At 46.7% G+C, this 60603-nt stretch overlaps 1 protein-coding gene across 1 annotated transcript; it reads right to left on the bottom strand.

The window, feature by feature from the left end:
- Positions 1-42549: 42549 nt before the first annotated feature.
- On the bottom strand, positions 42550-56382 carry LOC119458308 (protein obstructor-E). Its single transcript, XM_037720142.2, has 4 exons — positions 56190-56382; positions 52386-52583; positions 46065-46273; positions 42550-42724 (listed from the first exon to the last, which is right to left on the bottom strand). Exons 1-4 carry the CDS (start codon positions 56230-56232, stop codon positions 42686-42688), a joined length of 489 nt encoding a protein of 162 aa, XP_037576070.1. The 5' UTR covers positions 56233-56382; the 3' UTR covers positions 42550-42685.
- Positions 56383-60603: the final 4221 nt, after the last annotated feature.

Consider the following 60603-nt stretch of genomic DNA (forward strand, 5'->3'; position numbering starts at 1 on the left):
GGCTCATGCCGTAGCAATCCCCGGTTGCCAGACGAAGCCCGCTGGGCAAGTCCAAATCACTCGGAAAGCGTGGGGTGAAACCGCTTAAGACGAGCACCATGTACTAACTGGGTCCGGCTAGACCGACGACCAGCTGACGTCAAGCGTGCCACCACGTACGTCAAGTCACTTAAGCGATGTACGACGACGAATGGGCCCGTGTACTGGGGTAAAAACTTTTCGCATAAGCCACGCTTACGTAGCGGGGTCCACAACCACACAAAGTCTCCTTTAGCGTACGAGACAGACTGGTGTCGGCTGTCATAGCGCTCTTTCGATCGGTGTTGCGATGCCACAGTACGAAGACGAGCAATACGCCGGGCTTCTTCGGCAAGACAAAGCGTCTTGGCAACAGAGTACTCGCTGTGAAAGTCAAACGGTAGTATAGTGTCAATGCAGCTTAGCGGTGGACGTGCGTAAAGGAGATAAAAAGGACTGTAATCGGTCGTCTCATGCTTTGCAGTATTATAAGCATAGGTGATGAAGGGGAGTACGTCATCCCAGTCTCTGTGATCGGAAGATACGTACATGGCCAGCATGTTAGTTAGAGTTCTGTTCGTACGTTCTACAAGCCCATTTGTCTGAGGGTGATAAGGCGTTGAATGGCGGAACTGCGAATTGCAGAGACGAAGCAGTTCTTCTACGGCGTCCGCAACGAATTGACGACCGCGATCGCTAATGATTACACGGGGGGCACCATGCCGAAGAATAACGAAGCGAAGCAAAAAGGTTGCAACGGACGCAGCTGTTGAAGATGGTACGGCCGCCGTTTCCGCGTAACGGGTCAGATGGTCGACACATACGATCACCCATCGGTTGTCGTTAGATGATCGGGGAAATGGGCCCAGAAGATCAATACCCACTTGTTCAAATGGCAGGCGAGGCGGCGGCAGAGGTTCTAGAAGACCTGGCGGAGCGGTCGTAGGGCGCTTGTAGCGTTGACATTGTTCGCAACTGGCGACATAGTGCTTGACTGTGTCCCGCATTCTGGGCCAGTAAAAACGTTCCTGTGTCCGGTTCAAAGTTCTGATGAATCCTAGATGGCCAGAAGTCGCATCGTCGTGCATGGCTCTCAGTATGTCCGCTCGCAGACTCTGCGGCACCACCAGAAGGAAGCGTGCGCCTTTAGCCGAATAATTGGTCTTGTAAAGCAGGCCGTCACGGACACAAAATCGACCGGTGGCTCCAGGACGCGATGCGGCTACAAATAGAGGTTCCAAACTAATATCATTTTCCTGCTCTGCTGTGAAAGTCATCGAGTCCGGGAATGTACAAGAAATGAGAGCAAAACAGTCATCAACATTGTCTTCGTCACACTCGGTCGTCGTCGTCAGAGGAAGACGTGAGAGACAGTCCGCATCTGTGTGGCGACGCCCAGACTTGTAGGAAATAACGAAGTCGTACTCCTGCATTCGAAGAGCCCAACGTGCCAGTCGTCCACTCGGGTCACGGAGATTCACCAACCAGCATAACGCGTGGTGGTCGGTAACGATAGTGAACGGGCGTCCGTAGATATAGGGCCGAAATTTGTGGACATCGAAAACAGCTGCCAAGCATTCTTGCTCGGTGACAGTGTAATTGCGTTCCGCCTTATTCAAAGAGCGACTAGCATAAGCCACAACGTGTTCAGCTTCTTGATGACGTTGCACGAGTACGGCACCGATGCCGATGCCACTGGCATCAGCGTGCACTTCCGTAGGTGCGGACGCATCGAAGTGACGCAATATGGGCCCTGACGTTAGTAGAAATTTTAGCTGGCGGAATGCGTCGTCGCAAGCCGATGTCCAGTTGAAAGGGACGGCTTTTTGGAGAAGACATGTTAGGGGGTACACCACGTCGGCGAATCTTGGGACGAAGCGACGAAAATATGAACACAGGCCCAAGAAACTCCTCAACTCCCGCACTGACTTCGGTGCTTCGAAGGAGCTGACAGCCTCAATTTTCCGTGGATCTGGCCTCACGCCGTTCTTGTCGACCAGATGCCCAAGTACTAACGTCTCAGTTTCCCCGAAACGACATTTCTTGGAATTCAGGATCAAGCCAGCTTTTTCGACACAATCCAGAACAAGTCTGAGACGGCTGTTATGCTCACTCAAAGTGCTGCCAAAAATCACCACATCATCGAGGTAGCACAAACAAATTTCCCATTTAAGTCCTCGGAGGATAGTGTCCATAAATCGTTCGAATGTTGCTGGCGCGTTGCAAAGGCCGAACGGCATAACGTTAAATTCATAGAGACCGTCTGGTGTCACGAAGGCCGTTTTCTCCTTATCGTCTGGGTGCATGGGTATCTGCCAATACCCTGATCGTAAATCCAGTGATGAAAAGTAGGCAGCGGAATGTAAACAATCAATGACATCATCAATTCTAGGAAGCGGATACACGTCCTTTTTGGTGACCGCGTTCAGTTTCCTGTAATCAACGCAGAACCGCCACGATCCATCCTTCTTCTTTACTAAGATTACTGGTGCTGCCCACGGACTAGAGGACTCTTGAACAACACTTTTCTGTAGCATGTCTTTCACCTGTTCAGCGATAACTGTCCTCTCTGCGGAAGAAACGCGGTAAGGCTTTTGCCGAATGGGGTGCGCAGATCCGGTGTCAATTCTGTGGCGGGCACGAGAACGCGGGAGTGAAGACTGCTTGTCGCCTTGTGTGAAATCGAACACAGAAAGATGTGCCCACAAAACTTGTGCGAGAGCGTGGCGCTCATGTGAGGGAAGCGCCTTGTTGATCATCCGTAGGATCTGTTCTTCAGAAGTGCTTCGGAGATCGCTAGTATGAGACTGCTCCTCCTCGCTTAGAACTGTAATGGAGCTGTACGTAATCTCGTCAAATTCAGCGAGCTTCATATCACGCGGGAGAACAGCAGGGACGCAAGAACAATTGAAAGCCCACAAATTTGAAGCGCCATTCACTACTCTCACGACAGAGCGTGGCACAAGTACATCTTTCTTTACGCAGCTCGACGTAAGTGGCTGAACTTGCGCGTCAAACGATGAAAGGTCGGCAGCAGCGACATTGACAGGGACACGTGACAGCGACCAAGGGGGTAGCAGCAAATCGTTCGAAACAACACAATAGTTTTTCTCGGGTAAAGATGTGTCGGCAAGGGTGGCGAGAAGCGCGCTATTCAAGGTAATTTCGCCTGTGCCACAGTTAACGGAAGCACCACAATCCTGAAGAAAGTCAATCCCGAGAATAACATCATGAGTGCACCGCGGTAGCACGAGAAATTCGGTTTTAAGATCTTCTCCTCCGAATAAAACACTTGCAACACAAATACCAAGGGGAATAAGGCACTCTCCACTGACACCACGAAACGTCACACCATCACTCCACGGGAACATAACTTTCCGACCCAGCCTCTCTTTGAAAGTCACACTCATGACGGAAACGGTAGCACCAGTATCCACTAATGCTGTTGCAGGTATACTATCAATTAACACACGCACTTTGTTCTTCACCATCATAATAGGCAGAGGAGGATTTCGCAGAGACGCAGACAGTCCGGCGACCTTACCTCCATCGGCCGCGCCGGCTAGTTTCCCGACGGCGGTGGTGACGTAGCACGTCGACGTGGTGACGGTGAACGGCGTTGGCGACTGGTTGGGGGCGTCAGGCTGCGGTCTGAAGCTGGCGAGCCACTACGTCTATTATATTGACGGAAGGTATTCCGGGGTGGCGCGCCTGTGGTGTTTGCAGTATCAGGGTCTGTCGGCCAGCGGTCTTCATAACTGACTTGTTCAAAATTAGGCCAAGCTGGTGGTGGGCCATATGTTGTGGTCTGTCGGCGCCGGCGACAAAAACGAGCAATGTGTTCTGAGGCGCCACAGCTGTAACACACAGGCGATGCTCGACCGACGTTGTAAGCCTCGGGGTCAACCCTGGGACGTTGCGAATAATAAACGCGATCTGCCGAATGCCGATTCGTGGTGGTAGCTCGACGAGTGCGCTGATCGTGCGTCATGTCGTCGGGAGAGGAACGTCGATGCTGTCGCAGCTGATCGACTCGACAGTCTGCAACGCCTGGCATGGCAGACAATGCCGACACAGCAGATGCATGCTCTTGAGGTTGGTTGCAAGCGCAACGAAGCTGTTCGACATTCGCCCCTGTGGGGTGTCGTTCAAGTTCTTCGCGGACAATTTGCCTTATAGTTGCCACAAGGTCAAATTGAAAATTGCACTTGTCGTTATCGTCAACGCTTGCCACCGTTGTGACATTCGCTAACCTGCCGAACTTTGGCGTGATACGGCGCAGCTTCAAGGCCTCAAATGTGCGGCAATGCTTGATGAGGTCGGCGACCGAGGCGAGACTCTCCTTTCCGATTAAATAATTATAAACGTCCTCGGCTATGCCTTTGAGAAGATGTCCAACTTTGTCCTCTTCGGACATTCGAGGATTGACCGTTTTGCAAAGCTTCAGGATCGCCTCTATGTACGTCGTACAGGTCTCACCTGGGACTTGAGCGCGCTGAAGCAATGTCTGCTCCGCCCGCTTCCTTTTCGTCGTGGAATCTCCGAAGCATTCTGTGAGGTCAATCACGAAGCTGTCCCACGTTGTGAAGGAATCTTCATGGTTCTCGAACCACACTAGCGCTGTGTCTGTGAGGAACAGACCGACATTGTCGAGCTGAGCCGTGGAGTTCCAGCCGTTGTACTTGCTCACACGCTTGTAGTGGGTGAGCCATTCCTCCACGTCCTCTCCGAGTTTTCCTGAGAAAGGGCGGGGTTCCATCTGATGCATCCAGGTGCCGGTTGTTCGCACTGGAGCCGCCAGAGAAGGCTGTTGGTCGCCGCTGTGGGACATCGGGATCTCAAGCGGTGTCGGAGGCAGTCGAGCGAGGCGTCGGCTTCGGCGTGGCACTTGCTGCAGCAGCTCCGTCGTCTTGGTCGAAATACCCAGCACCTCCACCACAAAACTGTTACGGTTAATGTTGAACCGGCTTTATTTAAAGGACGAGGTTGATGCTGAAGTAAAGATGGCGTCCTGAGGCTGCGCCAGCTAACGTCTTCCTCCTCTTCTCCTTGCCCGGCTCATGCCGTAGCAATATATATAATGCAGTGAAAACGAATGCCCGGCGCTGCAGACGCATCGCCAGTCGGCCGGGAGGCGCGAGCTCCAGAGTGCGTGACCTGCTCTGGTTGAGACACGCTGCCTGCTGCTTTCTTGGCCTGTATTTACATTAGATTCTGGCGGAGGAGCTGCGGTTTTCCCCCCAACCTGGAATTACGTTCCCGAACTCTCCCGTCCATCATGCCTGGCGACCCCAGCCCGACATCCCCACCGATTACTCCAGCCATCGTATGGGCCGGTGCCCAGCGTCAGCGGGATCCTGACATCTTCAGCAGCAGCACCGATGAGAAAGATTGGCTGAAATCGTATGAGCACGCCAGCGTCACCAACAAATGGAACGATCCCCTCAAGCTCGGCTACGCGATCTTCTGTTTATCGGGTGTCGCCAAGCTGGTGTTCAAAAACCACGAAGCCGATCTACGCCCGTGGGCTAGCTTCAGAGCCGGCATCGCAGATGTTTTCGGCTTCCCTGGCGTGCGCAAACTTCGCGCTGAACAACGCCTACGAAGCCGATCCCAGGAAACTGGTGAAACGTTCACCAGCTACTTAGTCGACCTCTGCCGGCGGGTCAACCTGACGATGGCGGAGGCGGACAAGGTACGTCACATCATGAAGGGCACTTCCGACGATGCATTTCATATGCTGCTGTCCAAAAAACCCAGGCACTGTTTCTCAGGTCATTGAGCATTGGCAGAGTTTCGTAGAGCTCCGCAGACCGCGTCTTCTCACGCGGCGCCCACCTTTGTCCGACGAATACCTCGCGAGCATCAACGCGGCTCCTAAGATGGACTCTCTCCTTTGCCAGATAAGAGTTCGTCCGTGATGAGGTCACGCGTCAGCTGTCGCTGCTGTCCTCAGCCACGCCAGCACCCTCGCCTTTGCCGGCCAACCTTGCCGCGAGCAAGTCCACGAGCAAGTTTGCGCAGCTCTCCCTTCTGCCCGCGAGACTCCACCAGTGCAGACTCCCCTTGCTTTTCCCGAGGTGACTGCACCTCTCAGCTATGCCGAGGCTCTCGCGCGGCCACCACCTATATATGACCTTTGCGCCATTCCCATTGGTCGTGCCACTGCGTCCAGCCCCTCACTTCGTTCAGCCGCGGTACCCACACAGCAATGGACAATGGCGCACTCCTGACAAGCGGCCAATATGGTTTGCGCGTGGTGTACCTGGCCACGTTGCACGATTTTGCCGTCGCCACGCAACATCCTACCGTCGCAGCTTCGACAACGAACCACAGGTTTCACCGTACCGGTCGTTCTCCGCGTATCAGAACCCTGGCCAGATGTCTTCCTACACGGACCACCGACCTCTTGTTTACCGCCGTTTGCCATCGCCTCGACGCCGCTCGCTTTCGCTGATACGTCATCGTCCTTCCACGCCAGAACAGGAAAACTAATTGCGGCAGTTCCAGAGGCAAGAACTGCGTCACCCACGAACAGACCAAGGCCTCTCCCTTCTCCGACTAATGGTATTGATGCATTTGTGGACGGCGTCGCTGCACTCGCCCTCGTCGACATGGTGCCGCAGTTTCAGTTATTAGTGCCAAACTTTGCCGTTCGTTCAGAAAAGTTACGACGCCACTGTCAAGCGTATCACTTCGTACTGCCAGCGCACACCGCATCGCACCTACAGCTGCGTGTACTGCTCGCGTTGTGTTCAATGGCCTCCTCTACAGTGTCGAGGTTTTATTGCTGTGTTCTTGTTCCCAGGATGTTATTTTGGGTTGGGACGTCCTTTCCGCTAACAGACAGTTTTCACGCTCTCAGATACTGCAGGGAACTGCGTAGATTTCGCATTTGATAAGCGCGTCTTGCCGAGACGCGAGCGACGCGCTATTAACTCGGATTTAAAACGACGAAGAGGCCAAGTAGACACGCTATCACGCTCCACTCAGTCGGCTTTGTAGCGGAGCGAGGGATGCGGTCTTCGTTCCATGCTGGTGTATGAGCGTTGTGCGCAAGCGCAATAGCGTTCCCGCTAAGCGATTGTGTGGCATTTGCTTGCATATGCCGGTCTGAGCGGAGCGGACAGCAAGCGCTCTGCTAAAACACTCTAATAAGGCCGTCATCAACTGTTCTCGTGCTGAAGTGAAATTTCAAACGCTGTGTGATGCCCCATTCCTTGACGCTCGTGCTCCTGAAGATAAAGTATTTGTTGCTGAAGACATCACAATTCTACCGCACTCATCTGTCCTTACCACAGTGTCATGCAACATGGTTGCTGATGCCAGCGCATTTTTTAAGCCATCTGCAATTTTCGCTCGTTGCAAATGTTCCCCGCTGCATTTCGCCCTTTTGGACGTTCATGCCAGCGCCAACAGACTCCACGTCGTCAACTGATTCTTCTGTCCTATCACTTTGCTCAGTGGGGAGTGCATTGGCCATGCCCAGTGTGTCGACCCTGCTGCCATTATTGACATGCCAACTTTTTCCATCGCCACTCATGAGGTCGCCGGAGTGACCTGTAACCCTACGCAGGAGCCGACTTCGCCAGATGTTTTACATAGCTCCATCGCCGACACGCTGACTGTTTCCGAAAGCGCCCAGCTTCTACGCCTTCTCGACAAGTTCCGTTCGTCTTTCGACGGGCAGCACGTTCCCTTGGGCCGCACGTCAACTGTTTGTCATCCCGTGGACACGGTTACCAGTGCGCCACTGCGACAAAGGTTATATCGTGTATCCGCGACAGAGCGCCGTGTTATCGACGGCGCTCTGTCGCGGATACACTGACATGCTAAAGCACGGCGTCATTCAGCCTTCGGATAGCCCCTGGGCATCTCCCGTTCTTGTTAAGAAGAATGAATCGATTCGATTCTGTGCCGATTACCGTCGTCTTAACAAAATAACTCGCAAAGGTGTTTACCCTCTTCCGAGAATTGACGACGCCCTTGACTGTCTCCAAGGCGCGGAGTTCTCTTCTATCGACTTACGCAGCGGCTATTGACATGTTCCCATGGCACCCGAAGACCAACCAAAAACGGCCTTTGTAACACCAGATGGCCTATATGAATTTTGTGTCATGCCTTTCGGGATTTGCAACGCCCCCGCAACATTTGGGCCTATTATGGACAACCTTTTGCGTGGTCTAAAGTGGAAAACATGCCTGTGCTACTAAGATAATGTGGTTAGTTTTTCGCCCGATTTTCCCACCCATCTCTGTAGGCTGGATGAAGTGTTACAGTGCCTAACTGCCTCCGGCCTTCAGCTCAACCTGAAGAAATTCCCCTTTGGCGCTAGTGAGCTCACCATCCTTGGCCATGTAGCATCTAAACACGGTATTCTTCCTGACGCCGTCAAGCTCCGTGCAGTTGCCAATTTTCCCAAACCTTCCCCTGGAAGAGAACTTCGCAGCTTCATTTGCGTGTGTTCTTACTTTCGTCGCTTCATTCGGAATTGCCTGCCTCTCTGCCGTTGACCAAGTACTTTCGTTCCCAGCAAGCTGCGACATGGTTTCGGAACAACGCAAGGATGCCTGGATTAGTGCTCTTATCCGCTTCCTTTCAAACCCTGTCTACTGTTCCTCCACCTTCTCGAGCTTTGCGCCGTCAAGCATTACACTTCGAAATTCGGGATGGGCTTCTCTATCACCGGAATTACGTCTCTGACGTCCGCAAGTGGTTGCTGGTCATACCTCGACATCTTCGTGGTGAAATATGTTCTGCCTTCCATAGTGACGCGCAGTATGCACATGCGGGTGTCTTCAAGACGTACACCAGGCTTCGCTCAAGGGCTTATTGCCATGGCATGTAGACCTTTGTGTGCAAGTACATTCGGTCGTGCCCTCAGTGCCAACGCCGCAAGGTTCCTGCTCAGCATGTGTCTGGTCCACTCCAGCCAATCCAGTGTCCAGCCAGGCCCTTCGATCGCATTGGCATTGATCGGTATGGACCCCTTCCGGGCACGGCTTCCGGAAACCGCTGGATAGTCGTCACCATCGTCCATTTGACGCGATACGCAGAAACAGCCGCTCTGCCTCTTGCCACCGCTCGTGATATAGCATCCTTCCTACTGAAAAACTTTATTCTCCATCACGGTGCACCTCGCGAACTTTTCAGTGGTAGAGGACGTGTCTTCCTCTCCGAAGTTGTAAACGCGCTCCTTGCTGAATGTCGCATCGTTCCTCGCACCACCACTGCCTACCATCCTCAAACTGATGGTCTGACGGAAAGATTTAACTGCACCCTTGGCGACATGCTCTGCAAATACGTCGTGTCTGATCGCACTGATTGGGACCTCATTTTGCCATTCAATACGTTCGCCTACAACACTGCACCACAGGCGACGTGCACAAACTTCTCACCACTCTTCCTCTTGTATGGCCGCGAACCTTCGACTACCCTCGGCAAGGTTCTTCCGTACAGACCCGACTCATCCGAATGTACGCCCATCTCTGAAGCTGCCCACGGCGCAGAGGAGTGCCGTCAGCTCGCCCGTTCCTTTACAGCTGTGGACCAATGGCGACAAAAATCTCGACATGACGATGATCACCCGCATTGACACTTTTTTCCGGGCTCCCTTGTGTGGCTTTGCGTTTCTGCCGTTCCTGCTGGCCTCTCATCTAAGCTTGTCTAGATATATCAAGGACCCTACCGTGTTGTAGCGAAGACATCGCCTGTGAACTATATTTTTGAGCCTGTCACGCCATCTACGGGCCAACACTGTCATCGTCGTGAAACTTTCAACGTACAACGCCTGAAGCCGTGTTACGACCCCATGATTCTATGTTTACCCTGAGTCGCCAGGATGGCTCCTTTTCCAATGGGGGGTGATTGTAGTGAAGACGAATGCCCGGCGCTGCAGACACATCGCCAGTCGTCTGGGAGGCGCGAGCTCGAGATTACTGACCTGCTTTCGTTGAGACACGCTGCTTGCTTCTCTCCTGGCCTGTATTCGCATTTGAATATACATATATATATATATATATATATATATATATATATATATATCCCAAGAAGCGAACACAGCATGTCAAGTACAGCATATGGGAAATTCGAATAGGCATCGCAGGCGTTATGCGAAGACGTGGGTTCGTATCCCACCGGCGGCCGGTTTTTTTATGCACTTTCATTTCCATTGGCCTGGCCAGAAGAACCGACGCCGAATGCGATCAGTACGTGTGAGTTGCGCCGAGATGTCCAGCGGTTGGGGCGTCATGAAACTATTCGAGAACAGTTGAACGGAGTGTTTCGGGAACAACCAGTCGAAGCTCTGGGCCATGGGAGCTGGTGTTGAGTCTGTATAAGATTCCGTCATGAAGCACGAATAATTGTAGGGACGGTGCAGATTGATGAGAACGTAAACAGTGGATAATTGACCGCAAATTGGCATCGCTGAGCTGTTCGCCACGCTTGTCCGTCAAATCGGATATCGCGTGGACACCATCAAATGTATTTCAAAGCTGTATTTTTGCATTTTCAGTGCCCAGCGACCGAGTCGTCCAGTCGGATATTTCAGGGAAGACAACCAGCAAAGCGCATGGTGGTCTGTGATGACCGAAAAAGTGCGGCCGAACAAGTATGGTTGAAACATTCCGATAGCCCAAACTAGTGCGAGGCACTCGCGCTCAGTGATCGAAAATTTGCACTCTGAAGAGGAAAGAAGGCGACTGGCATAGGCGATGACGCGGTCTCATCCTTGTTGCCACTGGACGAGAAAAGCGCCGATGCCATGTCCACTGGCGTCGGTGCGAAGTTCAGTGAGGGCTGACGGGTCAAAATGGGCCAAGATGGGTGGCGTCGTAAGTAAAGTTGTGAGGGTATGAAACGCAGTGGCCTGTTCAGGACCCTAAGAAAATGACGTTTCCTTCTTCAAGAGTTGCGTGAGTCGACGGGCAACGTCGGCGAAGTTCTTGACAAAACGTCGAAAATAGGAGCACAAGCCGAGAAAGCTCCGTACGTCTTTAGTGGAACGTGGCATAGGGAAGTCTTTGACAACGCGAATTTTGTCTGGGTCAGATTCTGCGCCTTCAGCACTCTCAAGGTGCCCAAGCACAATGATTTCGCGGCGGCCAAAATGGCTTTTGGAAGAGTTAAGCTGAAGGCCTGCTCACCTGAAAACTTGAGAACTGCCGACAAACGGCTAAGGTGTCTTTCAAATCTCGGTGAGAACACGATGAGATCGTCAAGGTAACAGAGGCATGTTGACCATTTGTATCCACGGAGGAGGGAGTCCATCATCCTTTCAAATGTGGCTGGAGTATTACACAGTCCAAAGGGCATTACTTTAAACTGGTAAAGTCCATCGGGCCTAACAAAATGCGGTCTTTGCACGGTCTTGATCATCGGTGGCTATCTGCCAGTATCCTGACATCAGGTCGATAGAAGAGGAGTAGGCAGAGCCATGTAGACAGTCGAGATTGCCATCAATCTGCGGTAGAGGCTAAACGTCCTTGCGTGTTACAATGTTTTAAGTGGCGGTAGTCTACGCAGAAGCGCCAGCTGCCATCTTTCTTCTTGAAAGCGTGAGTGTGGGAAGCATGGGAAGCCGGTCACGTGGTAGAGGTAGAGAGGGAGTGGCAAAGCTAAGAGCGTGTATCTGTACGTCTGTGTATAAAGTGGATACACAATTATATATAATGCAACTGGCGGTGATCTCTGAACCACCGCCATTGCGCTTCGCTTCTCGAAAAGCAGGACGTGTGTCAAGGGCGCTCCTGAACAATTTGCAATGTGGTGAACGCGGTTTAAATTAAGATCGCTGTGACTTGATACTACGTAATACTAAATTAAGGACCTCAGAGCGCTGTGACGTAGTACTATAGAACTTTTATTGAATTTACCTCTATGTCGACACTAACTGTTTATTCTGCTAACGCAGGCACCTTGCGGAAGGCATGCCGGCCGTGACTATCGCCTCGGTGGCTGGGGAAGGCCGAGGAGCCATCTGCAGCTTCCTCATCGTGGGCGCTGCGAGTGTATCCGGCGGAATAGTGCTCATTTTTTACGTGGACACCATCAAGGGCCTGTGCCTGACTGTGTTCGGCGTTGTGGCTTTGTTAACGCCTTGTTTCGCGGTCTGCTTTGCTTTCTCCAAGTCTGCAGACATCGCCAGGTTCACCAATCGCACTCGCTGCAGAAGCATCCCAAACGGGCGTCTCCCCCACATGACGCTCGCATCCACAGAACCTCGGGGCAGAAGCGTATCGGTCGCCTGCATCTACCGCGATGGATTGCCCATGGGGCAGGAAACATCGAGTTTCATCAAAGCGTAGCGCTGTTTATGCTTAGAGTACTACTAGGTTCATCAAGTTTAGCGCCCCTGAGCGTTGCCATTGCGCATAGAGGCGCGAATAGACAAGGCTGAAGGGACGTCGAAAACGACAAATTTTATTATTGCGACAGACGAGCACTTGAACACGCTTGGAACGCATCGTCAAATGCACCAAAATAACATGATAAACATCAAAAGAGAGGCAGGGGTCGGTGAATGACACTCAGTTGGTGCAACATTGGTGCATTCCCGCACTAAATTTGCCTGGTCATGCGTTAGCAGGGAAACATTCCATCTTGTCAAATCGCAAAACAGATAACGCGCTCACACATTTCTCTTGCAACATTCATTTTCTGTTGGCTTCGATTATTTTCCGGATCAATCGAAACCTATTCTGACACTTGACTAATTCGATCATGCCTGCAAAGCACTGCTCCCAATGTGCACCAAGATGTCTGCTCACTTCTTTGTTTTTCACATTTCAGTGGTGTCCTTGCAATGTGTCGTTTTCTTTGGGCCTTCACCTTTGTCTGTGTCTTTAGCGCGGTTCCACGACTGAATATGAATAACTAACTAGGCGATGCTTTCACGTTAATAGTTCCTATTACGGTTCAGCAACATCAAGCACAACGATTCGGGGCATTTTGTAGAACATCGGAAGCGTACCACTCGACTTTTCTTGGTATCGGGGCAGCACATGTACGAGTTGAAGAATTTTAACTTTACCTGACTTTCGACAGTTTATCTTTACTACAGAGGTAGCAGAATCTTGACCTAACCGCACATTAGATAGCTACTTTTATCTAGCGTACACCAGTAATATATGCTATTTCAGCATGTCCGATGTGATGTTTTCTAATACGAAATGTTTTTTATTCAGATGAGAACAAAGATTTTGAGAAATATCCCTCCCAAATGAAAAATTATGAATTCCCTGTATCGATAAGCCCTATACGAAAGCCTGTATCTTCATATATAAACCGATATTATCAACCCGATCATATAGGACCAAATGGCGTGGTGTAATACCAGCAAACGGGAAGCAAACGAGAAAACGCCACGAGTAAGAAACAGACAAAGTTACCGGAAGGTTGCTGGATTCAGCACATTTCCTGTTCCGTTGTTTATTACTCGTGGTTATTTTTTAGATTTGCTTCGCGTTTGCTGGCATTGTACCACGAAATAATGTACAAACTCGCCCAGCAAGTCTCTCTTCAGATTGTAAAGGTACTAGGCAAAACGGTATCTTTCAAAAGGACAGTGTATCAGTACCGGACAAATTCCAGAACGTAAATAAAAACAAATGGCCGCAATACTGTGGACAGCAAAGAAGCGAGCCAGGAAACATCTCCCGGTACATCAAGACGCTTATTTTACAGCGTGCTTTGCAGTTGTCCACAACTTATATAAAAATAGAGAGAATGTGGTTCTAGATGCACTGTTACACGCCTAGTGATGTTGAAGTGCTTGCTTTCTTTACCTGCGAAACTTTATAACCAGGAAATGAAGCTGTCGTCGCGATAATAATTGCAGCCACCAGGAAACAAAGCGTCCCTCCTGATTTTCTTCGTACAAAGGACATCGCACAAATGTAATCGCTGGATGTGTGATTTGGTCTGTGATATTTGTTATCCTGGATGGTTCTACATAAAAACGGAACTGAAGTTGCCTGGAAGTTTTTGTAGCACATGATATCTAGGTGCCTTTGATTGTATTTCAATCCCAGGTCCCGAAATAATGTAAAACACTTAAGCAAGCCTTACTGATTGCAATAGCGTAAACGTAAAGACCCCCCGCCACCCCTCTCCCTTACCACCTACTTATATTTCTGGCAATGTACTTGGGAAATTGCATGATAAAAGCAATGCAGCGCTACCCAGTGCCAGAGATGCAGCTCACATCGGAAAACAATCAGCTCGATTTATGTACTGGTCACAAAGCCTGAAAATACAAATGCACAAGGTATACGCTAAAGTATATTTTACACACTTAATGCCTCAAAGCTGTTCGTTTGTTCCACGGCTCAAAAACCCTCTTATCCTATCTATAAGGCTGTACAATATATTGCACGCTACTATGTACGATGGGAAAACACGTAGTTGGAAACTGCTTAATAATTCTTCCCTAAAAGGGAAAAATTCTCATCCACCTGAATTACAGCACGAAGCTACATTGAGAACCCATACGGGTGTTTCAGGAGGTTTCTCACGGGTGGATGACCATATGTTTTTATTCATGTACTTTCCTACACCTTGCGGGCTTCCGCTGCAGAGATTTGCGAATATTTCTGGCGGCCATACTTGACCGGGTTTTAGAACAACTGCCCCCCCCCCCCCCCCCCGGGAACGTTGTCCGGCCTGGAAGTCTTCGTCCCCGAACCAAGAGGTGCAGCCAGGGAAGGGGACGTGTGGATTAGCTTGCCTCGGATTGGGAAACAAGCGACTAAGGTTTATGGCTGTTAGTCGAAAGAAAGGACGAACATTCTGCTGGCTCCACTTGCACCTCGACAAGGACCACCAATGACCATTGTTCAGGTGTTGAGGTGTGGTTGGGTGTGCGTGCTAATGATAAAACTGAAGAGGAAAGATTCGTGTAATAACGTCATTTGCAATAGTGAATATTAGTGCAATTTACAGACGTCATGAGGGCACACCAGCTAGTGGCCAAGGTAGGCCATTGTGTGCAGGGCCAGATTAGTAAAAATTGCAGGGTCGGCCGCCTTCTTTGCAGCTAGTTTGGAGGGCTTTTGAAGGGCACACACAGCTTGCCCCTATTTCCCTGATCTCGCAGGAGTGTGCCCCAGAATCTGGCATATGAGAGCCACTCACGCATGTCCCCTCGCGGGGTGCGTATGACAGGCGCGTGCCGATTCAGCCAGTTTCGGCAGAGGATAGAGAGAAAAACTTGACTGTATCAAATGCTTCGGTTACAGGAGCTCTTCAGGCAGAAACACTAGTTGCTTTTAAACACTCAGCGGTGTCGGCCTACGCAATCACGTTACGTGTGAGACATCGAGATAATTTGCGTGCTTGCGTGTAACAGTCAGCCTTATGTTTTCCAACTCAAAAAGCTTCCATCTATGTTTTAGAATGAGTGCGTGGGAGAGTGAATCTGAAAGCAATCCGCGGCGCGGATGAAAACAATCACTACCTGTAGCCACGACTACATCGATTTCGTCTGCTTTATGGAATGAGATCACCCGGCAATCGATCACCCGGCAGGAAAGCGGCGAGGTCATTGTCACTGGACGTTTTAGTGTCAAGCAGTGCTGGTTAGCGGACGCGATGCGTTACTACGATACCCGTTAGGCAGCCAAATTCTGTACTTTTCGAATGAGCACTTGCATTTAAAGATTTCACAATGTCAAAATCCGGTTACTACTGCCTACGACAATTCAGGTTCAGTGTCGCATCGTTAGTTTATCATCAGTAAACCATGTTATCTTCAAAATATTTTCAGAACCGCATGGTGCGTCGTTCGCGTTTTTCTTCCTTTCCTTGGGAGTGTTCTGGACTACCTGGTGGGAGAAACATATGTGTGATCTCCTGATTGCAGTTGGAGCAATCATACGCTGTTGTGTTGTGAAGTGTTTCGGAAGTGTTAACCGAACTTTTAAAACAGAGCTCTCCAATTCTCACTAGTTTTTGGAAGTGAGCGCGGGGCTCGGAACGTTCGCCTCTTAGTTGTTCCTTCAAGTCTGAAATGTTTCTGGCGTACCATCTCTTTGAAAAGACGAAACAACTGCGGCTATAAAAGGTGAAGGCAGAAATTTTGTCCCGGAATTTGTATGTAGGCTGCCGTGAAGAAGAAAGCGGAGCTACATGAGTGACGACAAACTTCAGTAGACCCCATGGTTCCTCTTCGTGCCTAGGAATTGGCCTAGGACAATGACCGTATTTCCAAAGAGTGGAATTGGTCTACACGAAAAGTCCTAGACGGACCAACTGCATTGTACTCCGCGACCGACATCCTCTGGCACTAGACAACTCCTACTCGAAGTGACCACTCGAGTACTCTGACCTGCAGCGCTAGCGAGCGTTTTTCTTTCTTTTCAATTTTGCAATATCATAACGATGTAAGATAACCTCATGAGTAAAAATTCATAACTCGCGTAACTTTGTGGACATTTCCCGCGGTGAGAATGAAATTTTTTTTATGCACACAATGACCCTCCTTCCTACGGCATTGGTCACGTACAAATCCCCTGCGAAAAAAAAAAATTCTGGCTACGCCACGCACAAAAATATTTGACAGTAAAAGCTAAGTTTATTTATTGCACGCGTGTCGCTTGTTGCAACTATAATTTTTAGTTGCCACCAAAATTGACTAAAATTAAGGTTTTTTCCCATCAACGTTCAGGTGTAACTCCTTCAAGCTGAGGGTAATAGCCATGGCTCAAAAAGCACACTTTGTACACCCGTAAAGATGCTACAACATTTAGTGTGTATATATGTAAACTGGTAGTGATAATTTCAAAGATGCTCACATGTCCAGAAAATGACGGCGTGTTGCCGCAATCACCATGTCTGTGTCGGCGCAACCATTTCTCTCAGGCACAAATTAAATAAAACTACAACTTTACGTCCGGAAGCGGAAGCGACGTTGTGACTTTATCCTCCGTTGGCACGAATATTAATTTTTTTTCAAGGTCTTGCATTTGACTACTACGCGAAGTGCTATTTGTTTTCTCTGATCTTGTGGATTGTCTCAGTGTGCGTTCTGGCACGGCTTCTGTGTCTGTGCGTAGATAACGTTTCAGCGCCAGCAGACAGGGACAAAAGGTACACGTAGACACCGCTAAGTGCTAAGTTGCAGAGTCTTGTACATATATACGCCATGCCCAACCACACGACTCCACCTAAACACATCATCTTGTTCCTTCAAAAAAGGCTGACATTATGTCAAGCACATGGACGTACGTTCACACTTCCGTCTGATGGGCTGTGCCTAAAAAAATATGCGCTTGTCCTTGTCTTCGTGCTTGCCAGGAATCTCACAATCATGAAACAAAGGAGCGCATTGGCACTTTTGAGAGCAGATAGACAGATGACTGAAGGGGTAATTAGCATAAACATTAGCATTAGCACCCCTCAGATAGACAGTAAAAGTATTTACGCCCTTAAAAGTGAATAATGGCGCAAACTTGTCTATACCAGAAACCTTTACAACCTTAAAAGTGAATAAGGTTGTAAATATTTTACAATGTATCCCACACTGAAATCAGCTGTAAAAAGCACCTGCTGTCTTACCGATTGGAGCACAATTGGCTCAGCGATGTAATACAGATGTCCGCAGCGGAATATTTCTATGTCATTAGGAGGTTCCTAATAGTCTTACGGATTGTCTTCGGATGTCCATTGGACCATCCCGTGCACATAATTGTCATTACAAGAAAAGTCTCTCTAGGACGTCCAATCCGGAATTTCGGACGTCCGATGCGTGTTCCAAAATCAACAATATTTATTGCACTGTTAGATGAACGTCCGTTGCTGCTTGTGTTCCGACACAGGATGCCTGTGAAAGTTTGCGGAGCATTCGTTTTTGGATACCGGACATCCATTTGACGTTCGCTTATCGCATCCACCTCTTCATTTTTTTGCGTTAGATGGAGTTCCCCTACGCCTAAAACCCTCAGAAAGATATTGTGTAGGACTCTGGATTGTTGGTCTAGTTGGGGTTGCATATTCATCATTCCGCTGAGCAAAGGATTGTCGGGAAAAATAGGCCAGGCAGACAGGATGCACAATCGGTAGCAACTGAGAATCGATTGAAGCCTTCCTATCTGCGTCTCCGAAGAACCGGGCACTGAACGACCCCTAGAGACCCATATTTGGAGAGAGAAAACGTTGACACGTCTCAGAGCAATCGTAATAGTTTAGCAGATCTTTTATACGAAGTAGTAGCTATTTGAAGACGTAAGCGGCCCGCTTTGGCTTTCTTGGTGTCCTGTACTGCTGCTCGTGTACCTCCATTTTAGGTTCGCTTAATGACCCAAGCTTGAGCGACTGCCAGAACAACACGATGTTCTACTCCAACGTAACCGTCTGTCATGACAAATGTATCCCCTGGAAAACATAACCAAAACTGCGCCGTGTTATCTAGAATTTGGCATTCGAGGTCTTTAACGCAAGGAAGAGTATGTTACAAAAAGTTATACACAATGTATTTCATTATAGCGTAAAGCAACAGGAAGCTACACGGCTTACAAGGAAGCTCTCGGCATATTCACGTTAAGTCATGATTCTACCCTTTATTCCAATAAAATATCTCAAGCATCGCACAGTTCGTATTTGATACATTCCATAGCTTGTTCAAACTTTCATCTGTTGCGACAATAGCTATAAAAATTTCTGTTCACATTTTGCACTCGACAGCTAAACGTTGGATGTCGATCCTTGCCTGACAAAGAAAAGCAGCAACCTAAAAAAAATGTTTAGCCTGACATTCCTAGAGAACATCCACTACCCCAAATTAACAGCTATTGGCACATCCGTATACACTAGTCATTTGATTGACGAAATTTCGCAAGGATACCCTTGAATACAATTCTCTGAAAACTGCTTCGATACAATCCTTAAACAGCAAATTTCTTACAAAAGTAAACATAATTGTATTGAGATTTAAGGTTGAAAGGGTACCCTGTAAAAACACATTCGAAATCAATTTTGGCAGTTTTCTAATGGTCTGAATTCAGATCTCACACACACACGCACATATATATATATATATATATATATATATCATGGGCCCGCAAGCACCACATGGTTGCATATATATATATATATATATATATATATATATATATATCATCCCTATTGCAAAAACCAGCGCCTTCCAGTGTGAAACCAGCCCGGTTTTTGACACTGGGTGGCACTGGGGACGCTGGCGCACTCTGGGGGGCACTGGGAGTCACTGCGACACTGGTGAGATCGCTGGAGAAGTGCGGGGCCACACTGGACGAGACGCTGGTTTCACTGCTATGACGCTGGGGCGCACTGGTGTGCGCTGTACACGCGCTGGTTGGCGCTGGAGTTCGCTGGCTCGTACTGGAGACTGCGCTGGTTTTGTTTGTGCCGCACTGCCGGAGCATAGGCGCCTTTGAATATTTAATGCTTGATACAATTTTATGGCCATCTCCTGTCCAAAAAAAAAACAGACTCCTGTCCTAAATAGCGCTATAAGTTGGGATCATAAATGTCTGTTTCGTGTCGGCGGTGTTGCAGCTTGGAATAAAGGTGCGTGAGCTGCCCATGCATATGGGACAGTTCAGGTCACTCTCGCTTTGTACATTTCCCTTTTGACTGTGCGGATAACTATATTCTTGAACGAAATTACGCAAACGCAGATAACGCCTCGTTTTCTAGTAGTTTGTACGCAATCGATGACTGCGAGTTGTCGCAGTGTTGTACAGTCGACACGAAACCGAGCAGCCGTTTAGACGCGTTCGAACGGACCTCAGAAAGCCTGCCGTTGATTGATATTATCGCAACGACAACAAAGCTGTGGTGATTCCTGCTCTTCCACTTTCCCTGCTGTATTAAAAGTAATAGTTAAAAGGTTTTGAAGCTGAAATACAAACATTTTCGCATTCGCCAGGTACCCACACCGAGATCGTCGGCTTCAACCGAAGGTTAAGCCTACCGTACCCGCCGAGTTCGTCTACACTCTATCGGCCCGTCTGGGCTCAGGAATCAACAAGTCTAACGAGGATAAATGACTCTGTAGTTCCCCTTTCACATCGTTGTTTTTAAACAGACCATTCTTTCGTGTGTACAATGTCAGCACAACAAGCTATGAGCGCTGAGATGACGTGTTATAAACATACCATAGCAAAAATTCTAATACAAAAACTAATAGCATATTAGGTTATTGACACTAATACAGTCTATTAGGTCTATTAGTGTATTAGTCTAATAGGCCTATTAGTCTAGTAGGTGTATTAGCGTATTAGTCTAGTAGGTCTATTAGTGCAATGATTAGTGTATTAGTCTAATAGGCCTATTAGTGTTAGTCTAATAGGTCTATTGCTGTGAAGAAAATGTTGCAATGCACCAGATAACGAAAAACAGGTAATAAAATTGCCAGAAGCATTTATTAGCACAGCATATCTTTTTACCCATTCCTCTTTCGAGATCTCCGTCGGGTCAGCAATCTTGATTGAGAGAGCTGTTCGTTGACTTCGACCAGAGGACGTCCTTTTGATGAAGTGGTTAAAAAAACCTGGGCACAAAAATACACACATATAGAAACAGTTGAAAGCAGGAGTGCTAGTTCTACCACGAAACGTTTAAGCTGGCAATATTTCCTTCCAACTTAGAATAAATGCGGCTCGCCAATATTTTAGGACAGTTGATATATGCTAGCTCAAAATATTTATCATAATAAGCAATGACGTTTCCTGACATGACAGGACAATTACAAAGCACACAAAATCAACGTGTTTTCCATTGAAACTGTAGACAGATATAAGGAACTCTAGACAGAAATCTTGCACAGCGTTGTCGGAAACAGGCATGTTATTGCTGCAACGCACACAGCAATCGGCCCGACGGCACTGTACTTACGTCCACCGTCAGGATTAAAAAAAAAGAAGAAAACACTTCATACTGTACTACAGAAGCGTAAATAAGAAGTATAATTACCTCGAAATGCTAAATCGGCGCCGGGGAAAACGCTGCACATCGATGCACGCTGATAGATCCACAAAGCCGCGAAGGACAAGGGTAAAACAGTTGCCTTGTGTTGTTTTGAAGTATTAACAGCATCCATAGATAAAACTATCAAAATATATTACTGCACGAATGAGATTGCGGAGGCGCTCACACCACGGGTTCCTTAAAAACACGTCGTTCATTCACTAACACGCACGCCTCGCGTGACGCCTTGCCTTGACAAGGTGGCCGCCATGGCACACATGCTGTGCGCAACTACGGCTGACTACGGTCGCAGTTTTATGTCCTTCCCGCCCGCCGTGTTTCCTTCTCTGCGATACCGCTCTTTGATGTCAATAAATATTGTGGCTATTTATATGCGGTATCAAGTTAGCAATTTAGGTTAAAAGTTTAACATTTACTTCAACAGGAAATACGACACTGACGAAACTTCAGCCGGAAACAAATATGGTTGCTGCTATTGCACCGTGTTCGTAAGCTGACCGAGCATCGCGATTCCGCCTTGCAGATTACGGCTGGTTGTTCTTTTTCTTTCTTTTTTTCGTTTTTTTTCGTGGGGAAGTATTCGCTGTGCTGTAAACACTAGCTGTATCCTCAAAGAATCATCGCGACGAGGCTCAGTGAAGCAAAATTGGCAAGACCATGTAGGCGCACGTCGCTTTTGTGTATGTCGCCGAGAGATGGCCAGTTTCACTAGCTTAGTGCGCTGAAACTAATTCAAACGTGCGAACGCAGTCTGCTGCACATTTGTACAGCAGGATTTTTAATTATTCAGTGATTAAATAGAAACACCTCTCCATGCAAGCAAGCGCTCCGCGAGTCTATTTTTTTCATCAACTTTCACCAGCAAACACGAGCTGTGGAATCCAACAATACATGTTGTATCAGACCAACAACAATCTGTATAAGGCCAATAGGACCTATTAGTCTAATAGAGATACCAGTAGACACGCCACACTGTTTGCATAAGACTAATAAGTCTAATACACAGGGCCTATTGGTCTTACAGGTAAATCAGTACGACTAATAGAAATTTCTATTCGTCTAATACAAAACTGATACAACTAATACAAAACTGTATTACACCAATACAAACTTCTATTAAATTTCTACTAGTCTAATACAAAACTAATACACCTAATACAAAACTGTATTAGACTAATACAAACTTCTATTAGAATTTTTGCTAGGGTATACCTATAGGTGCTGTCGCCGAAGGCTGTCAGCCGCATTAGTCGACCGCTTCTCTTACGGAGATATGTGACTAAACATACGTGTCGATTGAAAAGCATTGTCGAGCTATGAAAATGTTGCATTACCTTTGCGCGAAGAATAAGAAACGGCTGTCAAAATCGGCAGTAACAGCCCGTACAACATTCCGGGTCGTCGGTTCTTTTAAGGCTTTTTTCGTAGTTATTATATCAATCGCAAAAGCAAATCAGTGTTGGAGCACTTCCAGGTATACTATGCAATACGGACAATAACATTTTCGTTCTGATAGAGGCGTAAGTTTTAGTTGAAGGCGATATCGCATCTACCATGTCTGTGCGAGACGTCTGTGCAAAGCTACAACTGTGTCTATGCGTTGACATGGCAAAATATGAATCGGTAATCACGAATCGCCGTGGCGTAGTGGTAAGATACTGGGGTTGGGACCTGTAGGTAGGAGGTTCGAATCCTCCTGAAAACCTTTTGTTTTCCCTTCTTTTTTATTGCATTACAACGTTCTCTGTTTCCTTCTGTATTCGAAAAAATGCATAAGGTAGCCAGGCACCACAGTATTTCTCGCTCTAAAGCTGCATTTTGCACCAGTACCCCGCGCCCAGTGCCTCCCAGTATGCCGCGCCTTGCCAGCGTCCCAGCATCCAGCGCGTGACACTGGGCCCATAATCAGACATGGCACTGGGTACTGGATACTGGGTTTTGCAATAGGGATGGGCCCGCAATCACCACATGGTTGCATATATGGTGTGCTGTAATAATTGTAAAATGGCGTGTAAACGACAAGACAAAAACACAGCCTGAGGTCGAGACAAAGTGGCTATACTAAACAAAATGCAGATAAGTAAGCATTAGGTATATAGCTGATCTCTAACACAGTTTGAAAACTCCGCGGAGCCCGAAAAGAAATCAAAGCAAGTGAAAGGCAGGGTATTGCACGGTATTTGTATTTACTGCAAAGGCGAGTATTTCACTTGCTTGTATTGAACAAATATTTACTCCAATAATTTTATACAGAAAATTTGGGTCATGACACTATCTCCTGGCGCTATGGGTACCAAGTTTCTATTCATTGACAAAATAGGAGTCAAAGTACACCATACGCTGAAAGTGTCTGTCCTACACAATTCGAACAATATGTTTCTGTAGTACCTCAATATGCTGATTACATCCCATTACCAAGGTATTGGAAATAACAGGTGCTAATTCTATACGAGGCTTGATTAGCGAAACAAAAAAGACAAAGTAATGCACCGGGTGTCCGAAAATTCCGCGCCAGACTAGATGAGATGTTAACGAGTTTAAAACCGGTGTTAGAAAGAAAAGCGACATTTTCCTTCAGCAAAAATTGCTGTGAATTAGCACCCCCAAATCCAGCACAACGTGAACTCTTAAGAGTAAAGTACTTTTCAATATTTACATAACGGGTATTGGCACTTTCTGATGCGGCAAAATAATAACTTTGATGTTTGGAGTGCTTATCAGCAAATGGTTTCTGCAGCACCATTTGAGAATGCTCAAAATATCCTTTTTAAGATTACGCAGTCTACCAAAGCCGAAATACACATAAACAACTTCATATCATTAGCATAAAGTAAAATGTTTAAAGATTTAACGCAACCTATAACATCATTTATACATACATCAGCAATAGGCCGAAAATTCAACCCTCAGGTACTCTTGAAGACAATACGTTGCGTTGAGAAAACTACTATCAATACGCAAATGATTTTCCTCGATGGCATACCAGCTGGAAAGCCAATTAGAAGCAATTAGGCAGACACCTTAACTTTTCACCTTTAGCATCAAATGACGGTGGTCCACTTTATCTAAGACCTTCGAGAGATCAAAGTAGCTAGCATGATAAAAACCAGAGCTGCCTTGTAGGTAGATAAAGGGTCCCTGAAACGGTCCGGACACATTTTGTAGGCGCGCTGGGTACAGCTACTGTAAAGCATTCTGGTCACAATTTAAGTGAAGCGTCTCAAGAGAGCTACGGACGATTACAAGTTACCCTCCTCCCTAGTCGTACATTTCCTCCTCAACTCGTTCGCCGAGTGATCGGGGCTAAGCTCCGCCTTCGCTGGCTCTTCGTCACGTGGTGACGTGATGTCGTCTACTTCCGGTTGCCTTGGAGCCAGCGGGCGAAGGCTCTCCACCGTCCCCGCTTGCCGCCTGGCCGTCGATCGCCAGCGAGAGCGATCAAGCAGCGTGCGTTCCGAGCATTCTGTCGTAACGCCGAGCGTGTCCGGTATATTCCGGTAACCACAGGCGAGCTGGCTGTTTTGATGGATAGGCAGAGGTGTAAAATAAAGCCCCTCCATACTGCTCTGTTGAAGGAGCTTCGTGAACGTACGTGAGTGGCCTGATCGGCATGCACGGTCCAGCCATCTGGTGGCGCAGACCTTAACCAGCCAAGTACCAAACTAATATTGCTGTAACCAAGTGTAAAACATTTTTAACATGACAACGTGTTCAAGATTACTCTCCTGCCGAAAATTTGAGCCAGCAGCAAAGTATAAAAAACTTAGTTACTGCTATAGTAGCTCTGTGTTTGGTTGAGCTTTGAGCCGCCAGGTGGCTGCACCATACAAGCAGTTCCCGTTTGCGCCTGCGTTCATCACGTAACAGGCCCAGCAAACTTGCGCTTACCCGAATACCGGACACGCTGAACTCTATTCTGGTAGTAATCTTTCGGAGTCAAGTGACGACCGGCATACGCGTAGATGCAGGCGTTGTTTGGATATCGTCAGTCCGATGCGCTGCAGCCACTGCGCTCGTCTGCTGCCCTGCAGCGGGGCACGATGTCGCAGCTTGACATGTCGCCGATCGCTACGTTTGCAGGCTACAATGCAACAAGGTCGAACTATGGTGCTCGCGGAAAGAAAGAACGACACCAACACTGACCGCGCAGCTCTCGTCAACACGGAGCAAGTTGTAACACAAGCAGACGACACTTGCTGTGGACCAGAGCTGCTTTCAGTGTAGTGACACATGTCCTTCTGCATTCTCTTTCTGTGACTTTCATTTTATAGACACAAATTTTAATGTCTAAACTATTACGAACAACATTTTTTCACCATAATGTTGGAAAAATTATCGAGGACGCGCCCTGGGCAGCCAATTGGATAGCTCGCCCTACTGGCGTGATATGGTCAATTCGCGTCACTTGGTCAGGGGCGGCTGAAAACTCAGCTAATTGGCGTGCTGCGATCGGTAGTGATGTACTTTTTAAAACCCTATAATAAATTCAGCTCTTCGATGCGTCAATTAATGATCAGAAGGACCCACTCTAATGACTCAGTATGTTTGTAAAAAATCGTCAAAATTGTTTCAGGGTCCTTTTAAGGTAAGAACACAGATTTGTATCAGCAGACCTTCCTTTTATAAACCTTCCATAATTCATATTCCTTCCAGAATTGCCGGAGCTGGATATGGTACATGCATATGCTGATGAACCTACAAGAAATTCAACTTGTTTATAGAAGGTGTCATTTTCTTTGTTTTCTCACTGGTCTCATGTTTACCATCTTCTATTAGAAGGAAACCAACAAAACTAAAACGGGAATATGTTAACTGAGTAATAGAACAAAGCTTCCAATGAGCACGGATAACATGCTCTAATAAATATGGTATTCCTTATAGCTGCGGACAGTGTAATTGACAATGCTCACAAGAATTCCTATATGAAACCAGATTTGCATGCTCACTCTGAGAATATACCTGCTCCTAAATGAAGAAAAACATGTGCTAGGTTTAGCATTCCATTTCAGTTCGAAGGTTTGCAAATGATTGCTCAAGGTAAAAATATTGAGTAGTAAGCTTTCAGGGTTCACACTACTAGGACAAGTAGATATAGAAGAAACCAAGCACATCAAGCAAAAAGCTACATGGAGACAACTTTGTGGTTAGAACACTTCATTCCGCACATATTTTTCGGTCTATAAGGACGCAAATGACAAGCCGGAAACACAAGATTGGTTTGAGTTATTTCACCACAGGGATGAGAGAGCCGGGGATAAAAGCAACAAGAACTTGACTAGCGCTCCCACATAGAAATTGACAACACGGCAAGTGCGCACAGAAATGGTGACAGCGGTCACATGCAGCAGAGATGGCACATGTAAACAAAAAAGCTGCGATATCATTTAGCACAACACAGACACACACACACACACACACATATATATATATATATATATATCATTAACGATCAGGAAATAAAACCCAGGGGCCAGATTTGTATAAATCATATGTCGTGGTTTGTTGGCTTCATATGATCTATATACATACATACATTTACATATATATATGCGCAATACATAGCATGTAGATCGATTTCAAGCATACAGAACTGATGAATGGACTCACCATTGATTTAAATGCGCAGCAACGTATATAAGGGTGCTGTCCGAAAGGCTAAGTCCTTCTCAGCGTTATTTAGGGTTGAAATATATTCACCATTTATGGTCATGACCGCTTCAATGATATCAACGTAGTGACTGTGATTCTTAGCAGGAACAGCAAGAAGTAAAATTGCAGCTTAATGTCCACCAGGACTGTTGGCAGTCGCAACGCTGCTTCAAACCATAACATTGTTGCTTAAGCGATCATTCTTGTGCGTTCACACAATAATGGTATGTTCGACTGGTGACCCCCCACCTCCGAGTCAAAGTTGGTGAGACCCGGCATTCTTCGCAATCTGAGACAGATTACAAATAATGTCTCAGAGTGTGCACTGTCGAAGGAGACAACAGCACAATCCAAACCACATGATCACAGACAAAGGACGATTTAGTTAGGTAGCTACCAGCACTGGCAGAAAAAATGGTGGATGCGCTGGTGGGACGAGCGTTCATTCACATGCATGCACGCAAACGCCTGGGTTGCCGTTGACCGTCGCCAACATCGGCATTGCTGTAGTTATAAAAGAGGGGCTCAAAATTAACACGAATGAAAGGGACCGGATGGGCTGTCTTATTCGGCTCTGTTCATTGTGAGCCCCTCTTCTGATAGCTATACATCCAGCACTGGGCCCAACAAGAAATACTTCTACGGTGCTGTGTTGTGACGACGTGGCGGAAAAATGCTCTCAATTTCGATGACTGCTACCCCTCGAGGGCTCGGAGCCGCTAAGAGCGTGTTAGGAGAGCGATCAAGAAAAGAAATAAATAACACAATGTGCGTGCTCTTTTTCGACTAGTGTAAGAGAACGCTTCTCCCGAGAGTGTTCTACAGCGCTACGAGACGACCAGCTGAACGCTACTACTTGCTAACAGGCACGAGTGAGGGGTCGGGACACAGCCGCAAACGATAGCTAGGACAGATGGTGTTCTTTTAATCCCTGCATATTACTGCGAGAGCATTATATGCCCCATTCCGCGAAGGTCCATCAGGGGGATCGAAAGTTGGTACCTTAAAATCGCGGATGCCTCAAAGAGTAAAAACGCGTAAAAATGCTAGGACTGACGTCAACTTTCTCAGAGAGGTTCCTGTAAACAAATAACTTACCGGTTTGAAATTAAAAATTTGGTGCATTTCGGCCTGGGGGAGGGGTTATCGAACCCGGGCCTCCGAGGTGGGAAACGCGCATGCTTCCCCCACGCCACGACAGCTCCGCGCTTCTGGCTGACTAAAGGTGTGGCCTAGTGCGTGCATCATTGGGCACGTGACGATGCAGAGAATGGGGAGGCGTGGTGAGTTTATACAATGAGCGCGTTCTTGACGTTCCGTGGTCTACACACAGTTGAACGATTTCGCATTCCCACATGTAAGCAATCTCATCTCAATTGTCTCGGCCGAATTATTATTATTATTATTGTTATCACGTATTATTATTATAAGCGTATGTGTTCCTCCTTTTCAATTATTGGTGTCCTAGGCGTTCCCCATTCTGCGATGACAAGGGCGAAACGATGCGGAATATGTTTTGCAGTTTGTACAAGCCCGGTTCACGAGCACTTTGCGATGCAAACAGGACGGTTCTTGCTTTCAAAAGTTTTGCCCATGGCCTGGTGTGGCGACGAGGTTTGCACTTTATGCTCTCATGGTGCCAATTCATTCCTAAAGAGGTGCTGATAATTTAAATTTTAACGATCTAGCATACATTCAACTTTTTTAGGAACGCAATTGCCTAAACTTTGTAGAGGATGGAAACTGAAAATCGTCCAACTAATCGTTATGGTTAACAGCCGCTGTTAGGTAACACACAAAGGTACACACAATATCATGGTTAGCGGGGCTTGTTGGTACGATAACATACTATCACAAACAGCCAGAGAACGAGACAACGTATAACAGGCCTGACGACATGGTCGCTGCAAAGTATTGGCCACGATCAAATTTTAGCACTGCTGCATCCCTTGTTGAGCTAGTATAAATGTGGAGTTTAACGATTGTCGGGGCGAGTTCAGTCGACGGAGCCAATGAAGGAACTGCGAGTGAGACATGACAGAGGCTCTTGCGCCACTGTCCAATTCCATATCAACTGGAATACAGTTTGCGGTTATCTCAACAATTATCGGAAAATAAGTGGCTGAGGTCAGTTGAAAATGGCTTTTTCTATCGAAAGAAGCTTTAGTGTTTTCAGGTTGCTTCACGGCTGATAATTGTGCCAAGCGCCGTGAGTCTACGATGGCTGGTTCTTGGGATAATTCCCCAACTTCTAAGGCGAACTCTCAGTACGTGTCCTTAATTTTTATATTTATAACACCTATTACGTCGATGACTGGATGCTTGACTTACGCGCTTCATGGACCCGCAGTGACAAAATTCCTTAGTCTTATGATCCAGTGGCACTTGAGGTTTGTCAACGTTAGTCACGGCTATGGTCAAAGGCTGGGTGGACCGGGCTTCCGAAGTGCTCTGCACAGCAGCTTTTATGGCCAAGGTGCAGCAGACAGCTTTCAAAAATATCAACTTCCTATCCTCTGTAAAATGGACGCGCTTAATTTGTTCCCTGAACAAGCCACATACGAAACAATCTCGGTGTAACCCATCGAAGCTGCTTCCAATGTCGCGTGTCTGACAGATTACAGGGAAAACACGGGGAATGCGGGAGATGGAAATTCAAGACAATGAGTAACACGAGAACAAGGTGAGAGCAGGAGCCAACGTTTCGAAAAGTGGACTTGTCTTCTTCAAGGCGACATATGCTCTCCTCGGCACAGTATATATATAGGTAGGGTTCTTCTATAGGGGAGAGAAGGTAAGGCGGTTGGGTGAGGTAACGAGCGAGAGTCTGTTAGCGGCGAGGGTGTAGAATTGAAAAGATAGATAATGTGCTACTGATAGTCGGTGGAGGAATTTGAGGCAGCGCCGTGTGTTGGCTGGTTGACGTGTCGTAATAGGTTCCTCTTTTCGTGGAAGGGCCCTGGACGACGGGAAGTGGGGAGGGGGAGGGGGGGCGGTATCCGCTCTGCTGGAGGTTAATGAACTATCGTGTCTGACAGACACAATAAATGTTGCAGTAGAAAAATGGTCCTCGTGAATAAAAAGAAAGAAGTAAAGGAGAAGGGGGTGGAGAAAATGTATAAATATCATCAATCAATCAATCTACTTTTATTTCCTTTCGATAGGAGGAGTACGGGACTAAAAGCTTGAACAGCTTGACGAGGTCCCGACCCCGTTACAGTTGGCAAAACAGCAGGATGACGGTCAGTCATGCACGACGAGTTCACATAAATCGATGAATATTACATAACATTACGTAACACAAAATTTTGTAGCAAAGCACGAAACAATAGAGCTCATTTTCATAGGCTTGAAATGGCATTAACATAAAAAGCAGCGATCGACAAGAACAGGGACAAAAATTCGAAAGGATGCACTATTCCTGCGAACAAATGGACTGGGCGAAGTGTTTAATGAGACAAGTTTGATTACACGAAGGATCAAAATCTTTACGATTATAAGTTTAACAGGAAAGGTAGCTTGCAGGACAAAGATTGTTCATCATAAGTAGTTCTAGGGGTGGGTACAGTCCATATTTCCTTGTGCCTAGTTAGACGAACGCGTGTTTACTTTTAACTTAGCAAGATTAGTTATGGTATCGGTACCATACTTAACAAAAGCTTTATAACATAACATCAGCCTATAATTATATAAACCGAACACTGGAAGAATTTCGAAATTTGCAAAAAGAAGTTTTGTAGAAGAAGCATAATGCACAACAGCAATATGTCGTATGGCTCTTTTGTGCAGCAAATACAGCTTGCGCAAATTTGTTACACCTGTAGCACACCACACTATGCTGCAGTACTGCAACAGAGAAAACACTAATGCATTGTAGATCATAATCTTCACGTTTGTAGGAAGAATACATCGCGTACGTGCAAGGACACCAATGGCAGATGACATCTTTGAATGGAGGTTTTCAACATGTATATTCCATATAAGGTGCTTTGAGAAATGTACTCCAAGGGTTTTAACAGAATCCACCATCTCTACCTGCTGAGAGCCCAGAAATAAATTCAGCTTCTTTGTCGGCGTTTTTCCTTTAGCGTGTACAAAATAACTTATGTTTTTGAAGGGTTTATTTTTAAAGAATTTACTGAGGCCCAGGCAGCTAAGTCAGCGTTTTGTTAGCCAACGCTTCCGTCTCTGTTTCCAAATTCCCTGCAATAAAAACTGTTGTTTCATTAGCATACGAAACGAATGTTGCGTTGTCTGTGCAGTGTACAATGTCATTTATGTAAATCAAAAATAAGAGTGGCCCTAGAATGCTTCCCTGTGGCACACCAACAACTACCGGCTTCCTTGCAGATGTTTCATTGTTTGTATCTACGTATTGTGTCCTATTTGAAAGATAGGATTCTAGAAGCGCATGCGCTGTTCCACGCACACCATAGTTTTCTATTTTGCGAAGAAGGATGGTATGATCAATTAGGTCAAATGCCTTGGAAAAATCGACGTATACGCCTAATACCATTTGATTACGACTGAATGCACCAATAATTATTTCTTTTTGAGTCAAGAGGGCTGTTTCGGTAGAGCGATGCTTCCTAAACCCATGTTGAAAATCTTGAAACAAAGTGTGGTAATTAAAATGATAGCAACCTTATATGCATTCATTTCTCAATACCTTTCTAAATCACTGGAATTTTCGAAATAGGTATATAGTCGTTTAGTTACCCCTTAACACCGTGCTTGAAGACTGGAACAACACGTGAAGTCTGCATTTGTTTAGGAAATATGCCTGTAGATAATATTAAGTTATAAATATGGGTAAGAACAGGGCATATAATATACATAATTTATGGGACGAATCTGGATACCATCGGCATCCAGGGACCGGCTGTTACTTAAATCAATGAAGCAAGAAAAGACTCCTGAGGGGCTAGCTGGGGCAAGAAATAAAGTGGTAATAAACGCGCTTTCATGCAGGAACTGAGCATAGCTGTTGAGACCATCAACGTCATTTAACAGTGGGTTTAATGAGAAGGTTTCATTAAACGCGTTTCATATAGTATTTCCAGAAAGTTTCTGCCCGTTATAACACCAAACATCTGGAATAGGTGAAATTGAATTAGGCTTTAACAAAGCATTTAACAAAGATTACAGCACTTTTTTGATTGGCCGGGTCACTAAAAATTCCCATGAAATAAGCATCCTTAGCAGCCCTAAGCTGATTGGTGAGACTATTTCTATATTTCTTAAAATCCTTGAGCAGGGCTGGATCTCTAGATTTCACAAATTGAGCATACAGGGCATGTTTGTGTTTAACCATACCAAGAAGCTCAGGTGTTAGCCAAGGTTTTCGTGCTTTGGATGGCCGCGTCATTTTTTTCCATAGGGAAGTGTTCGTGGTAAAGATCTTTGAAAGTTGTCATAAAAGCAGTATGCGCAGAGTCACTATCTTCTGCCCGGTAAAAGCTGTTTCAAGCTTCACGAGTAATAGCTTGGCGAAATGCTTCAATATTTGATGAAGTAATGGACTGAATAAAGAGTGGCTTTTTAGTTTTAGTAGCCAGGCAGTGAATTCTATTTACTAATAATATAATACCCAGACAGTCACTAATATCAGTGTACACCACGTCAGCCTCTAATGAATCAGTATGAATGTTTGAAATGAATACATCTAATAGGGATGCGCCTTCAATAGTCACGCGCCTTGCACTAGATATTGAGATGGAAAAACCATAAGTTGTGATGAGAGACTAAATCCTTTTGTAGTGGGGAAGACGAAAGCATGTTTATATTGACGTCACCGCCTAAGATTAGATCTATTTTCTCGTCTAATGTATAACTGAAAAGTTTTTCAAGAAACACAAGAAATCAGGTTGCATCACCGGATGGTGGTCTGTACACAACGGAAAACATATATTATGCCTCTGCATTGTTAACACCTCGTAGTCGGAAGTTATATCAGTGAATTCATCTACGGGCTTAGCCACAATATCGTCCCGAGCAAAAGCGCGACACCACCCCCACGCTTATCCTGACGACTTCGGAAAAACGATGGATAGCCAGGAGTCTGAAACATGTGCAATGTGGGCGTCAACCAGAGGCGTACCAACTATTTCTCGAGTGGGGGGGGGGGGGGGGGGCAAACCGCAGATCGGACTCTCTCTCTCTCTTCATATATATATATATATATATATACATATATAAGTACTATTATACTAAGTGAAAAAGCCTGGAAATGCATCTGTCAGGTATTTTTATTTGTAACATAGACCTATTTCTCAATAACACATGGTGAACCATCGAGGCCCGAATAATTATTTGAATATGCATTTATTTCTTGTCGCTATAAAATCTGTATGTGATGCAGGGAAAAATGGCATTGAGTGCCCAGAGGTCCCTGATCCAACCCAGTAGCAGCAGTGCAGCTCACAAAAAAATGCACATTTGTTGCAGTCAATTTTACTAATTAAATAATTTTACTTGGTGTTTAAGTCTACAGCATAAATGTATCGCTAGTTAAGGTAATAGTACTGTGGAGGTTATACAGAACGAAGTACAATCAACATAAATTACTCTCAATACTAAAAATAAAAAGACGGCAGAGGTGTGCGAACTTAGCGAATTACAACCCGATTTTTAGTGAAGCCGTTTTTTTTCGAACAGTTGCACTAAATGTTTCAATTTCCTGTAAGTACATCGCATACCTTTAAAAGTTACCCGTATATTAGTGTTCTGTTTTAAACCGTGTCCCCGTGTAATGCTTTGAAGCACTTCTTGCTGGAACCTTAAAAAAACAGTAATTCATCAATACACATCTTACTTCGTCAGAAAATTTCATTATCCCCAGATATAAACAAGATGCCTTGTTTAGCTCACCGAGGACACCGGAGAAGCAACCTATACGCATCCCGTATGGTGCACGGGAACAAATGGGAAAACAAGGGTTTAGTAATTATCTTCAAGACATGCATTTAAACCAGGAAAGTGACCTTTTCGCAACGCACTGCACTTAAAATTCTCCCTATTTTCATGGAATTTCAAGTCCATATCTCATGCAATTCTTTTAGGAGTCGGGGAAAGCGGCGGTATGGCACCCTGGAACACTTCAATATGTAACTTTTTACAAAGCTTGCAATGAACCTACACAGAAAAAACACTTATCGCTCGTCACTCAGGATATTGTTTCGTACTTCGAGTAAATATTAACACCTTGTCCCGCATAGTTTACTGAGGATACCGGGATCAACAACATGATACCGTGTATAAAGCATAAAAACTGGGGGAAAGCGAGTATTCAGTAGCGGTTTTTCGAGTATACGTAAGCAACCACCGCAGTTCAAATTATTGGAATACGTCACAATAAGGTGCTCTTCATTTCTTCAAAATATAAAATATCTGCTGTTCTTGCTCCTGTTGGGAAACAAGTAGTAGGGTAGCCCTTATTCAGAAACGGCCTTAAAATGAAATCGATAAAAGCAGAAGTGACACAGGCCTTTAGAAAAATTCAGTTAAGTGTTCTATTGGCACTGAAATGGCTCTGCACGTTCAACCGAGGTCACTTTCACGAACATACCACCTCGCAGACCCTCATGTAATGTCCCGTTCTGGGACCTTTGAGGTATCATGAATAAATGAACTTGCATATAAAATCATAATCCGTTCTAGACAAGAATATTCCAGTGCTATCTATGACAACCACCAGGTTAATATGATTAATTCCCTTGAATCGGTTCAGAACCGTGCTGCCAGGTTCATTCTCTCTTACTACTCATATAATACAAGTGTCTCATCCTTAAAATCCCGGTTTTGTCTGCCCTCGCTCACCACCCGCCGCAAAAGTGCTCGTATTTTATTTAGGTTCTTTCATTCGCTGCCCTCAGGTAACCAAATCATCATTCCAGCGCATCGTTTCTCCCGCCATACGCATCCCAATGCTGTGTATCTACCAAGCGCCCATTCCACCACGTATCAGCGTTCTTTTTCCTGCACTCAGCCCGAGAATGAAACACCCTTCCTTCTGACATCCCCCTCATCACCGACATTTCCCGTTTCAAAACTGATATTGAAGACCATCTTTCAAGTCACGCCGCCTAACCTGTCCCGTCATTTTCCTTCGTGCCCACCCGTCATGTAATGTCCCGTTCTGGGACCTTTGAGGTATCATGAATTTATAAATAAATAAATAAATAAATAAATAAATAAATAATAAATATATAATTAAATAAATCACGACTTATCACGACGACAAGTCGTGAGAAATTCGGAAGTTACACCTGTAAGTGGTTTGATTGGTTTTTACGATGGTGATAATATATATTTATACTGCAACGCTACGTAGACCATCTCTGGACGGAGATTCAATAGCTCCAGCATTTTATAATCTAACCATTTCGTGCAGTAAGGCACACCCATTGTTGGACGAGGCTGATTAAAATACTTTATCCGGACCTCTCCTCTAGCCCGAAGATTAAATATATCAAGCCGATTGTTTTGTTTTTTCAAGTATGGTGAGGCGGTAACTTGTAACTGCGGGAACTGTCCAGCGCCAGGACTTCTGCGCAATGCAAGCGTGTATGGCGCATCTCGCGCGTCGCCCGCTGCTGCGCGTCACGAGGAGGCACAATACTTATTGCCCAAACCGGGGATCCGTAGTAAAGAAAATCATTATTAACGTGGTGACTCATTAAGACATCAAATTTAGCTTCAGCTGTAGTGTCGTTGGACTTTCCAGTGTGTAGCTGAAAGTGCCCGCTTTCGAAAGTAGGGGGGCAAATGGCATGCTTCGCCTCCCCCCCCCCATTTCTGACTGTGGGGGGGGGGGGGGGGGCAAACCCCCCCCCCCCCCCCCCCCCGGTAGATACGCCTATGGCGTCAACCAAGTTTCAGTTAACATTATTGCTGTAAACGGTACTCCGACAGTGTCGATTAGCAAGGTCAAGTCATCTATTTTATTTGAAAGTGATCGAACATTTTGATTAAAAAACGTCAATTCCGGCTTTTTAACTGACACTAATGGTTTTATTTCAGATGGAACATAGCCCATTATCACGCCAAGTGAAACATGGTTAGACCCAATTAACAAATTTTACACAGGTCCCTTGCGCTTCCAATGACACACATCTGGCTAACCTCCGTTTCTCTCGCCTTGATGCGACAACCATCGGTCCAAATAAATTTCCATTTTGTTTCTCTCTCTCTTCAGAGCCAATGCCTGGGCAAAAAGGCGCTTATTGGCGGCGGTCAAGTGTTCGTTGATAAAGACTGGAGTAGCTGGGGTCCGAGAGAGATCAATGTCTGCCGTAGTTAACCTAGCCTTTCTAGCTTTGCTGATAAAATCAGCCTTCTTTGTTCTCAGGCAAAATCGGGCTATTATGCTTTTGTCTTTTTTGGTGGGTACACGGTGAATGACGTCAATATCTGCACGGGTCACTGGACACCCAATCTTGTCTCCGATTTTCTGCAAAATGGCATTGCAGCCCTCCCCTTGCGTGCATGGTATGCCTTTAATCTCGATGTTATTGATTCGAGAGTACTGCTCCGAATCTGCGAGCCTTTTGGCTAAGTGCTCGTTTTCTTGCTTTAAAGCTTTGTTGTCCAATGCTAGCGCTTCCTGATCTTGTTTCATTTTTTCGTACAGGGACTTGAACATGTCTAGGCTTTTACGCATTTGAACCACTTCTTTTCGAAGTACGTCAACCTAGCACGACAATTCTGCATTCGTAACCATAGTGAACAATGATAGTGATACGCCAGGTTGGCAGCAGTAGGTGTGGCAATATGAATGGGGTGGAAAGATTCAATTGAATGAAAACTTACCTGCCTGGTGAAATGCGTGGGTTTAGCGGCAGAAACTTGTTGCCACAGCCGCTGCTGCCAACCGAAGTGCAGAGCGATGAGCGCGGTCCGGTTTAAGTAGCGCCGATGGCAGCGCCGGGTCAGGGCTCACTTCCACACGTCACTGCGAGCAGCTGCACGTGTCGATCTGTCGTCCTCAAGGGATGATACCAGCGGCTTGGAATGGTGAGCGCTGAAAGCACTGCCCTGGCGCCTGCGTATTGAAATGCGTGGGTTTAGCGGCAGAAACTTGTTGCCACAGCCGCTGCTGCCAACCAAAGTGCAGAGCGATGAGCGCGGTCCGGTTTAAGTAGCGTCGACGGCAGCGCCGCGTCAGGGCTCACTTCCACACGTCACTGCGAGCAGCTTCACGTGTCGATCTGTCGTCCTCAAGGGATGATACCAGCGGCTTGGAGTGGTGAGCGCTGGAAGCACGGCCCTGGCGCCTGCGTAGTGAAATGCGTGGGTTTAGCGGCAGAAATTTGTTGCCACAGCCGCTGCTGCCAACCGAAGTGCAGAGCGATGAGCGCGGTCCGGTTTAATTAGCGTCGATGGCAGCGCCGCGTCAGGGCTCACTTCCACACGTCACTGCGAGCAGCTTCACGTGTCGATCTGTCGTCCTCAAGGGATGATACCAGCGGCTTGGAGTGGTGAGCGCTGGAAGCACTGCCCTGGCGCCTGCGTAGTTAAATGCGTTGGTTTAGCGGCAGAAACTTGTTGCCACAGCCGCTGCTTCCAACCGAAGTGCAGAGCGATGAGCGCGGTCCGGTTTAAGTAGCGTCGATGGCAGCGCCGCGTCAGGGCTCACTTCCACACGTCACTGCGAGCAGCTGCACGTGTCGATCTGTCGTCCTCAAGGGATGATACCAGCGGCTTGGAGTGGTGAGCGCTGGAAGCACTGCCCTGGCGCATGCGTAGTGAAATGCGTGGGTTTAGCGGCAGAAACTTGTTGCCACAGCCGCTGCTTCCAACCGAAGTGCAGAGCGATGAGCGCGGTCCGGTTTAAGTAGCGTCGATGGCAGCGCCGCGTCAGGGCTCACTTCCACACGTCACTGCGAGCAGCTGCACGTGTCGATCTGTCGTCCTCAAGGGATGATACCAGCGGCTTGGAGTGGTGAGCGCTGGAAGCACTGCCCTGGCGCCTGCGTAGTGAAATGCGTGGGTTTAGCGGCAGAAACTTGTTGCCACAGCCGCTGCTGCCAACCGAAGTGCAGAGCTATGAGCTCGGTCCGGTTTAAGTAGCTCCGATGGCAGCGCCGCGTCAGGGCTCACTTCCACACGTCACTGCGAGCAGCTTCACGAGTCGATCTGTCGTCCTCAAGAGACGATACCAGCGGCTTAGAGTGGTGAGCGCTGGAAGCACTGCACTGGCGCCTGCGTAGTGAAATGCGTGGGTTTAGCGGCAGAAACTTGTTGCCACAGCCGCTGCTACCAACCGAAGTGCAGAGCGATGAGCGCGGTCCGGTTTAAGTAGCGTCGATGGCAGCGCCGCGTCAGGGCTCACTTCCACACGACACTGCGAGCAGCTGCACGTGTCGATCTGTCGTCCTCAAGGGATGATACCAGCGGCTTGGAGTGGTGAGCGCTGAAAGCACTGCCCTGGCGCTTGCGTAGTGAAATGCGTGGGTTTAGCGGCAGAAACTTGTTGCCACAGCCGCTGCTGCCAACCGAAGTGCAGAGCGATGAGCGCGTTCCGGTTTAAGTAGCGTCGATGGCAGCGCCGCGTCAGGGCTCACTTCCACACGTCACTGCGAGCAGCTGCACATGTCGATCTGTCGTCCTCAAGGGACGATACCAGCGGCTTGGAGTGGTGAGCGCTGAAAGCACTGCCCTGGCGCTTGCGTAGTGAAATGCGTGGGTTTAGCGGCAGAAACTTGTTGCCACAGCCGCTGCTGCCAACCGAAGTGCAGAGCGATGAGCGCGGTCCGGTTTAAGTAGCGTCGATGGCAGCGCCGCGTCAGGGCTCACTTCGACACGTCACTGCGAGCAGCTGCACGTGTCGATCTGTCGTCCTCAAGGGATGATACCAGCGGCTTGGAGTGGTGAGCGCTGAAAGCACTGCCCTGGCGCTTGCGTAGTGAAATGCGTGGGTTTAGCGGCAGAAACTTGTTGCCACAGCCGCTGCTGCCAACCGAAGTGCAGAGCGATGAGCGCGGTCCGGTTTAAGTAGCGTCGATGGCAGCGCCGCGTCAGGGCTCACTTCCACACGTCACTGCGAGCAGCTGCACGTGTCGATCTGTCGTCCTCAAGGGATGATACCAGCGGCTTGGAGTGGTGAGCGCTGAAAGCACTGCCCTGGCGCCTGCGTAGTGAAATGCGTGGGTTTAGCGGCAGAAACTTGTTGCCACAGCCGCTGCTGCAACCGAAGTGCAGAGCGATGAGCGCGGTCCGGTTTAAGTAGCGTCGATGGCAGCGCCGCGTCAGGGCTCACTTCCACACGTCACTGCGAGCAGCTGAACGTGTCGATCTGTCGTCCTCAAGGGTTGATACCAGCGGCTTGGAGTGGTGAGCGCTGAAAGCACTGCCCTGGCGCCTGCGTAGTGAAATGCGTGGGTTTAGCGGCAGAAACTTGTTGCCACAGCCGCTGCTGCAACCGAAGTGCAGAGTCATGAGCGCGGTCCGGTTTAAGTAGCGCCGATGGCAGCGCCGCGTCAGGGCTCACTTCCACACGTCACTGCGAGCAGCTGCACGTGTCGATCTGTCGTCCTCAAGGGATGATACCAGCGGCTTGGAGTGGTGAGCGCTGGAAGCACTGCCCTGGCGCCTGCGTAGTGAAATGCGTGGGTTTAGCGGCAGAAACTTGTTGCCACAGCCGCTGCTGCCAACCGAAGTGCAGAGCGATGAGCGCGGTCCGGTTTAAGTAGCGTCGATGACAGCGCCGCGTCAGGGCTCACTTCCACACGTCGCTGCGAGCAGCTGCACGTGTCGATCTGTCGTCCTCAAGGGATGATACCAGCGGCTTGGAGTGGTGAGCGCTGAAAGCACTGCCCTGGCGCCTGCGTAGTGAAATGCGTGGGTTTAGCGGCAGAAACTTGTTGCCACAGCCGCTGCTGCAACCGAAGTGCAGAGCGATGAGCGCGGTCCGGTTTAAGTAGCGTCGATGGCAGCGCCGCGTCAGGGCTCACTTCCACACGTCACTGCGAGCAGCTGAACGTGTCGATCTGTAGTCCTCAAGGGATGATACCAGCGGCTTGGAGTGGTGAGCGCTGAAAGCACTGCCTGCGTAGTGAAATGCGTGGGTTTAGCGGCAGAAACTTGTTGCCACAGCCGCTGCTGCCAACCGAAGTGCAGAGCGATGAGCGCGGTCCGGTTTAAGTAGCGTCGATGGCAGCGCCGCGTCAGGGCTCACTTCCACACGTCGCTGCGAGCAGCTGCACGTGTCGATCTGTCGTCCTCAAGGGATGATGCCAGCGGCTTGGAGTGGTGAGCGCTGAAAGCACTGCCCTGGCGCCTGCGTAGTGAAATGCGTGGGTTTAGCGGCAGAAACTTGTTGCCACAGCCGCTGCTGCAACCGAAGTGAATGAAAGGAATGAGTGTAAGCAAAGGGAAGGTGGAATATTATTCACAATCGAATAATGAAAAAATAAAACTAAGCAACTAAATGAAAAATAACTTAGCGCTGCTGCTTATGCTTTGAAGTTTAGCATAGCGAATAGATATTAAAGCTCCCTTTGAAATGTTCAAGCCTATTGGTTGCAATGTCCTTGAACTTATGGGTGAGATATGATTCCCTATATTTTCTGTCTCGCGTAGAACTTAAATTTTACTGTAGTGTGCAGTGTTTAAGTTCATGAAATTTATGAACTGGTTGGTTGAAATGCTAGGCGACAGCTTTGGGAAGCTTTTTAACTTTGTCCGCGCGATGTACGTTTAACCTGGTGTTCATTCATATTCCTGTTTCGTCGATGTATTGCTTCTTACAGAAGGAACACTCAAGTATATAAATTACATCGGGGCTAGTGCAAGTAAAGCTAATTTGAACTTCGTATGTGTAGCTATTTGCGGTGCCTTTAATTTTATAGTCACTTTGAAGGTACCATCAAGTTGTGCACCTAGGGCGAGAACAGGCTTTTATTGCGGGGGAATGATGTTGGCTGACTTTGGCATGCACTATAACATGTCTTCGAAATTTCTGTTGCGGCAATAGGCAACCCTTGGTACATCCGGAAATGCTTTTCTCAGACACTCGTTACTTAATAGACTACGTTACTCAGCAACGTGGTGCTATATGGACTTGCCTTCTTCTTGAGCCTTCCGACGAAATTTTGCGGTTTCCCATATGACGGAGGGCTTCGGAAACCAGTGTTCGCGAAGTGTTTGCATTAAGACGTCGAATCTCCTTGTTACGCCGCACTTCTCTAGCAGGGAACATGAACCCGGGATTCTACGAACTTCCACAAAATCGGCACTGCTGCAAGTTATGTAGATTTTTCGGCACCATGTGTCTAGGAGGTTGGCGAACGTAGCTGCCGCTATAGGTCTAAGCCCTAGGTGTCGTCCATTGAGGTGCAGCCCCGACGTCCTCTGACGTCGCTGCGGTGGAACGTAGTTGCCGCTGTTATCGCGCAACAATTTCCTTCAGTCGTGCATTCGCCAGCGATGTTTCTAGAGTGAGGCTCTAATCTATCAGGAGCGCGACTCGGACCACGCTGTACCTGCAAGTCCCACGACGAATCTATGCCAGACCATCGGCGTCTCGAATGCAGGAAAGTCACCGCGGCCTTGCCAGGGAATTGTAGAGCGGTTACGACCTGGTGAACTGTCTCACCTGGCTCCGGTTGCCAACTATGGAAACAGGCGCTTTTGTAAACCGCGTTCTTTGTTGCCACGAAATGAGCCGATAAACTTTTGCAGACAGTCTCGCAGATTTTCGGTTCTTACGAGACACCAAATGTTTGGAAGAATTTCCTCACTTGTCTGCCAACGGAAGCCCGGCCTTGGGCTTCCTCTGATCTATCGTTCCGGCCTGTGGACTATCTGTAGTTGTCGAACTCCTGAACCTGACTCCGGCGTCCGATCGAAGCTGAAGTTTCTCGGTGGTGTAATGGTCGATGCGGCGGTGGGACGGGCGGGTGCTGACGAGGGAGTGTCCATCATACAAGCCGTGATCAGTCGAGCGCCACGACAAACGCCCCCAAAACACGTGGAAGGCGAACACTATCCCACTTCTTATACCCTGTCATCTCTGGGGCGCACCGCGACCTAGGAATCAGATATTCCAGTTAACAGATGCAGGCCAAAATAACCCCCATATTTTTTGTGCCTTGCTTATACAGGGTGTTTTATTTTAGCTGCACCAAATTGAAAAAAAAATGCCTGTGGTAGATAGCGCAATTATAATCCTTGATCTAAGCTACTATATGCAACGGTTAGTACTTGCTAGAGAAATCAAAACAACTAATTGAATAATTACCATAATTAGACTAATTAACTATTAAATAATTACTTTACTGCGCATCTTTCAATGTACGAATTATAGCCGCTGAGTTTCCGGGCCGAAAAATCAAGCTCGTGCAGTGCTCTAGACCAGACGACGTGGTGGTTCCTGTATCTTAGGGGAATAATAGGACACGCGTCCGCTTGTATCGACACCCGACGGCGAGAGGGCTCACTGGGCTTGCCGCTGCATGTGTAGCTAATTGGAACAGATCGGCTTTCTGCTGCATAGCCTTCACGGACCGGTAGCCGGTCGAGCTAGACTGGGTAGTTTCAAGCGTCATGAGTGTGCCAGTACGAAGCGACGTCTGCCAAGGCGTCTAGCTAAGAGCAAGCGTGCACCAGCAAGCGACCTTGGTTGATGTTAACCGCTATTTCTGACGAGCCACGAAAGAGCGGGCTAGCGCGCGCCTGCACGCGCTGGCAAGCGTACAGGTAATAGGAAGTTTAACATTCCGCTTCAAGAGCTAAATGATCAATCGTGGCGTCAGATTTACGATCGTGTGGTCTTTGTCATTCCTACGCTTTTGCCTTAGTATGTCAAGGTGCCAGCTCGCGGACAACAGAGCCGAAGACTGCTGCGCGCTATGTGGACTGCACCCGTTATTGCATTTAGCCCGGGACCTGTAGATTATAGAATTTGAAAAAACTGCGTCGTGTAAACAAACATTCTTTATTGTCACATTTTCATACAGGGCGCGGAATGCAAGGAACTCTGTATTCTGTAATATATTTATTCACAACACAAAGAAATGCCACTGGAAAAAGCTTCAACACGGGCGCTTCACTTTCACTCTTCTACCTGGTCCTCGGATGTGTCCTTTGATCCCTGTGGTAAAAGAAAAGAAAACACCAATACTTTGGTTTTTTTTTACACATCAGTGACCATAACTTGAACTAGCACCATCAATACAAAAGTCAAGAACTTTTCGTGTTGAATGTAAGCACAGCTTTAAAGTTCAGTAGCGATTCAGCGGAAAATGTGGGAGTAGTGTGCAAGGATTAAGTCGAAGCTCTTTGAAGTGCCGAATCAGCGATTTAAACTGCCTGCTCCATTTTGCAAACTGCCGTAGAGGAACTTACTCGACACACGTCTTGCTTGTTCGAGAAGCGAGGGGCAACTTGACGGCGGTCCGGAGCAGACCACTGTCACGTATACAGGCTGTCCCAACTATTATGCACCAAGATTTAGGCATATCCTATACCCCGTAGCTGTTCAGAACCAAGGTAATGTTGTTTACCGTCACTTGGAGATACTGAGATTATATTTCGCGTTCCACCTAAGTACATAATTATACTATATAAATAATTATTCAACTTCTCAAATATTAAACTTAGACGAAAAATGTGGATGAGAAAATTGCAGAGCAGCCTGAAAAACTCCCGATACAGCTTTATGTTGCTCAATACGAGCTACATAAAAGTGTTTTTCCGAGCGTAAAAAAAAGCCCGCGAATACACGATCAATTACCGCACGACTGGCCACTTGCGACAGGGATGATCATACCGGCTTAAGCAGGGTTTAACATTTCTTCGACGAAGTACGATTGCCATGGTCGTTTTAGCATATAACAAATGGCATGGACATTGCCATAATTACGTGCAATATTGTAACACCTAGTCGAAGGTGACATCATCATCTGCGTTTGTCTTGCTCACAGGCGCCCAGTACCTCTGTATGCAGACCCCAACTATCGCACGTCGCAAACTACATTCGAAAAGAGTAAGAATTTCGCATCCACTTGGCGGCAAATGCGATAGAAATGCGGTAGCATTACGTCACACCTTCTTGAGGCCCCGGATAAATTATTTGAACCACGTTTCCCATATAGCAAAGTGCTGTTCAGGTAACCCCAGACACGTCCTGCCTTTTCGAGGAGCCAAGTGCAACCGACGGTAGTCCGGCGCAGACCACCGTCAATTGCTTTGTATATATATTTATATATATGCTCATAGCTTTCCCATATCTGCTCTACCACGGACCAGCTTCAGACGCTGTCATGCAATGAGCGTTACTGTGGTCTTTCTTTTCCGGTCGTCACATAAACGTATCCGTTACAAAGAACACTACTCACCCTTACGAATATTATGGCCACCTTGTAAACATTTGCGGAACCCCTAATGATCAGGGAGGGCAAGCTACTTGCTAAATGCCCGCCAGCTATTCGCACAATGCTACTCATAGACGTACGTTCACACCAGCAGGCAAAACGCGATTGGCATAGCGCAGGTCGCAAAACGCGCCGCCAACAATTGTATGGTCACACTACCTGATCTATGGCGTCACGGGATGCAAGTGCTTCATTACCGGCTGGATTCACTGAGGCTGCGATCAGCGATTCTGAGAGAGAGGCAATACTTCTTTGCAGCAGTGACCATGCTGCACACGTAGTAGTCCCAGTAGGTACGTGCCGTTCTTCAATGAAAGTCTCTGACGCCACCTTCGTTAACTAGGTATGTGACATTGCGAATGTGCAACTCGACAATGATGAATACAATCCCTTAAGTTTGTCCGTTGCTGCGTAGAATTCAACCCACGTCACTAGGGCTCTTCTAACACAGCAGTACTACACTTCAGCTGGGGGCGCCACAAATTCACTGGCTATGTGCCGGTTTTCAATGGACGTCTCGACAACTTGGGTCACTGAGTATGTTCCACGGAGTGTGCGGCAAGTGCCTGAACAATTATCAGCGTTCGCAGGCACCCGTTCGCCAAACTTCTCAGCCCGGAGGTCATGCATGGTCCTCTCGGCATGGTCTTCAAGCTACAGACTGAAAAAAATTCCATACACTATTATAAAAGAGTTCCAGCGCTAGTTTATATCTCTCTGAATCCTACTCCTTAGAGTCTGAGAGGAATGTGGGTACACTGTGGTGACATCTCTTTCTTAGGCACACAATCGGTACACAATCGACTTGGGATAGGCCACTAAAGGCTTAAAAAATTTCCACCCGCCGGGGTTTTTCAGCGGCTATGGTGTTGGGCTGCTGAGCACGAGGTCGCCGGATCAAATCTCGGCCACGGCGGCCGCATTTCGATGGAGGCGAAATGAGAAAGAACCCGTGTACATGGAGTTAGGTGCACGTTAAAGAACACCAGGTTGTCCAGATTTCCTGAGTCCTCCCCTACCACGTGCGTCATAATCAGATCGTGGTTTTGGCACGTAAAACCCTATACTTTCTTTAAAGAAATTTCCGACTTGACCATTCAATCATGGCAGCAAATTAGTTACAAGATAGGTGCAGTACAGAAGAAAAAAAAAGGATAGCAAGCACATACGTATGCTGTACAGGTTATAAAAAAATCAAAACTGAAAAGCGATTTGCTTGCACATACTTGTAATCGGTGTCCGCATACAGAAGTGGTCATAATGAACAAAATTATGAAAAGCACTATGGCACTATTACACCCTGATGCAAATATAATGTTAGGAATTGTTCACTCCATGATAACTTATGTAAATTTCAGCTAGCAGCTCCGTTGTTTTTCTTAAAGCGCTTTAAATGAAATTCCACACTTCATTGTGTTATGACAGATATTTTTGACCCTCTTCCAACCTTTCCGACCTGAATCTAATCACACTCCAGAAACGTCGCCACTTTGATTGTTAAAGTTTTTCCACAGTTACGTAAATTCACCACATTGTTCTTCTCAAGACTACATTTCATTTTCAGCCCCCTCGAATACTCGACAATATCATGCTCTAAATATTGTTCCGCACAGTTCTCGTTCAGACTTGTTTTTGAACAGTTTTTTCCGTCACACAATTGAGTGCTGGAATGCTTTGCCCGGAAATGTGCGTGAATGCCCTTTAGAAGAATTTCTCACTGCTATTTCACCGTTGTAATGTATATGTATAATTCATTGTTCTTTTCCTACTCCTGCTATAGCCAAAGTTTGGCTGAAGTATGTAAAAATAAAATAAAAAATAAAAAATTAACTGCACCACGGTTGGGTGTCGATATTGGACGTCTGGTGTTTGTGAAGAGAGTCATCGTTCTCCATAAATGGTTCCCGATTAAGGTTTGTTCTTCAATGGCAGGTTACCTTTGTTTCAGAAAGGAACACTTCAAGAGAATACGCGCAAAGCTTTTCGGGCTCATGGTACACGGCGGTGATGAAGTCACATAACAATGATCGTACGCAAGCAAATAAAATGGCGTTATACCTGTGTGGCGGCCTCGTGCTCGCAGCCGGGTACCCTGGCGGCCCATTCACAGCCGCCCGCCTTTACGCTGAATGCCAGTCCCTTCTGGCACGAGAGCTTGGATGGTACGCCGGCACTGCAGGTGTAGAACTCTTGGCACACTCGCGGGTAATCCTCGTGCGGGAAGTAGCCATTGGCGCGGGGGCACTTGCGAGTAGTCTTGGCATTTTCTGCACACAACCATTTTTGAGCGATGTTAATTTGTTCCTTTCAGGATAACGTGTTATTCCCAAACTCGTTCTGTATTGATGCAGCTGCGCTTCTCAAATTAACAAATCATCTCAAATCGTCTGAGCTGCGTATAAGTTATCAGAAATATTTTTGTGTGTGTGTGGTGACTTGCTTAATGTGAATGATTTATTTTGTGTAAGCGTTCGGTTGTGTGGTGTATCATAGACATGTTTAATTTTTTGTAACAGTGATGTGTTACGTATTGTTACGGTATATGTAAGGATACACGCGTGACACTTTTTTGAGTGACATTCAGTGGTTCAACCGAAGATTAAGCCTACCATACCCGCCGAGTTCGTCTACACTTTATCGGCCCATCTGGGCTGAGGAATCAACAAGTCTAACGAGGATAAATCACTCTGTAGTTCACCTTTCCCACTGGTGTTTTTAAACAGACCATTCGTGTGTACAGTGTCAGCACAACAAGCGATTAGCGCCGATATGACTTGTTATAAACATACCTATATGTGCTGTCACCGAAGGCTGTCAGCCGCATTAACCGACCGCTTCTCTACGTGTCGATTTAAACATACATACGTGTCGATTTAAAAGCATTGTCGAGCTATGAAAATATTGCATTACCTTTGCGCGAAGAATAAGAAACGGCTGTCAAAATCGGTAGTAACGGCCTGTACAACATTCCGGGTCGGCGGTTCATTTAAGGCTTTTTTCGTAGTTATTATACCAATCGCAAAAGCAAATCAGTGTTGCAGCACTCCCAGGCATACTATGCAATACGGACAACTTTTTCGTTCTGATAGAGGCGCAAATAGAGGTGTTCTGATAGAGGCGTTGAAGGCGATATCCCATCTACCATGTCTGTGCGAGACGTCTGTGCAACGCTACCACTGTGTCTGCGCGTTGACATGGCAAAATATGAATCGGTAATCACGAATCGGCATGGCGTAGTGTTAAGATAATGGATCTGAAGGTTGGAGGTTAGAATCCTCGTGGATACTTTTTTTCTTTTTTTATTGCATTAGAACGTTCTTTCTGTATTCGAAAAACTATATAAGGTAGCCAGGCACCACGTATTTCTCGCTCTAGAACTGCATTTCGCACCAGTATCCCGCGCTCAGCGCCTCCCAGTATGCCGCGCCTTGCCAGCGTCCCAGCATCCAGCGCGCGACACTGGGCCCATAATCAGGCATGGTTCTGGACAGTGGATACTGGGTTTTGCAATAGAGATGGGAGTGGGTTTAGGAGCATAAAGAAACAGAATACAATGAGTAAAAGAGAACTATCTTGTTATATAATTTTGGCTGGTAGTAAACAGCAAAGAATGTCAATACACTACAGCTTTGCAGTTATGCGGCATAACCTAATATTACAACGAACGAAAAGGAATGCAGTTAGTAATTACCAAGTTCAGGTCACACGTAGCAAGGTGATGTTGCACGAAACTTGCGATAGCTATTAGTGTTTACGACTTCTGTGTGAGGACTGCCCAATTCAAGGGATGTACGAGGTAAAAATTTTTGGCTCCAATTCATGCTGTGAAGGTGGTTGGCCAGGGAGACTGTGGTATTACCTGATCGAATAGAGCAATCTGACTTAACCATTAACTGGGTCCTGTCGAGCTTGGGCACGATGCCGTTGTACATATTGATGTGTTGCTGGTTCTGCCGCTGCTCATCTTGCTCAAACTGCTCTGCGGGAGTCCTAACTATGCGTGGCCTTTCACGAGCGCTATTACAACACAAATGAAATATGTTGCTCGGCGGTTTCTACGTTTAAATATGGAAGTGTACTGGTCATGTCATACCTGATCCGTATTACAGTTGCGCTTTCCGGCAACTGCAGCATTTGCAACCGCAATCTTTACCGGGACATGCTTGCGGGGAACACTTTGCGCGAAGGCGAGCTTTCTCTCTACCTCCCTACCTGCCTCCATCCATCCAACCGCCATGCGTCCACACCCCTACTGCGCATGCGCATCCTTCTCCCCCTCCTCTCCCTGTCTCCTCTCCTCTCGGCATTCCTCCTCACCTCTCCGGATGGCGCAACGAATGGCAACACCTGCGGCTCCGTGCGCGATAATGCGAAGCAGCTAAGGTACGAGGCGCGACCGTAGGCGCCCCAGAGGCACCGGCAACAGTCACCAACGCCGCGCGCGTTCGGTGCGAACGCGGGCAAAACGCCGACGGCGTCGACAACAGTTCGGCGCGTTGCTGGTGTTGCTGCATGTCCAAGTTTATAAAGCTGATAAAACTACCTTGAGTCGACCCCATGGCTGCTTCGCATACTACTCAAGGTTCCCCTACGGGAAGATGGTGTTATTTTTTTCTCTCTGCACGGCCGGTGCCGAAACTACCGTGGATGCGCGGAGGCGATCGCCATCTGGTGGTGCTGCAAGGAACCCAGCAGCGTACGCGCCGCGCGACTTCTGCTGTTATTGGTTGAGTTTCTTATCTATGGAGACGACCAAATCCCGGAATCCTAGTCATCTAAAGCTTCACTGTCCAAATTTTACTTACATTTCACTTTGTGAACGCCCGTTACGCGCAAGCTTATGGGTGCTATTTCCCTAGGGTGCTATAGCTACTACGAGCGGTACAGTGCGGGTTACCCGCGCACTGTACTGCTCGCACTAGCACCGCCGAAGCACATGCAGCAAGAAACTCTCCTTTAACCTCAATTCAAAAGATTCTTTGTCAAAGGAGTCCCTAGTAATTTATTTTACACTTATTACTGTACAATCAACAACAAAATTGTCGCAATTTCACCCGAAAGGCGAAGCATCAATTGCGATAGCAAATTAGTAGAGAGCTATACGGATTAAGGATAGTAGTTTTATCAGCTGTATAAACTTGGCCATGCAGCAGCACCAGCAACGCGCAGAACTGTTGTCGACGCCGTCGGCGTTTTGCCCGCGCTCGCACCGAACGCGCGCGGCGTTGGTGACTGTTGCCGGTGCCTCTGAGGGCGGCTCGGAGGGTTTCGACGAAGACAGAATGGGACACTCGTCGGTGGTAAGTGGTTCTTGAGGGAAAGGGAAAGGTTGGCGCTATCGTCGAGCAGCGTCGGAAATCTTTACCACCTTCTCGCCTCACAACTTTTTAACACGAAAGTGTTTTATGCCGGGGTCCACCAAGACTTCACTGACGTATTTCCGTCACGGAAATACGTCATAGAACATAATACAAAGAAAGAAACCAGAAGAAAAAGTTCCACAAACATGCAAAATTTGGAAATCGAACCCACGACCTCTCGGTCCGCGACGATAGATCGCCGAGCGTTTAACCCATTGCGCCACAAACGCATTTGCAGAGAGCTACACAGACGCGCCTTATATATCTAACACTCCTCCGTGTACCCGCGCTCTTGCTCGGGGCGGTGCCGCCGCCTACGAGCAGAAAAGAGAAGTACTGCATTAGACAGTTTTAGCGGAGCGTTCACGGCCCGCTCCGCTCAGACCGTCGTGTCCTAACGATTCGCGCAGAGCCGCTCAGCGGAACGCAAGCGGGAACGCTAATGCGCGTGCGCACAACGCTTATATCGGCAGCGGAACGAAGAACGCTGCCCACGGTCCGCTACGAAGCTATTTGAGCGGAGCGTTAGGCTGCGTCTACTGGTTGATTTGTCGTTTTACAGCCACGCTGAGCGCGCGTGGCTGGCGTCTCTGGGAGACGCGCTTGTCAAACAAGCCAAATCAACGCAGTTCCTGCAACCAACGGTGTGCGTGAAATGTTAGCGGAGCGGAGCGTAAGCAACGCTCTGCTAAAACTGTCTATTATGACACTAACGCGCACCGACAGTGAACGCTTCGGTGGTCTCAGCACTACGACGCCTCGATGCCAGCATTCGAAGGGACGCTGGCATCAAGAAGCACTACCAACGCCACCTAGGTGGCGTTCACCGTACTCAGCACAGCGGAGCGTGGCCTCCGCAATTAGCTCTGAAAATGTTTCTGAAGTTGATCGCGGAGGGCTGCAATTACGACGCGCTGTACGCGCTGATTTGACTCGGTGACGATTCAGTTACGTGCTTTGTCTTGCGCGTTGTATTAGTGTGTCAGTTACGTGCTTCGTCTTTCGCGTTGTGCTAGCGTGTGCAGCGTAGTGCAGCTTCCATATGCACGACGGTTGCTCATGGTCATCGACGTTGGTAGTCGTGATGGAGGAGACGTGCCACCAGGCGTCAGCGTGGGTGCATCAACGCCTAAGGGCGCTTTAGCCACAAAACACCAATAGACATTATATATCAATGTGCAATAAACATTACACTACTTCTGTGAAGACACGTTTCACTTTCGTGTTCTATACCGATTCCTATATAAGAGGGATCAACCCATTTTTTTTATATAAATAGGCATTTGGTGCCGCAGCAAAACCTGGCTTCCCATCCTTCCCTTCCGTCCCCCCACGCCCTTTCGCGCGACGGAAGATGTCGCGTTTGCTCTCTCTCTCTCTCTCTCTCTCTATATATATATATATATATATATATATATATATATATATGGTGATTGTAAAGGAGGAAAGAGACGATTAATTCTGCAGCCCTTCAGGGAGCACGGCGAAGAACGCGCGTTTGCTCTCCGACGTGCGTTCGCTCCCCGTGAAAGCGCGCGTCTCTCGCGCCCTTTCACTCGCACATACAGCTTCCGGAGCGCGGCAACGATTGCATCGCCGTTGACGTCATACGGAACCTCACGGCGACGCCGACGGCAGAAATCTGCATTAGGGTGGCCATATAATTGCTATCGCAATAAAAAAATCAGTGGCGATTAGGCGGTAATTACGAGTGAAATGCGTACGCATTATTTCGCACCTATTTGAGGACAGCGGAGCCATGATTTGAACCACGTCCACCACATGACAACATTGCGAAGCGTTGTTGAGGAGCTCACTCGACATACGTCTGGCCTCTTCAAGGTGCGAGGTGCAGCAGACAACTGTCAGTCACACTATATATATATATATATATATATATATATATATATATGTATGTATGTATATAATGAAATGCCAGCAAAAGTAGACACCAAGGACAACATACGGGAAATTACTTGTACTTACTAATTGAACTAAACAAATGATAAATCATGGAAATGAAAGTGGATGAAAAAACAACTGTCTGCAGGTGGGGAACGATCCCACGTCTTGTGGTTTCTACCGATCCCATGTCTTGTGGGATCCGACGTCTTCGTGAGTGGTGGCGCTGGCTAACAAACCAAGGATTAGTTATAGCAGTAAAACATAAATACACCGGATAAATGCCCCAATAGCAAATAGTAACTCCGAATATCTTTTTTTCGCCATAACTAATTCTTGAATTACAGTTATTTACCCAACTTTTTAATTATGGCTTCAGATAGCAAGTGCGATAGCTAAGTTAAGCGCACGTTCGAAAACCGCCTCATGTTTTCTACATGATACATGTCACGCAGATCTTTTTTTCGCATGTCAAAGAAAGTCCGCGATATATGAAACAAAAACAACCACGTGATGGGGCGCTTGCGCACTCCCATTGCGCTGCGCTGAAGCGTGCAATGGGTGAATAAGCAAGGCCAAAGCCCGACTGTGGGTTTATCGCCGCATTATCGCTTCGGCAGAGCTCAGCCAGTAGCATGCATTGGCACCGTTAGGCGACAAGAGCTGGTGGCCCAGAAGCCTACAACCGGTGTAGCACCCTTTCACTTCCACGTGGACACTTGCTTGTAGACCCATTGCACCCTTGATAGCAGCAAAGTCGCAGCGAGCAAGCGCCCCATCGCGTGGTTCTTATTTCGCGGGCTTGCTTGGGCACATGGAAGAAAGAACAACGTGAGACATGACGTAGAAAACAATTTATTACGCGTTTTCTGAACATGATCTAAACATACGCGTTTTCTGAACATGCCTAAGCCAAAAATTCAAAAGTTGCGCAAATAAATAAATTAGGCGAAAATAAAAAAAATTACTTGAGTTACTCTGAGCTATTGCGGACACAATACGTTCGGTTCAACATACCATATGACCAATTTTCTACACACGTGCACTTTCTTTCTGCTTTGACGCTCACGATGCTAACGCATTAAATAATCTGGAAATAATTTTGTCGGAAACTCACGCAGGTACGGCCTCCGTGAACAGTCCACAGCTCCAAGGAAGTCGCATCGGGCGTACAGCGGATTGCCGTCATGGAATGCCATGCCATCCGCGCACAGCTTTGGCGTGGCCACTCCTCGGCGGCACTCATAGTACATGTCGCATTGCTCCGGGTCCGGGAAATAGCCATTACCGCTCGGACAGCGGAACTGTGCGGCGGCTACAACGTAATGAGTTTGTTAAACCATGAAGCTTTACAACACCTAGAAGAATTTGTGCAACAATATAAGAACGTGCGATGAACAATGCACGTCTACAAGGCCGCACATCCGAGATCCATCTGTTCTAGTTTATGAGCCTGCATTGTGAACTAGTAGTTCTTGTGAGACGACTTGTGAAACGCTGTTCAAATGTACCATCTTTATAGTCTAGACTAATTCGGTTCCGGCGGTTACCACTGAAAGTACCTTTATTTTCAAAACGGCGCGTGACCGCTGTTGTTGACCAAGAAGGTTGGTGGGGATAATGACTAGTACCTTTACCTCCAGTGCTGATGCCTTTTACAGCGTGTAGTCACTGCAGTTTACTCACTGACCACACCTCCACTGCAAGGCGCGCGTGATAAAGCACTCATGTGGCATTCCCTCACTTTACTCTGGTTGCTACGTGCAGAAGCATAAAAGCGACTTAACATGATAGTACTCCGCCTTCAAAATCTAGTTGTTTCGTTGGAACCTAGTGTAGCAAGTTCTAAAATCACCCCCCCCCCCCCTCCCACTTCCGCCGCACGATCTTTGATCAACGAGGCTATGCCTGCCGGGACAGTTTGGTGGAAGCTTTCTCATGACGCTGTGCCTACTGCATTCCAGGAAGTGTTGCAGGCGCCGATCCTCAATTCATCTGAGCTTCGTGTTCGTTACCTGCGATCTTTTTGGCAGTAACAGCCCGTACAGGATCCCTGCTCACCGGGCCATTTAGGTTTTTTTCGAAATTAGATTACAAATCGTAAAAGAAAATCAGTGTTTTGACACTTAAGGGCATCCTCTTCGCTTTCAAGGAGAGCCCAATCTTCTTCACTTTCAGTAAATAGAAAAAGAAATGATGTCAGCTAAGCATACACCACGTTTTTCTGGTTCTTGAGCTGCTTTTCACACCAGTTCCATGCACCTCCCAGTATGCCGCGCCAGCCCAGCGCTTCCGCGTCCACATAGTTTCGTAAAACAAACAGCAACGCAGACTCGACCTATGTTGCGATGCAATTTGGTACGGCCAACTAATGCCCTAGCGATAACAGGTGCCTAGTATTCCACCGTGCCCTCTGCCTCCGCTCACCTCCTCTCTCATTCGTGGCTTTCCGAGGTAGTATTATCTCTTTCTTCCTTCCCTAGATGTTTGCGAAAAACATTCGTGCAGTGCGGCGGTTAGGTCTAGAAACGAACCTGCCGAGAGTACCTTTCCTTATCGAAATAATAAGTCGCCCGATGGCGAACATTCACGGTTGTGGCCGCTTGAAGTGCTATTTCATTAAGCACTTCACTGCAACCATCACTGCAATCGGACAAGGTATGATCAGTAGGTTTCCAAAAGTGAAAAACTATTGCGTCACTGAAGATACCATCGCAGTTATACAAGCGGAAAAAAATGCGACCACAGCGCGCGCTTGGAGTGGACTAGAAGCGGCATATTGGCTTGTCAGGGTGCTTGCGAGCTCTAAGCTAATCGAAGTTGAAAACAGCGTGAAATGATTCGAGCGAAATGCGAAATGTGTGTGATATTAGCAGCGAGAAGGCTGCGCATTATAAGCGAAAGACATTCTATGCGGCAGGTATTCCCAGGAGCAAGAGATTCTTGCGGAGCATTTCTGATTTAAAAGAAAAATGATAACTCGCGTTCATCTACTCATTCGAGTAGGTACAATGGACTTTACGGATACATCGCCTATTACATTTAGGTAGTGTTTTGCCCAAATTATATGCACATTATAACTAAAAACTGCAGGTATGTACGACTGAACCGAGTGAGAATCTTGGGCTTATGCTTCTTATATTTACCTCTCTTGAAAATTCTCTTTCTTTAGGGTCTGTGCTTCTGCCTTTTTATATGGAGTGCAACACTTCACGTGTTACATATTGTAGCACGCGGGCTTTCGTCGAGTTTCTCTTCCATGCTTTTATAATAGACCATACAATTTATCTGTTTCCTCCTTGTCTGCCTGCATTACAAATTAACTCAGTGTCATTCCACTCAGTCAAGGTGGATGACCGGCGGAGCTGTATATATCGTCATGAATTATATTGATTTAAATAAAGACAAATACCCAATGAATCGTCATTTTCTACCGTTTTCGTTATTTTGTCATTGAGGTGACTATAGCTTTGTGGTCTCTATGGTAGACGGCCATGGGTTCTGCAACGATGCTTAAACAGCAATGGGCGCGAAGGCGGCGGGAAGCGTTCGCAGCCTTCCGCCACCTACCTTCGCGCCAATTTCCGCTTCTGCCCACGCCGTCGTTCTTTGTAGGAATGCTGTTCTTCCGCGTTTCGCGCAATACGTGGTCTACCCATTGCACGGCCGGAACGCAACTGAGATAACGTGTCTATGCAGTGCGTGACGTCACGAGCCAACACACCTATTGGCTATTAAACGCATGATGCGCTTTTGCTTTGTATCGAGGCTACGGCGTTTATGATATACGCGCTCGGTCTACGCATGCAGCGATCCGCTGGAAATTAACGTATAACAGATCCACTGTAACAAGATATCTTAACATCTGTTGCAGCTTTTATATGGTGGCTACCAAACCAATATTTGTGCTCTTCTAATTGTGCTGTACAAGTAAAACTATTTATATCATTTGATTTTGACAGTTAGTCAATTACAAGAGTCAAGCCCGTCTATTATCCTTACTCCTTCAGCAGCTACCATAGCTAGGAGAACATACTGTGCACATATTTCCAAGCAAAAGCTTATACGTGCTATAAAAATATTGTACGTGGTATGACAACTGCAAAAACAACATGACCCAAAGAAAGAGGAACAGACAGGACCAGTGCTCCCTTAGAATTTTTTGTGTATTTGCAAAGGAATATTTATTATAGCAATGTTAACGCGAACGCATCTGTTATGAAGCCGTAAATAGCCATATGAACCAGCATGCATTAATTGCGCTAACAACTGCTCTTATAATTCATCTTTTTGAGATAAACCTTCAGCACTCGTCGTGCCTGTTTTTCTCTGTAGTTTGCACTAATAACATGTATTGCACATACACGCCAACTGGCCCAGTTTTGAAATTGGAAATTTATTTTATTTCCAACATGTTGGAAAAGCCAGAGAAAACAGCTGCGAATGCAGTTTGAAAAAACACCCTGCACCCTATGGTTACAATACATGGCAGCGCGGAACTGCCGCGCAAGAAATGTGCTAAAAATTCATGAATTTCTAAAACACAAGGAAAAAACAGAATGCTCCTCAATAGAAGGCTAAAAATATAATATCATTTATAGCATCCAGCCATTTCACAGAATACAGATTAAACACGGTATAATTAGAAGTGACGTATTAGAACAAGAGCGCCTGGTCCGAGAAATAAAGAATAAACATACACAAGAATACACAAAAACAGTAATCTAAATTGACGCATAATAATAGTGGTAGAAGCCAAAATAATTAAGCATATCAGTTTTGCCGGCATAGTTGTGAAAATTCTGAAGTGGTAAGGTTCGATAGAACAATATCCGATTCCTAATAAGAATTTAACATCCTTTCTAAAATGAGCTTAATAGTACTTTTTTATTTAACATCTAATATAAACGTTTCCACTTACCGCATCCTAGCAGTATCGCTAAAGAGAAGATGGCACACCTCATGTCGCTGTAGTTGCCGAGAGCGTTATGCGAGAAGCTTTCGCCCGCCGTCCCCCTTGCCCCAAACCGGATATCTGGAATGCCGTTTTGCGTGAGCCGCCAAGCCACGCGGCGTGTGCTCAATCGGGTCTGCTCCCTTTCAAAGCCGGCCGCTTTTTGTCATTTACCGACCCAGTCCTCTCGGGGACGTCTCGACATATAGAAGGAGGTGGTGTGCGATACGCGCTTCGGCAAACAGGTACTGGCAACCGATGAACCTTACGAACATGTTTGCAGCTCGATGGGAGGAAACTGATTAATAGGTAGCTCAGAATGCGGTTTGGTGGCACATTTTACAGGATATTGCTTAATAAGCATGAAGCTGGCGCTAAAGGACGGCCGTAAACTTAAACGAGCGAACGGGCTCGTAATCTTAATTAGTCAGGCATTTTGAAGACTTGCATCGCAGGATGTCCGAAGAACAATATCGCACATTTGCATTAAGAATGTTCGCTTTCTGCTACATTAAATATACAGTAGTTGCAAAAGGAAAAAAAAGAAAGCTTTCCGCACTCAAGTTTACAAGTGTATGCACATATATAAGCCGAATGTTTATACAAATGAACCATAATTGAACAATTACACCGTACCCTCACATGCCAACAAGAACAATGGCGCTAATCAATGCTTGTTTGCATTGTTCCGTTACGCGGTGTGCAGTTGATAAGCACAAGTGCTGAAAGAGAGCTGGGTAAACGGGCTCAGAAAACCAATTGTGGATTTTCGCACCGAAAGCGCTAAATCTCGCGTGCCGTCTGGTCAGAATGCGACCGTTATTCCAAAGCATCTGCGCGGGTCGAGAAACAGAAGGCCCATGAGATATTCAAGTGAGATAAGTTAAGAAGACCACACGAGCGCCGAGTTAAAAATGCGGGTGAAGGTCTTCAGGGACGTATTAGTGCGCCACGTGTTTTTTTTTTTTCCTGTTAGGAGTGAGCGGATCCCCGAGAAGACCTTGTATTCATGTCGTCAATGTCAACCGCTCTTGATTCGTCGTAGCTTACGCCTCCTTGCCCCGCTTGTGTAACATGTTACACAAATAGCCTTTTACGTACTGTTTACAGTTCCTTATTTTATTTTTTTTTCGGTTTAGACTGCATTACCTTCGTTATCTATCCACCTTTTATACTTCACTATCTCCAGAACCGGTCCATATTTTTAGACTGCATTATCACAGAAATTGGAGCCCACTTTCGTTGACCAAAGCCATGCTTTCGGTGCTGGTTTGAGGCGCACGCAGTTTGAACAAGTGCATCTGGGTTTAATTTCGGCCCCTTTTTTCTTTTTTCTTCTTTTTTTCTAATTGCGATTATTACGGTTCCGTACACAGCTTGACGCTCTCTTGGCGCGTTTGGCTTCCGAACTTCATTTCAACACTTCTTGTTTTGTCCTACGTGCAGTAAAGGCCACGATTTGTCTAATTTACAAGACGGAAAGGTTAGCTATCTAGATCCAACAAACCTCGAATTCGTCTGACCTCGCCAAAGTAGACCTCGTCTTCAGAAAAGCACGTACAACAATGCCACGTCCCGAAGTACTTTAGTGTTGCCGACGATAACAACTTGTGTGTTTCCTACTTTTGTGAGCGTGCTTTTGGTACACGTGTGCAGAACCTTCGAACATACGTGCTTAGGCTGTTTGGACACGCCTGTGAAGCCGTGCTTTTTGAGTAGAGGGGGAATCAGTTGGCGTTCTCATTGGTATTCGTAGCACAAGGAGGTTACCGAAAAGCTTCTTCGATGAAACGCAGACAGAGAGCGTGAGTCATTGCCCTGTAGCGACCACGTCAAGATATTCCAACACTGAAACCGGGGGCAGTGCGTACCAGTTCCATGCTCATAAAATACACGTGCACATTTACCACATGAACATATTTCCCACAAATCGCAAAACTTCCGTCTTAGACAGGCTAATAAATATTGTAGCTTTGTGTCCATGCAGTTTATTTTAGGAGTTTTAGCTTGAAAAGTTGGCAGCTTTGGCTGTGTAAGTATTAGGCAAACATGGAAATTCGAGTATTCCTGCAAAGTTATTTGTACAAAATATGTAGAAAAGTTTTTACCATGCAGATATGCATTAAAGCTCTTACAAGACACGAACAAGCTTGCATTAAGGTAGCTACGTCGGCCTGTTGGTTGTATGTAATTCGCTTGAAGCCATACAATTAAAAGCACATACAAGGTGCTTCTGCCTAGAATGAAAGCACGAAGAATGGATTCCAGGCAAATTTGGTTGTATACGTGGCATGTGTTGTTCCGTACGGGGCACATATAAATGGATACGTGGCTCGTAAGTATGCATACGTGGCTCGTAAGAATGAATACGTGGCAGGTGTAATTTTATACGAGATATTTCGATAGGCACCCTTCATGAAATGCACTTGCGCAACGATGTGCGACATACCGTCCTGTAGGAAACGTTACATCTGCCCAACCGCAAAGGGCTGCAAAGAACGGATTTACATAGGACGCTTTGAACACAAGGAAGAATGAACGCACGCATCTGGGAGAGCACGTGAACTGCACTTGGAAGGCATTGTTAGGGGAAGCAAAGATTCATGGCAATACCTGCACTGAGCAAGCCTGCTGGTTATTGCGAGAATTTCACATAAAAAATAAGAGGAGACAGATGCGTCAGTGAGGACTCCCGTTTCTTTCTACGCGAAAGAAATATAATTCCTCGGCACGTGCATAGCACAATCGTCTTTCTTTTTTCGCTTTTTTTCTGAATAACGCATTTGTGCACGCACCTACCATGCAGATATATTTTATGACAACATTGTGTAATGCGCCCTGGAGAGTAGCCCATCTCCGATTACCACCATTTTTTTTTTTTACCTTTTGCTGTGCTCGTTGTGATTTGCGCCGACCTATTGCGGAGATTTTAACGCTCGAAGCAACCTTGCCCTTGGAGGATCTTTCAAGCGGTCGCAATAAAGGTAACGCAAATTATTATTTGCTGCACTTTTGAAAAATGTAGTCCCTATAGGGAAATTTCTCGGTTTACAGTTATTCATAGAGGGTAAAAAATAGGGGAAGACCTTTCACACGTTTGTTTAACGCACATTGTTTCTCATCATCAAAAAGAATAAAATGAAAACGTTGCTGTTTTTGTGTAGATAACAAGTTCACGTTCAATATGGCATATTTTAGAAGGTAAACATTAATATATCTTTCAAAAGGCGACAGAGAATTCCATCAAACAGTACAAAGTACTGTTGATGGAATTGCAATTGAGCAAAGTAGAGTTCAGGTTTAGAAGTAAACGTACAACTCAAGCAAAAAGCACCTCGATTCTTAAAATTCAATTGCAGGTATATTTCACTTTTATATTTATTTATAATTATTATTATTATTTATTTTTTATTGTGCATACTTTTTTGAAGCGAACGGGGCATTAAACAAATTGAACTTGTTGAGCTAGATTACTCTCAGAGGCGGATATTGTCAGCCCGAGAAATCAAAATGAATTTTTGACTAATCGCGAAGTATCGTTTATGTATCGCTAATAACTACGTGGAAGCACTTTCAATTTGGGAATTTTCGCTGTTGACTTCGTGGGTCATATCCCCTTGGAAAGTATTATAAAAATGGCACCACTTTCAAGATATTCATTCCCGAATTTGCTACAAAATACATTGGTGTTTTGGTGTTACAGTAGTTAGAGTTTCGAAGCACAAAATGGGATTTTGTTAAAAAAGTTAGTGTAACAAGAGTGCAGATTTACAGTAAGTTAGACAGTGCTTACATATCTCAAAACGGGCGCTAGATATCAAAATTTGTACAAGTAGATGTATCCCTCAAAATCACTCGCTTCAATTTATATATTGCAATGTGAGCGCTAAAGTGATTGGCTAGAAAGTTAACTAGAGAAATGTTTGTCTCTAGTCAATTAAGCATTTTGATGTCTAGTATAAGTGGTTTCCGCGACGATGTGCCGCAGGCCATTTAAAGATATATTAGCGGTAAAATAAAACATCCAGGTATGGAAAAATATCCATTAGGAATCCCATGTAGTTAGCGCAATAAAACGAATGACATTTACCTTTGAATGACAGATGACACTGAAGGGGCCGCTCTTGAAGCCATGCTGCCACTGTTTTAGAGGCAGACTTTGATAGCACATTAGCTTTAGTTGGGTTATTTGCAGCGGCCTCTGAAATTCGGATAATCTTGAGCAGCCGATGCAGGTACCACATACGACTACATACATGGAAACGGAAATGTCAAGGAAACATTGCTACTTTGATTGCTAAATGCTGAACAAACAAAATGTACCTCGTCTGTCGCGAAAAAGCGCGTTTGTTTGCAAAGCTTACATTGCACAGCCAAATGA

This window comes from Dermacentor silvarum, chromosome 7 (assembly GCF_013339745.2).
Source record: "Dermacentor silvarum isolate Dsil-2018 chromosome 7, BIME_Dsil_1.4, whole genome shotgun sequence".
NCBI lineage: Eukaryota > Metazoa > Arthropoda > Arachnida > Ixodida > Ixodidae > Dermacentor > Dermacentor silvarum.

Coding starts and splice junctions, on each gene's coding strand:
- LOC119458308 (XM_037720142.2), bottom strand. CDS start 56,232: ATGAGGTGTGCCATCTTCTCTTTAGCGATACTGCTAGGATGCG. Junction 46,274..52,385: donor TTCACGGAGGCCGTACCTGC/GTGAGTTTCCGA, acceptor GGTTGTGTGCAG/AAAATGCCAAGACTACTCGC. Junction 42,725..46,064: donor AGCACGAGGCCGCCACACAG/GTATAACGCCAT, acceptor CTTTTACCACAG/GGATCAAAGGACACATCCGA.